Source organism: Furipterus horrens, unplaced genomic scaffold, assembly GCF_987537825.1.
Source record: "Furipterus horrens unplaced genomic scaffold, mFurHor1.1.pri manual_scaffold_4, whole genome shotgun sequence".
NCBI lineage: Eukaryota > Metazoa > Chordata > Mammalia > Chiroptera > Furipteridae > Furipterus > Furipterus horrens.
The window spans coordinates 59,088,203-59,160,291 of NW_028327174.1; positions in this window are offsets into that span (position 1 = coordinate 59,088,203).

Here is a 72,089-nt window from a genome sequence, read left to right on the forward strand (position 1 = left end):
AATATCTTTCAGTTTTTCTTTACTGACTATTTGGTTTTATTCAAAAGAATTAAGAAGTTAAAAAATATTTCCACTTTGAGAAAGAAGTTCTTTTTTAGAAAAATGTTTAAAGTTAAAGGAAAGTAATCCATCATAATTTTCTTAAACAAGGTCTGTCCAAAAGGTAGCCAGCAATGTAATATGAAAAATAGAGACATTATTGAAGAAGATACAAGATACAAGAAGCATTGTTCATAGGACAATGACACTTCAGTCTCCTTCAAATTAGGTACCATAGGACCTCACACAGTTCTCCCAATCACCACAGCTACCACATCATATTTTCCTGAATCTCATCAATGGTCTGAAATTGCTTTCCTTTCTAAGATGATTTTAGTTTTGGGAAAAGCCAAAAGTCACAGAGTACTAAATCTGGTCTGTATGGGGGCTGAGCACCTCCATGATTTGATGTTTTGCAAAAAAACTGCATGAGATGTGATGCATGAGTGGGCACATTGTTGTGAGGAAGCTGCCAATCACCAGTTGCTCATAGTTGTGGCCTTCTGAATCATCCAAATAGTGTCCATGGAGAAATGTTCAAGCTTAACACAAAATGTAATGCAGATTAATTACTCTGTTCCCTCAGCCATTTTAAATACAATGGACACACAGTACACATGCTCACTCAATGGCATCTACCACCCCACTGACTAGTACAGTGGAGTCATCATTGTTCACGCATGTGCATTCCAGTCTACTATCCTTGGCTGCCAGATTACATTGATATTGCACCAACCATTTTTGTTATATTAACAATGGCTAAACTTCTTCTGTACATACCTCATATGTCAGCTTTAATTTGCCTATCAACACTCAAAATTATAAATGATATGACCATTATGCTTATAAATTTAGTAATTTCCTAAGAAAATCTTGTATAAATAAAATATTTTATATAAACTATACAGAGAGTTCTTTGAGTATTTGGTACTGTAATTTATGGAAAATATGATTAAGTTTGAAGTTATAAAATAAAAAAATGTAAAAAAATAAATGAATATGTTTATATATTTAAAATCTTAGTAAAAGAAAATTCTAGCAAATAACTAAAATCAAGAATGGCATAATTTTAAGGTTGTTGTACTAAATAAATTATGAGATATTTTAAATTTTTATTTAAAGGAGTGCATACTATATTAATAATTTTATATAAATATCTTATAAATTGAAAAATCTATAGTAACAGAAAGTAGGTGAGTGGTTGCTTGCAGAATTGGTGTGGGTGATGAAAAAGGTGGTGTGGGAAAGATTGAAAAGAGGTATGAGAAAGTCTGGGGGTTGAACTAAATGCTCATAATGTTTTTTGATTTTGATGATGGTTTTGCTGATGTAAGCACATATGTCAAATCTTATCAAATTATACACTGTAAATTGGTGCCATTTATTGTATATGAATTTTTTATCAATGAAGATGTAAAAATATATGTAGCATAATTGAAAGAAGTCAATGGAGAAATGAAAAAAGCTATTATCAGATTTGGAGGCTTTAATATCTCTCAACAATTAATAGAAAAATAGATGATACAATCAATCACATATAAAAGATTTGTAAAACCATTTTTGACTAAGGATGATGAAAAGACAATAGAGTGTATAGAAGATGTGTTGTAGAATTTTGCTCCTGAAACCTATATAATTTTGCTAAATAATGTCACCCCAATAAGTTCAATACAAAGAAAAGAAAGAAGAAAACATTTAACCTACATGACCTAATGGAATACAAGGAACATCACACTTTAGGAAAAAATGACAATACATTCTCATTTACACATATAATATTTAGCAAAAATAACCATATGCTGGCCCAGATGACATGAATAGTGAATTCTTATAAATATTTAACATAGATTTTATATGAATTTACATGAATTATTCCAGAGAATAGAAAGTAAATACTTTCCAACTAGTTATATGAAGAAACTATAACTTTAATTCAAATCTGACAATGATTTACCACAAAGCACTATTAAATATCATTCTTTTTCCTGAAGGTGGTGGCAAAAATCCTAATCAAAATATTATGAAAACAAATTAGATGTATTAAAGCTGTAAGGCTTTGACCGAGGTTTATTTGCAAAGTGAATAGTACTTTTTTTAAAAAAATCATATCTAGTGCATTTACCACATTAATACAGTAAAAAAAAGTGAAAATTTATGTTATTATCTTAAAGAGCTAGAAAAACTTGTAACAAACTTTAACACCCACTTGAAAAGTTTTTTTTTTAAATTGGAAAAATATGATTAAAAGATAATGCATTTAATGATTTTTATAGGCAGAATGATTGCATATGTAAAAAATGAAATTTCAGAGAAATACCAATTAAATATCACTAGAAATCATAAACTACTTAGGAATAAATTATAGAGAGAAACTGTACATTCAAAAGTACAAAATATTATTGATAGATATATTGTTGAAGAATAATTAAATATATTAAGGAATATTTATTGCTCTTGAATTAGAAAACTGATTGGTTTAAAGATGGCATTCAACTTACTAGTAGTCATTTTATTTTTCATTGTCAGGCCCATGCAGATAAAAACAACAACAACAAAAGAATAATTGCCAGTTTCATAAAATAATGTCTTTGATGAATGGTGAAATGGGCTCTACACATAAAACACATACAATTCATGCCAAGAAATAATGGTTGGCTCCAGAAAAAAGCACCTGTATGTTTGAGTTGTGAACTGAACTAACTTCTTCATTCATGGGAAACTAAATGTCCATAATCTCAAAGTGATCTATAGATTCAATGCAATCTCTATCAAACCTCAATGGCATTTTTTATAGAAATTGAAAGAACGTTTCTAAAACTTATATGGAACCACAAAAGATCCTAAATGGCCAAAGCAATTTTGATCAAGAACAAAGCTAGAAGCATCATACGTACTAATTTCAAAAAGTATTATGACTATATGGTAATCAAAATACTATGGCATTGGCTTAAAAAAAGACATAGACCAATGGAAGAGAATAAAGAGCCCAGAAATAAACACATGCATATATAGTCAACAGATGTTTGACAAAGACTTAAAAAATGTTGGCACAAGAATACACAATGGGAAAAAGACAGTATCTTCAATATATGATGTTGGAAAAACTGAATGGTGACATGTAGAAGAATTAAGTTAAACCCTTATCTTACACCATACAGAAAAATCAAATCAAATGGATTAAGACTTAAATATAAGACATGAAACAATAAGACTTCTGGAACAAAATATAGGGAAAAAGCTCCCTGACTTTGGTTTTGGTAATGAGTTCTTGGATATGAAGCAAAAGCATAGTCGTCAAAAGCAGAAAGAGGCAAGTGGGACTATATCAAATTAAAACCTTTTGTATAACAAAAGAAACAATCAACAAAATGAAAGGCAAACTATGGAATGGTAGAAACTATTTGCAAACCATGTATTTGATAAAAGGTTAATATCCAAAATATATAGGAACTCCTACAACTCAATAGCAAAAACAAAAAAACAAAAAAACAAATAATCTGGTTTAAAAATGGGCCAAGACCTGAACAGACATTCTACAAAGAAGATGTCCAGCAGGTTATATGAAAATATGTTTGATATCATCCATTATTAGGGAAATACAAATCAAAACCACAGTGAAATATCCTCTCACACTAGTTAGGATGGTTATCATAAAAAAATATAACAGTGTTGGTAAGGATATGGAAATAAAGGGAATCCTTGTACATTGCTGGTGGAAATGTAAATTGGAGCCATATTAAAAACAGTATACCAGATCCTTAAAAACAAAAATACCATATGATTTAGCATTCTTACCTCTTGATATTATTCAAAGGAATTGAAGATTTCAAAGGCATATCTTCACTCTCATTATTCACAATAGTCCAGACATGGCAGCAGCCTCAATGTCCAACAGTGAATGAACAGGTAATGAAAGTACATACTATTCATATGAAATGGGATATTATTCAGCCTTAAAAAACAAAGAAATCCTACCATTTGCAACACTGATGAAACTGGAGAACATTATGCCACATGAAGGAAACCAGGAAGAGAATGACAAATACTATTTGATACCACTTACATGAGGAATCTGAAAAAGTCAAACTCATAAAAGCAGAGAGCGCAGTGGTGATTACTGGGGGCTGAGGGGTGAGGGAAATGGAAAGACATTAAGCAAATGATGGAAAGTTTTGGTTATGCAACATGAATAAATCCTGGAATTCTACTGTACAACATAGTGCCTATAGTTAAAATATCGTACCTTTAAAAATTGCTAAGAGGTTAGAGCCTATGTAAAAATATTATTTATTTATTTACTTGATTTTTATCATTTACACTATTACAGATGTCCTCACTTCCCCTCTGCTTTGACCACCTTCCCCCTCGCTTGTCCCCTCTTCCCTCTGGCCCTCGCCACACTGTTGTCTGTGTTCAGGGGTCACACATATGTATTCTTTGGCTAATCCGTTCACCCTCTCTCACCCAGTCCCCCTCCCTTCTCCCCTCTGACAGCTCTCAGCCTGCTGTATGCATCCATGCCTCTACTTTCATTTTGCTCATCAGTTTCTTTTGTTCACTAGATTCCACATATAATTGAGATCATATGATATTTAATAGTAAATAAAGAGGATAGGAGGAAACTTTAGGAGATGATGGATATGTTTATGGAATATATCAAGGTGATGGTTTCCCAAATGTATAGTATTTGCAAACTCATTAAGTTGCATACATTAAATAGGCACAGCTTTTCCCATGTCAATCATAGCTCCATAAAGTAGTTTACACACACATGGATATTTTTTGCTTAAATCCTTCACCTTTTTCACTCAGCCCCCAACCCCCTGTTTTTCTTAAATTTTGTTATTTTTGTTAACATCAATGCATTTATTATTATTAAATTAAGGACTTAATAAACAATGCACATTAAATATTTTAATTTCACAGTTTTTATTTTTAATATGAAAATTATATGTAAGATATATACAAATAAGTAAACAAACTAAAGTTTATTAGAGTCTTCAACAATTTTTAAGAATGTAAAATTATCCTGGACAGAAAATGTTTGAGAATTGCTAGCATAGAGAACTGTAAAAATCTTAATGCTATAATTGTCCGTTGACCATATATCTTAATAGTGGCAGATACACAAATAAATGATGCATATCATTTAAAAGAGGTGTCAAATATGTGTCTCATCACATGCATTGGATATAGCATTATATTTAAAATTTGTGTGCCTTTAAAAAAATCTATGTCATATAGTTAGCCTTTATCTGCTACTATTTTGAAAGATTTGTTTTTCTGTGTAAAAAACACACAGTAATGAGGACAAAGTCTGATGGTATTCCAAAGCACAATTTAAAGTCAATATACAATTTTTCAATTACTTTTGAATAACAAGCATTACTAATATGCTAGGTTTCCTGAAATATTTAAGACCATGTAGAATTCATTATATTTTTAAGCATTTTATTATCTTTGGGCTGTCAGCAAACCAGCTGGAAACTATTAACTATTTCACAGAATACTGCTTTTAGGAGGGAGTTTGTATATGGTATTTTATCTCCTTGAATGTTTTTACTTAATTTAATTTCAGTGTAATGATAGATAGTGAACGTTTTTTTGGATTCTTGATGTTATAGTAATTAAACTGATGTGCTTAAAAGCCATAATTTATGTGATAAAGACAATTAATAATTACCACACAATGATATCCCTTCCTCAATATGGTTTCCCAAATAGAACACAATACTAAGATTTTAACATTGGAATGCATGTAGCATGCCAAGTTTGAGTGGCAATTTAGTTACTGACACAATTGTAGCAAGTTGTTTAATAAACAACTCAATTCTTGTCTATCTAATTACTTACACAAATTAGGAGATGGGTGTATCAACAGTACACCTGAAATTAAAGTGGAGGAATGACTACAGATGCTAAATAATGTCAATATTGTCTAGATTGGTTGATCTCAAACCTGAAATTTTTGTAAGAAAAACATTGTGAGGACTATCAATAATGAATTAAATTTAAATCAAATTCAATTTAATTAAATTTTTAAAAACTGTTATTGAAACGTTTATAAAGTGAAGTGATATCAGAATATTGACTCAATTGTTAATATATTAATATAAACTACTTTTACAAAATACATAAAACCCTTACAAAACAATAGTATTCAAATTAAAACATTAAATAGATTTAAAATAATTTAAAATTACATAGGTGCTTAAGGATAGATATTGGTTTAGTAATAAAATACAAGTTTTATACTTTCTGTCTTACTTATAGACTTGCTTCTTTTGTACTTAGGACAATGAACCATAATTTTGGAAATTAATGGCTTAATTTAAAAAGATAGTTTTAAATTGAAGTTTAATAACTTTAAACTATTTACTAGTATATGCCATAAATGTAATACTGAAAAAATATTGTAATATTTTCTCTGTTTATCTACAACACACACTTTTAAAATTTCTTCAAATAAATATGGTGCTCATACAATACATCTGCTTGAAAGGTGTATAAAGCACAGCACAGAGTACACCACCACAATTTTTTTTTATTTGGCACGTCTTATTTGCAATATGATTTCTCAATTCTTCCCTTACACACATCTATTAATGTACTGCAATATTTTACTCAAACACTGCACAGTAAAATGGTGTCATTTGTCAACTGCAAACACAAAATTTGGGTCAATAAAATAAAACTGAGTGTTTGCTATTAGGGTAGTTATCCAGATGATCCAGGATGTAATTCAATTGATGTTTAAATTAACATTAAAATAAAAAGTAAAAGAATAAATTTAAAAGCTCAATGATTGTGTGGCTGTAAAATAATACATATATAAAAAAACATTATTCCAAACAACTCAGATGTAAATTGTATTTTTGCCTGAAATTTCCAGATAAATATAAGTATATAATGATGCTTTGGGGTTAATTTTTACATTTCTCTCCTTGTGTTTACACTTTGTAAATTTTACTGTAGTTTTCTTATTTCTACTAATTTCCTGAAGGAAAGTTAATTAATGTACCAAGTATTTATTGAGTGCCTCTATAACCCTGGGTACCCTGTAATATTAAACTATTAAATAATTTAATCACCTAGTCTAAGCTCAGCCTTAGAAATCTTTTTATAGTTTTGACAGCTAGAAGCCTATCTCTGACTCATTGTTGCTTCTTTCAAGGGATCATTGTTCTGTGTTTGCAGGCTTCAAGGTCCTGAATTTTCTTTCATGACAAAGCCTTTTGAAACTTAAAAATTAATTTTGTCTGTTTTCTGTGTTGGCATCTCCTTCCTGATGTAATAAGTATTAAACAATCTAACCACTTTAATATATGAGGAGAAGAGTGCATCTGAAAGAAGGCAGAAATTGGCAGTTAGTGGGAAATAACAGAAGAATATATCTTTTGCCTTATGCATCTAAAATATCATAAAACATGCACACACAATATACAAAATGTTCTTTATATATTTATTAATTTATTTTATTAAAAATAATTAAACTACTTTCAAGAACTAGTTACCTCAGTTGCAGGAAGATTATAACACAGTACTTATATTTACACATGTATCGTATATGAATCCTGAATATGAGGAATGTCTACCACAGATTAGTCAGAAAATCTCCATTCCCTATATTATATTTGGAGATAAGATTCAGCCCATCAAATGAAGGTGAACATTTCTTCTCTCCATTGTATATTAGCTGACCTTTTGACATATTTTAACAGGTAGTATATTGTTAGGGTGATGTGTGACTCCCAAGGCTGGATTTTAAGAGAATCAAGGTTCTTCCTCCGCATCTTGGAAAGCTCCTTCTTATATATCTCTGCCTGAGGAAGCCCACGCATGCACATGAAGGGGTTGGCATGTTAGAGAACTGAGGGCTCCCACTCTCTCCATTAGGCTCCTAATCAGTAGCTAGCACCAGCTTCCAACTGGGTGAGTCCATTTTCAAACTTCCTGATACCATATACCCTAACTGATACCAAGAGAAGCTTAAGAACTGCTTCATCAGCTCAAAGAACCTTAAGAAGAAGTAATTTTTTTTATTATTTGAGCTGCTAAGTATTGGGGTAATTTGTTGCATAGCAATAGCTAACCAAAAGCATCATTGAGTTCTAGCTCTGGCTTTAAGAAAAGTGCAATAAACTATTTTCATGGAAAAAGTCCTTTGAAAGGCCATCGCGTATTTCTATCTTCCTCTGCTATTACCTGCCTCTCACCACCCATTCTAAACTCTGCATTACTTAAACCAAAGATCAGGAAACTACATTCCATGGAATTATAGGTTGAATGGCATACCCCAAAATGTTATGTTGGAATCCTAACCCTCTGTACCTGTGAGTGTAACTTTATTTGGAAATAGGGTATTTAGTAAAATAAATTCATACTGGATTCTGGTGGACTTTAATCCAATGTTAGAGTATCATTATAAAAAGAAGATAAGAAACACGGAGACAGACATGGGGACAACACCACTTGACAACAGAGACATATAACTCTAAGCAAAGAAATTCCAGGCAATGCTAGCAACCACCAGAAGCTAAGAAAGAGGGATGGAACTGATTCTCCTTACAGTGTCCAGAAGGAATTAACCTGCTGACACCTTGATGTCAGACCTCTGGATTCCAGAACAGTGAGAACATGACTTGTTGTTTTAAGCCACCAAACTTGTGGTAATTTGTTATGGTAGCTCTAAGAAGGCAATAAAGTGGCATATCCAGATGACCACCTATTTTTGGAAATAACGTTTTATTGCTTGCAGTTAAGTCGTTCATTTGTGTGCTGTCTATGACTGCTTTTCTGTTACAATGGTAGAGTTGAAATGTTTCCATAGAAATCATATGGTCTGAAAACTTAAAATATTTACTATATGACCCTGGAGAAAAAGTTAATTCACATCTGATTTAAAATACATAGTGGTATTTATTTTTGGGGTGTTTAGTTTTAGAAGTACTTTATAAATTTTGGATATTAATCCTTTATCAGATTTATTTGTGAATATGTCCACCCATTCAGGGTGTTTACCTTTCATTTTGTTGATGGTTTCCTTTGTTGTCCAAAAACTTTTTAGTTTGATGTAGTCCCATTTATTTACCTTTTCTTTTGTTTCCCTTGCCCATTGTATGTTTTTACCTTCTGTGAACTATTAATTGACTATAACAGTATGGGTTTATTTCTGGGCTCTTTATTCTGTTCCATTGATCTGTGTGTCTGTTTTAACACCAGTACCATGCTGTTTTGATTACTATGGCCTCATAGTATATTTAGTTTGACATTAGGTATCATGATTCCTCAACTCTCAAGATTGCTGTTGCCACTGGGGGCCTTTTGTGGTTCCATGTTTAACTTACAAATGTTTCAAGACTGCACAGTCCCAGTCTGGTATTTCTTAACTTGATGATTTGGGCCCATGGGCCTTATGCCCAATAATAACTGCAATTTTACCACTCTCCTCTTGCTGCCTCTCTGTTACTTTCATGGAGATTTTTCCATCTGTTTCTAAAAGCACATGTGATTCTGAACAAATATAAGCATTTTGGATTAAAAAGGGGTGGGGGATACTGTCTCAAAAAACTTAAATTTTAGTGTCCCCTGGGAAGCAAAATGATAGTTGAACTAATTTCTAAATATTCATCTTAACTAAAAATTCTCAGCTCCTTAAAACACCTTGAAAAATTTTTTTAAAACAAAAGTGCCATGCACTTACAACCAGATGCCAGGTAGCATCTCTTTGTCCATTAATACATGAAATAAATCTTAAATCCCTACAAGAAAGACATGAACATCTCAAATGTTACATATTCCTTGGGACTTGCATTTTTATGGTTTCTTGTTGACTCTGACCTCCTGCTTTGTTATATTATAACCATTAGGCATCATATTGTATTTCACTTGCATTGCCCTGCTATACCTTTGTGAAGTTTAGGCCTTTTATTTTATTTTGTCATCAAACAGACCACTCACATAGTATTAGTGTGCATTAAAGATTTTAGGGAAAAATTGGAAATTAAAGTTAAATATTCTAACTCCACTCAATTCTTTCTCTTTTTTAAAGCTGTGAGATTTGAATTAGAGTTGTCATGCTCCACACTTTCTTCTTCACTTAAGAAGCCATTAAGATACTTGTATATATAGCTTCCTCATATTTGCTATGCATTTTTATTTATTTTCATATTTAATTAATGGCTCAAATTTTCTCTGAAGTGTTGAGCATTGCTTAATTTTAGACAGATATAGAAAACTAATGGATCCAATAATAGTCTCTCCCCATGACATAAAGCAACATTAGGATTGGTAGATGTTTCTTTTTCTCTTTTATGAAACAAACAAACAACAAAAAAAAAAACACTCAACTTTCTCAAAAAGGTATAGGATGAAAAAGACCTCTATCTAGGTTTTAAGTGTTGTCATGAGTATATTTGGCTGAAATGTATTTTTTACTATTCTAGTTATTAACTCATGCACTACAATGGGACATTCACTCTAATTTTAACATGCAGCCCAAATTTCTCTCTAAAGAAAAAAATCACCTATTAGAATATAATAATTTAAGTTATTTTCATTAGAAAATAATTTGTCTGAAATATTCTAGTTTCTAGATAAAATTAGTCTTTCTGGTCAAAGAGAATGATATATCATAGGAAATATAGAACATCATTTCAAGAAGGAACAGTGACCTTTATGTGAAAAAGTGAATAAAAATGATGGGTTTTGAGGAATTAAAAAGAAATCAGTTTACTGTTTTATGTAAGGTAATATATGGATCCATATGTAACTAAACACTAAGGCACCAAAGTGGTAAATTAAACATACTGTAGGTTTTGAAAAAGAAATGGAAAATTGAAGTAGTGTCAGGATTTCAACAATAGTTTTAGGTTTTTGTGTCAAGGAGAAAAATAAAGCTTTACACTGGTGAGCATAGTATACCTAAGTATTACATGAGATTGTTATAATGTTTTTAAGTTTATACAATGTTTTTCTATTTTCTTCTCAGTAGATCTTCTCAACCAGCCCTTTACATGATGTACAGAATAGTAGATTGGACAAAGCGTTTACCTCCACTTCCATTCTAAAACTTTGTTAATGTTAATGTGATAGCAACAAAAAAGAAAATGTATAAACCCATAAAAACAAAAAAAAATGAATGGGGAAAAAAAGGAGACAACAGGGTGTAAATATCGTCAATAAGTAGTGGGGAAGTTAATAAGAGGATTTAGCAGAGGTGGGAAAGCTAATCACCAAAGGCCTGTGCAGGGTGATATTTATGACAAGAGAGATCAATCAAGCCACATGTTTCCAGAGAGTGTTGGGGACTGGAGCCAGCAGGTGTGATGATGAAGGCAATGTGAGTCAATTGGCTAAAAACAGGAAATTGATGGATGCATGCATAAAAAGTACTGAGATCCTTGTGTCCTCTCCATTGTTTGCACATCTGCATAAGAACCTCCCCTGTCACAAAGATTGACATATTTTCTCAATATAAATTGGAATAAAGAGACTAAAATCCTAGAGCATTAAGACAGTGAAAGTTGGGAATGGCAATATAGAAAATGGAATAAATTCTCTTGCACTGTTAGGCTTCAATAATACTGACATTCAGTAAAGATTGTATTTCCCTAGAAGGAGATGGAAAGATCCTTCTTTGGAAAAACTGAGTAGCCTCAGAGGATACAGGGAAAAGTTTTAAAACAAGGTATACTTCAATATTAAGCATTCTCTAGCAATGATTAATTTTGCGAATGATCACCATATCATGAAGCGCACCAGATGACAGGGTTTCCGCATTCACTCTGCTTTCAGATGTTGTAAGACAGTATATACAACATTACCAGACATCTTAGGAAGTACCCAACGAAAAGGTCACAGAAACCAAAACCAAAACCAATGAAAGAAATAGCGAAAACAGGTTATTTAACAAAGATCTCAGATTCAAATTTGAAAGGATCTGTCATTAGTAACACTGTATGCTAGAAAGTAATGTAAAACTCTTTTAAAAGCCTGAGCAAAAGTGTTATCTAAAAATCTATATATGTCTCCCTAAAAAAAATAAATAAGTTTAAAACAAATAGATCATTTATAAACATAGAGTTTCTTACAACATGAAATTCCCCTTGTTAGGAAACTTCGGAGAATGTGATGCATTAAATGATAACCAGCAAAAAGCTAGCAAGAACTTTGGAATATAGTGTTTAACACAGAACTGAAGCAGAGAATAGTCTCAGGAAGATAGTTGTCCATCCATCAGACTGAGATGATAAACATTACTGATGGGAGAAGGAAGAGTTTCATGAGGACTTCATGATGATGGAGTGGTAAAGAAGGAAGGAATGACTGAGTACCTGATATGTAACTTAATACAGAGACTGTTATTTTTGGAAGCATATAATTTCATTGGAAATAATTAGTGTTAAGAGACATAGAAAACAAAAGCAATGCAAACCAAGTTAATTATTAACTCCAGAAAGTACAAAAAAGTTACTGAATATAGAAAAACTTGTCATCATTTACAACTTGAATCACCAGTAAACAGCACGTAAATGGTTAGAATACATATTAAAGAGTGAGTTGATTTTTAAAATATCTATATATTGGGTTGGCCAAAAGGTTCATTTGTTCTTTTAGGTAAGATGGCTCTAGTAGCATTTCGTTGTCTTTAACTGCATTTAAAACAATTTTGTTAGATTGTATTGTGACAGCTGTCATATCAGAATGCATTTTTTTTTAAACATTAAAATTGGTGAATTTTCTGTAGCCATTTTAATATTGAAGGTGGAAATAAATATGCAAGATTCTCAGCATATTATGCTTTATTATTTCAAGAAAGGTAAAAATGCAACTGAAACTCAAGAAAAGATCCGTGTGTTGTATGAAGAAGGTGCTGTGACTGACTGAATGTGTCAACAGTGGTTTGCAAAGTTTCAAGCTGGATATTTCTTGCTGGATGATGCTCCGTGGTCAGGTAGACCAGTTGAAGTTGAGAGCAAGCAAATCGAGATATTAATTGAGAACAATCAATGCTACATCATGTGGGAGATAGCTGACATACTCAAAATATTCAAATCAATAAAGTTACTGGGAAAAATGAAAAAAAATGTGTCTTATTTTACAGAAAAAAACTGAATGGACTTTTTGGCCAACCCAATATATGCAAGGTTTTGAAAACAATTTTTAAAAAAATGTGTTTGAGTCAGTGAGTATACCACTATTAAAGCTTCATCTTTAATGAGAGAAATTTAGTACATGTTTAAAATTAATAAATCAAAAATAATAGTAAAATGTATTTTTTTGAAGTGTAAAGTGAAATTTTCTGTGGAAAATACAAGGAGATTTGGTGGGGGGTGACTTAAGCTCAAGGAACTTCTAAATTTGTTTTGTTTTTCCATTTTTAATTGTGATAAAATATATTTAATGTAAAATTTACCATCTCAATTATTTTTAAGTGTACAAAGTCTGTCCAGAAGGTATCCAGCCATGTGATACAAAAAATAGAGACATTTATTGAAGAAGATACAAGGTACAAGAAACCTTGTACATAGGATAATGATGCCTCAGTCCCCTTCAAGGTAGGCACCTTGGGACCTCACACAGTTCTCCCAAAGGCCATCAGCTGCCCTGTTGTTTTCGCCTGAATTTCATTGACAGTCTGAAATCTCTTATTTTTTGAAGGTGATTTTAATTTTGGGAAAAGCCACAAGTTTCAAGGTGTCAGTTATGGGTTGTAGAGGGGCTGAGTCACCTGGGTGATTTGATGTTTTGCCAAAACCTCTGCATGACTAGGTGTATTGTCATGACAGTTGCCAGTCATCAGTTCCCCATGGCTGAGGCCTTCTGAATCATCCAAACAGTTTTCATAGAGGAACATTCAAACTTAACACAAAATATGATGCATATTTGTTGCTGTATTTGCTCAGTCATTATGAATGCAACAGTCACACAGTACACATGCTCATTCAATGGCATCTACTGCCCCCACTACTAGCACAGTGAAGTCATCATCATTTATGCATCCGTATTCCACTCCACTCTCCTTAGCTAACAGGTTACATCAATGTCATGCAAACCATTTTTGTTATATTAACAATAGCTGGACTTTTTCTGGACAGACTTTGGTATAGTTCAGCAATGTCAAATACATTGACATTGTTGTGGTACAACCAATCTCCAGAAATGCGTTCAATCTTACACATCTATATTTATTAAACAACAATGAGGGTCTTTTGTGGCTCCATACAGATTTTGGGATTGCTCTTTCTGTTTCTATGAAAAATATGCTAGACTTGTTTTAATTATTTAGTTATGTTACTAAGAACCCAGACTCTGCCTATCTTAATATTCCATTTCTTGAAAATGTTATTTTATCACTTATGTCATGGTCAAAACATAGCTCTGCAGCTTCAGATATTAAGTCTATGTTCAATACAGGAGGTAGAAGTGAAAAGGGAGTCAACAAGAACAGCCACATTGCCTTCCTTAACCAGGAAAGCAAAAGCTTTATCAAAAACCCACACTAGTGTGCACTGATTAGGTTGTCCATAGGCATATGACCATGCACTACTGTAAGGGAGACTGTGAACGTATTAAGACAGGGCTTCCCTGAAACAACTTTAGTATTGTATCTTCTCAGAAAAAATTAGGAAAATGAATAATGCGTAAACATTTACACTGATCATCTGCACTTACTATATTTGTAGATTTTAGAGACTGATAACAGAATCAATAGGTGGTAATAATGAATCAAGTTAATATGGCATGAAGAATGGAAAAAAGAATATAAAACAATAGTTGTTTCATATATATGTCCAAGACAGTTTTCATATATTTTCATCTTTAAGTAATCTATTGGGGTCAAACCCAGGTCGGTTGAATTCTAATTCTTATGTGCCTTCACTATGTGTCATGTAGGAGTTTTTTGTTTGTTCATTTTAAGAGGATGGGATTCTCAGCTAACACAATTTTGTTTTTAAGAGTGCACAGCATGAGGACTCCCGGCCAAGCTGGAGACATGGACAGACATGCTGCATCTCCCTCCACAACTAAGAAGGAATACAACTACCTCAAAAGTAGAAACAACCAGAAGTTCCAGAAAATCAAACTGCATGGAAGTCCAGCAAACAACGATATAAAGAAGAAATCCTCATCCAGACAGGTAGGAGGGGTGGGGCTGGGGCCAAGAGGATGTGGTGTGGTGGTGGCAGCAGCGGCGGCAGCGACAGTCCAGCAGAAAGCGCAGTCACACATTTTAAGGTCAGAAGGGACACCTGGGGAGCGTTCCCAGCTCCTTACCAGACCTCGAAGCTCACAGTCCCCGCTCCAGGGGAAATCAAGCCTCATTGCCTCTGACTATGCAGACCAATGGGGGTTGGGTGGAGGCAGAAACTGCCGGTCTCTCAGCAGAGTCCTTTTGTTTAAAGGGCCCCCACAGTCCTAGAATGTCTGCAGACCCACCCACTCTGGGAATGACGGCCAGGGCAGCAGCTAGAGGGGCACCAGTCCAGTGCAGAAGTGGGAGAGGTGCCTGGAAAAGAGACGAGTGCTGGGCAGGTGGCACTGTTCCCTCTCAGACTCCTCCCCCAATACAGCACCACAATGTTGTGAAACAGGTCGCCCTGTACTGACAAATTTCTAAGGCTCCGCCCCTGACTATGTAACAGGAATGACAGCTCTACCTGGGACGCGGAGGCAAACAAACACCGGAGCCTGTCAGAATGAGGAGACAGAGAAGTATGGCCCAAAAGGGGAACGGATCTAGGTTCCAGTGGGAGAACTAAGTGATGAGGAGATAGCCAACCTAACAGATGAGGAGACAGACAACCTAACAGACACAGAGTTCAAAACACGGGTGATAAAGATGCTCACAGGCTTGACAGATATACTTGAGTACGGCAAACGCATAAGAGATAAAGTGAAGGCTATGCTAAGTGAAACGAAGGAAAATCCACACAAAACCAATGGTGAAGGGAAGGAAACTGGGGTTCAAATCAATGATTTGGAACATAAGGAAGAAAGAAACAGTCAACCAGTGCAGAATGAGACAGCAAGGATTGAAAAAAAATGAGGAAAACTTCCCAAATTTTGTGAAGGAGATGGACATACAGGTCTGGGAAAGATGGAGGGTCCCAGGAGAGCTGGACCCAGAGGGGACCACACCAAGACACATCATGATTGAGGTGCCAAAGGTGGAAGATAAAGAGAGAGTCCTGGGAGCAGCAAGAGAGAGGTAGAGAGTTGCCTACAGTGGGGCATCTATAGGACTCTCAGCTGATTTCTCAGAGGACACTTTGCAAGCAGGAAGGGACTGGCAAACTGTAATCAATGTGATGAAAGTCAACCTGCAACCAGGACTACTCTATCCAGCAAAGCTATCATTTGGAATGGAAGGATAGATGAAGTGCTTTCCAGACAAGGTAAAGCTAAAGGAGTTCATCATCACCAAGTCGTTATCATATAAAATGTCAAAGGGACTTACTTAAGGAAAAGAAGATCAAAACTATCAACTATCAACAACCGAACCTAAAAAATAAAGACGAAATCCACCTAGGCAAATCAGAATAGGAACAGAATCATAGGTATGGGGATTATCTGGATTTGGAGGGTTATCAGCTGGGAGAGGGAGGGGGAGAAAGGGGATACGGTGCAGGGATTAAGAAGCATAATCGATTGGTACAAAATAGACAATGGGAAGTTAAGAATAATATAGGAAATGGTGAAGCCAAAGAACTTATATGCACAACCCATGGACATGAACTAAGGGGGTGGGATTGCTGGAGGGAAGGGGGGTACTGGGCAGAGAGGAGGAGCAAAGGGGAAAAAATTGGAACTACTGTAACAACATAATCAATAAAATATACTTTAAAAAATGCACAGCATACATAAAAGTTTGTATTCAAGGTCATCTGAAGAAATTTGAGGGGGACTTAGTTTACTGTAAACTCACTATAAGACATGAGTAATAAGATTACCAGAAATTCCATATGCACTTTGAAGCCACCTCAAATGAATAATATCCAGTTTAAAATATATTTATCATATGGTAACTAGCCAACTTACATGCAAAGAGGGCAAGGCTCAGTGATTATGGTTTTCTTAAGCCACACATTCTGAGGTGCAAAAATCTAAACTGTTGATTTATACTGGACTTCATATTTATCTCATATTTCTATTTTAACCTGCTGCCAGTTCTATTTCAAAGGCTAAATGGATTTAGTCATTTCCAGGAAAACTAAATAAAATTCAATTCAATTGTTTTTTTGGTTTAAACTTTCCCAGCCTACTTACTCTCTCTACTTCTCCCGGGGGTTATTTCTGAGTGCCTGGTTCATACAGTTCTGTAACATTGTGGGAGGGGTTGTGATGTGGTTAGAATTAGATCAGTCCTATTCTGTTCTTTGAGACATAAACTACCAATGTGATTTTCAGGATTGCCTCCCCTCTGGTGTCTGCTGAGAGAACAAATATCCTGCTGGCTTCTGATCTCGAAATCTAGGTTGTGGGAATTTCTGTCCTTAGCTTTGAGGACCAATCTCACTACCTTCTGACCAAACTACTTTTAACTAACTTTTCTGCCTTATTTGGAGGCTCAGGAGGGTTATACCACAATATATCTTTAAATCTCAAGAGAAATTCAGATTCATCTATGCAGAATTTTTTTGCTCATTACCACTTATTCTCCTCTGTGGTGCATTGATTCCAGAGCATCAGAAGACCTCATTTACCACCTATATAAAAGCATCCTGTCTTGCTGGATTCTTCAAACTGTCTTATATTATGCCCCCCCGTCACTCACCCCCCCCCCTCCAAAAAGGTAGTCAGCAATGAGAATGGAGACGTTTACATTTGGGGGTAGGAGATGTATTTTCAGACTTATAAGTTGTGAATATTTAGTATTAGTTAATACATTAACTTTTTGACCAGAACATTTGGGGAAAGATGAGTCAGTAGAAATAAGGATAGTGATAAAACTACTGAGGGTCTAAAATATGACTTTAGTGACTAACATAGCACTGAATCAAAGAAAGCTTTCTCTCCTTTTTAGTGCCTGTACCAAATTAATAAATAGTTTTCCCATTCTTAAAAATGTTTTTATTTTCAAACACAATATATAATAAATTCAAGTTTTATAATTCTATATAACACAGATTTCTAAAGTGGAAGAGCTAAATTATGTGCATCCTTGTAAATTAATTGAATGAATTCCCACTCATGTTTCCAAAAAGTACATTGAAGGCTGTATCATGTTTATTAAGATATGAGTTTTGAAAATTTATGTCCCTAAACTTTTTTGTAGTGATATAACATTTGAAAGGGAGCAGAATTTGTCATCCTAAATATATCATTTTGGCATAATATTTTTTTAAGCTGGTTACTTTTTTTTTTTAAAAGGCTGGTTTAGCTCAGTGGATTGAGCGTCGGCCTGCGAGCTAAGTGTCGACGGTTCGATCTTCCAGTCAGGGTACATCAGAGAAGGAAAACTCTGACTCCAAAAAACCTCCGCTGCCTTGCGGCATACCTCTTCAGGGGAAAGGCTAAGGGAGTAAACCCCGACAGAAAATCCGGAGCCGGAGTCCCTAAGGTGGTTTGACGTTGTAGTCAACACCGGCAACTCCTGCGGCGCACCTGAAGCCAAGCTGTATTGACTCCGTCTTTCCCTTGGACCCTTCAGCTGCGAAGAGAGGGGGGGGTCTGCTGCATGGGCAACAGCAGACCCTCCATATTACCCTGCCCAGGCTCTGTAGCTTCAGCGTCATCACAAGATGTCGATTCAACACGGGAGGAGACAGATACCATGTCACTCCCGAGTCGGACTGCACAGCCATTCTCGGCGGTGCAGATAGACTCTTAAGAAGCTACACCATCGTCTCTCGAGACGGACGGCTGCCGACGACGACGACTTTTTTAAAAGCACACAGAACACCTGGAAAACTAAGGAGAAGTTATCATTTTTTTAAATCAATTTTATTTATAAGGAAAATCTTTATTTGTAAGCATGTTTCCCTCTCTGTACCTAGAAGAAGATAGCTGAATATGTAGAAACTCTTATCAATGGAAAAGGCATGAACTTAAACCTGCATTACAACCATACCCTTGTCTGAGTGCTTTGACAGAAAATCTAGCTCTCCCCATGTCTGAATTTTTTTTTTTCTTTTTTTTTGTCTTTAGTAGGAGATGGTATTTAAGGTAATGGTTTAGGTTCCTTCCATGTATACAGGAAGTATACATGCTATTAAACTTCTGTTTGTTTTCCTCCTGTTAATCTGTCTATTATTACAGTGCAGGGGTTGGGGGTGTCTTAGCCAAGAACCTAGAAGAATAGATGGAAAATTATTTTTCCTCCCCCACACACTCATGTCACTCACTCTCACGAATATTCTATATATCGCTCTTCACAAACATTATACTACAACTGGAAAGATTTATTTCCCCCAAGAAATCTTTTTAAGCTTTTGTAAATAGTTTATTGTAGCATGCAAGAAGCAGATCTCCCAGGAAAAGATAAAATTTCTCAATGTGTGTTTCTAACAAACACTAGAAACACGCATTCTTCAGGAAAAAAATGTAATGATGAGATAGATCAAGAATAGCTGTAATGAACACCTGTAACTTCTAAGTCATGAAAGTTATTGATCTTTTTCTTATAAGAAAGTAAAAGACGTGGCTTTCCTTCAATAAACTATCTTGCATTTATTTAATAACTTCTAGGACATTATAACCAACTAGAAAATAACATACATTCTCTATTTTGTTTCACTGTTTTTTAGAATAAGTTTCTCATAACCCATAAGTTATTATTTAGGCAATATAGTGGGTTCAAGTATAAATGATCATTTACTATGTTAAAATATTAACACTTTTTAATGGAAGTAGCAGCATTCCTATTTTATAAGAGAGAGTGTTGATAGTTTAAAATTCATCAGAGAAATGCAAATTAAAGCCACAATGAGATACCATCTCATACCTGTCAGAATGGCTATCATCAATAAATCAACAAATGACAGTGCAGCAGGGATATGGAGAAAGGGGAACCCTACTGCACTGTTCATGGGAATGCAGACTGGTGCAGCCACTGTGGAAAGCAAAAAAAAAAAAAAAAAAAATTAAAGAATGGAACTGCCTTATGACCCAGCAATTCCTGTCCTGGAAATTTACCTGAAGAATCCCAAAACACTAATTTGAAAGATTATAAGCACCCCTGTGTTCATCGCAACATTACTTACAGTTGGCACAATATGGAAGCAGCCCTAGTGTCCATCAATATATGATTGGATAAAACACCTATGGGACATTTACACAATGGGATACCACTCATCGATAAAAAAGAAAATCGTATCCCTTTCAAAAAAGAAAAATGACTCATGGACATGGACAACTGTGTATTGATTGCCAGGTTGGGGGGAGGGGATGGGCAGAGCTGGAAGAGGGCATAAAGGAATTTAAGGAGAATGAATGGTAATGGAAAAAATACAATAAGATGAAATTTAGTCATTTTTGCTCCCTGATTATTTGTGTGTGTGTGTGTGTGTGTGTGTGTGTGTGTGTGTGTGTGTGTGTGTGTGTGTGTGTGTGTGTTGGGGAGAGGGAATTCCCCTTTTATCCTTCTTGAATACTAATAAAATTAGCATAAGACAGAACAACAGGAGAAAATCCCGAATTTTATTATGTGTACAGGGGAGAATTAAAAGAACAATTCTGTTTGAATTATTGAGAAAAGTAGAACAGGACATTTATATATTCTTTCCATAAAGAAACAATAAATTTATGGGGATTTGACAAGACAAAGAACTATAAGTTTCACAATACTTAGTAAGGATTTAATTAGCTTGTAGACTTAGGGCAGTGAGCTAGTAAAATTAACAGGGGTTTGTTTATATAAGCTTCTCAGCTCTTGATTTTCTATCTCTGGTGACAAGGCCGTGATTGCTCCTTAGCTCTTTTATAACAGAGAGGGCACCTTTCATAGGGAGATTTATTTCCTGAATTTAGAGAGACAGAGGTGAATCAGAGAGTCCCTTCTGCTCCTGCTGCTTCTAAAGTGATTTTAATTTAAAATAATTAATATGCATGTGGGACATTTGGGGGCAGCCTGCCCTGAGCCCCAACACTTGCAACTTAGGATTTTAAAATACATATTTAAAATATTTTTAGATAGATTCTTGACTTACATCATTTTTATGCATGTATAGAAAAATAGATCATTTTGGGTAAGGTATTTTGAAGGCAAAAACCAACAACAACAACAAAAATAAAAACATCACAACTGCTACATGACTAACAGTGATTATAAGACCATCCTGACTAAGATATCAGAGATGAAAAAATACAATAATAAAACAATCATAGCCATAACCTTGTTTAAGAAATTAAGAATAATTATCGATGACATTGATGTCTCTGTTGCATATCTCCCTGAACACTTCTTACTATTCACCCTAGAAGAAATTAGTATTCTGAAATTTCCTTCTCCTTTCCTTTATTTTTTTTTACAATTTTATCAAATGTTTATCCTAAATGATTTATTCTTTGATTTTGTTTTTTAACTGGTGTAACAAGAGAACTATACTACAGGCATTCTTCTACTACTTTTTAAAAAACTTACCATTATATGATATTCATCCACACTAATGTATATATCTACTACTCATTTTTCAATGTTGTATAGTATCCAAATGTGTGTGTGTGTGTGTATAAATTTATAAATTCTCCTCTTAATAGGCATTTTGGCTATTTCTAGTGTTTTTCCATTACAAATACATCTGATACAAATATTCTTACAGTTGTCTCATTGAACACATATATGAGGGTTTCTCCAAGGTAAATACATAGGAATGGAATCGCCACATCTAGATTGATGTTTTTTAAAAGGAATTTCTGCAATGATATATTTAACGAATTTGGTTAATAGGTAACCATTAGCTGTGTATGCTGTTGAGTACATGAAATGCAAGGGGGGATTCCAAAAAATGGAACTATCTTCTGAGGGCGGGCCCCTAGTACTACAGACTTTCCCCCACTAGGAGAGTGTTCTAAGCACCCATCTGTACCAGTGTACCACCTGGTGTTGTTGGGCGAGACTGAATTTGGCTTCAGTGAATTTTTTGAAGACTCTTTCAGTGCATTTGCCCATTTCATGATGGGTGATTTACAAATGCATCTGCCCAGACTATACTGAGTAGACAGCAGTTTTTGACCAAAAATGATATGACCCTTACACCCCACCCTCCTTATTCACTCAATCTCACCCCAAGAGACTTTATTTTGTTTCCCCAAATGGAAAAAGTCCTCAAAGTAAAACGTTTGGCTGACGTGGAAGAGGTGAAACAAAAAATTGCAGAAGCACTAAAAAGCATCAAAATTGAAGAGTTCAAAAACTGTTTTGAGCAGTAGAAAAAACTCAATAGGTACATTTCATTTAAAAAAAAAGTAACTTGAAGATGACTGAAGTTTAAACAGGTAAGAATAAATACACAATTTTTAATAAATTCATTTTGGGGAGTCCCCCCCTTATATACCTAATTCATACTGAGGACTTGGATTTTTAATTCTCTATGATTTTAATTAATGGAAATTTAAAAAGCTACAGGTGGCTAGTAGTTGTAATATTGGACAATGAAGGTTTAGATGATAGGCTTTCCTATTAATTGGCCCCAAATGCTGATCTACTCCTTTCATTCTCCTGAATATCCCTGAAGGTGTTCTGTCCTTGCTTCACAACCCAAAGTCTTGGGGAACTAAAACCGTGAAGGGGTTGAGGCAAACGGGAGCACTCATATTGGCTTTGTGAACGCAGGTGTAAAATGGTACCCTACATGACTGGGGACTCAAATATCGAGCTTCAGCATAGTTTACATGACAAAATCCACTGGGAGGACTATGGAAAATGGGAACTAAGCAGAAGACAGCATTTCATTCTGAGAATGTATGGTTTTCTTTTTTATTATTTGTTTAAACTGCATTGATGAAAAGCTGAAGTTGGCTATATCAGGATATTTTCTTGATCTCCGATCTTCATTGCAGCTTTCTGCTCTGGCTCCTATTTAACAGACTTCCAAAGTTTCTGTCCCTTTGGGCTCAGATATTGCAATAGTAGTGATCTACAGTTATCCACTTTCTTCTCTCTGTGATTCTATGCCTCCTTATTCTTAGATACAATATCCATCTCTCTTACATACAGAGGAACCACTGTTTTTGTAGTGGGACAGAGAAGTTCTTCAAGAAAAAACCAATTCTGCGGAATCTCTTATTTGCAGAACTTGGACTAGCTGTAGATACACTTCTGTTCAGTTATGAAGATGCCCTAAATTTCTATACAGGAGAATGTTGCTGGTACATTTTTAAGTGAAGGTCCTATGTCTGCTGCCCCTTCAGTTGCTCTGGTTTTTATTCATTTTTCTGTCAACTCTGTTAGTTCCATGTTTGGCTAAGTACAGATATAAAGGGTAACTTAAGTTTGTTATGGTATCTGTTGCTACTCTAGTCCCCGCTACTGCCCCTTTTGCAGACTCTGGAGCTTTCATGACAGTAAGCATATAAGAGCCTATGCCAGGGTGAATACACTGGGAATTCCATGAACAGAGTACACATGGGAGGTATGTTGCATTTCCTTGAGTCTTCCCCAACCATAACCAGAAGAGGTGAACCGAGATAGCTCAGATCCTAGGTGGAGGCTTTGATGCTAACCTTATCCTGATGTCCTTTCCCATGATCTCCATGGCCCCTGAGTTCTGTTTGCTCCTTACCACTGATGTAGCATTCCCATTATGTCCCCATCTGCTGCTCTTAAGAACTAGTAAGTTTTTCCATCAGGTGAACCCATCTTCAGGCATGCTGCTGTTTCTCAAGTTCCTTGGATGGAGATGTTTGCAAACTTCACAGGAAATTTCCTGGTGAGCTCTAAGATGTTTGTAGGTTTATACAGCCTTTTTCCTCAGTGGCTTAACCACATCAAATAAGAAATCAGAAGAGAAGACTTAAGTAAATTGCTGAAGTGTTCACAGATGATAAGTGGAAAATCCTGGATTCAAATCTAGGCCATGTGGTTCCAGAATTTGTGCTTTATGACCTATACTCTACATTATACTGATGTTTCTTTCATGTCACTTTTCATGGTAGTAATTTTATATTTGTGCCTCGTACATAGTAAGCACTAAAGAAAGATTCATTAAATAAATAAATATACCTCTGTGTAGGTAAGTAGAGTAAGGACTCAGGTGAATATGGTGGCAGGCGTTATTTAAGGTAGGCAGGCATGTGCATATCGGTGTAATGGGTTGTAAAGATAGAGGATATATAAAAATTGTAGTACATAGGTAATGAGTCAGTGTAAGTGAGATTGTGTGAAATATGATCCATTTCAGCCACGGAAGTTAGAGGAGAGGAGCAAGGTGGAATATAATGATGGTTTAAGGGCACCAATATTGGAAAATGATGAAAGACTATAAGAATGTGAGATAAATTGAATGTAACTGGCTATGAATTTAACTGCGACAACTATAATTCAAAATCAATAAAATTAAAAGAAGAAAATAAACCTATATGAGCTTATTAACCAATGTCACCTGGCAAATATAATTTAAAATAAGTAAATAAAAATAAGCATTAAAAAGAAAATTAATTCCGGCATCCCACTAGTCCACTTGCGTCTGGGGTTAGACTGTGTGGTAGCCTATGTAGACTATGAATCTCTCTCTCGGGATTTTAACCCTCCCAGGATTCAGCCACAACCATGAATGGAGTATTCTTCTAAAGAAGTTCAACTTGGTAGTGAATGCAAATACCCTGATTTCAGATTTAAATGAAGGTACCCCATGTTTGATGGTTGAAATGACTATCATTTATGTAGCAACAGGCAAGCCTATTGTGTGTCATGACACTCTTTGAAATGGATGTGAAGGTTACTAGAATAACATCCTTGACACAGGAGATGTTTGGGTAGGTGGAGGGGGGCACTGATACAATATAGCAGTACCAACATGTGATAATTCCATTATAAAAAATAAAAAAATGAAAGATCTATTGATTCTACCATATGCAAGTTTGAAAGAGTTGCAGAAGTTTTGTAAAGCTACTGACTTTAATTGATATTAATCTCATATTACCTACTACATTATGAAACTTTTTGATAGTGATCATGGTAATGGAGAAATGAAAAGAAGGAATTGTCTAATTATGTTTATTTTTAAAGGATAAATGCAGTTCTCTATAATAACAACCATTCTATAGAAAGGCATTCATTATTTGACATGTTTGTAAACTGAATTTCTTGAGAAAATATATTGAACTCATATTTGCATTTTTAGTGCCTAATGCAGCACCTAGCCCATAGTAGTTACAGAAGTGATATTATTTTTTATTATATAATTTAAGAAATTAAAATTTAACTGAATCTTGCACAAAATAACAATAGTCACTATAAAATCAAGAGAGAAAAAAAGAGGGAGGGGGAGACATTTACACTGTAGATTTTGCTGACCTGGTATTATTATACTATAGTTATATTTTTCTATGTATTGTTTTTCTATCAATTTAGTTCCATTATGCTTCAAAGATTAGATTCCACCAAAAGTAATTGAAACTGTTCCCACTTAATTAGAAAAGAGCTATTTGAATCTTGATCCCCACCTTGAAAATCACCTCCCAATTTCTTTTAGAGATAAATATAAAAGTATGAATATCTTACTACTATCATTTTGCTATTATCAGTAATTACTTATATTAGCAAAATAACTGAGTTCAGGCAAATTTGTATGTAAAATATTGGAAATTCCCTGGGCTTATCTCCCTTTTATTAACTGTCTTAATTTTATGAAAATATCTAGTGTTGCACACATAATAGTGATGTAAATTAAATGAAAATAGATTCCTGATTGTTTATGGACTTGTATTCTTCAATTCTTAATGGTCACTAAAACAAACATATACTTATGAATTTCTCTTAACAAAGTTTTTTTCACTGTGTCAGTATTTCTATCCTTCCCACTAATCTTAATCTCCAGCTTGGAATTTCAATAGGAAAATAAAACCTCCAAAATGAAAACAAAAATCAATCTTCTTTTATTTAGGAACAAATTAAATTCCCTTTCTAAAGTAATGATTTTTACCTTAAAGCAGTGATAACTATCGTGTTGCTCTGTCACCGTTTCTCACCTCCTTATCTTATAACAGTTAACCTTAATAATCCCCTCACTTTCAAACTCTTTCTGATTTATGGCTCTTTAAGCACTTCTGTTAAGCTTGATCATTTACTTACACTTGGCTTCTAATGGAGTTGGTGTCACTTTGAGGATTGTAAATGGATTCTGCTGAAAATCAAGTTCTTCAGACACTCTAGGCTCTAGAACTAATGTGTGTTTTTTTTTCCTTCCAGTAATTGATATCTGTGTTAAATGGTTTTTCAGCATGTTTTTGTAGGTTCCTCTTAGCAAAATGAAAGGATACCAAATTCTAATTTTCCTTCTGTTTTTTTTCTTTTTTGGTTTTCCAATATTTGATAATACCTCAAGATCATGTGGATAAATATATAACTAAGATGGTATGGTTCCATAATGTCAAAATTAAAAATTATGTATTTCACTGTGGAAATTACATTTTCAAAATCTCAAGGTAAGGTCTGTGCTTAGTCATTAAATCTAAGTCAATAGGTCAAGTCTCACCTTAATCTTTTGTAATATTTTCAGCTATTAAGTAATTATGGTACTGCTTATGTGAATAAATTTTTTATAGTATATAATTTTTTTAAACAAACAATAGTCACCCAATTGTAATACCTGAAGATAAGAGAAATCTTTCTATAGTAACTTTAAACTTTATAACTATCACTGGTTATGTGTGTGTGTATACACATACATATAATTTTCATGTTTATATTTGTATTTGACTATATACATATTTATGAATGAATCCCTTAATCGTTTTATTTTCCAATGGGATTATCTCCTTCATCCTGTACCTAAGGAAGTATCTGAGCAGGACCTTAGCTAGCCAAATCAAAAGAAATATGATTGTGATATACTGAGAGTTGATTTCTTTCCTCTAAGATTAAACTAGCTATTGATTAAGGCCATTTGAGATCTTATAATAGCAAAAGCAACAACAGTAGCACCTACTGTTACTGTATATATAATGTGTGCAATTTGTGTTAAGTACTCTACAAAATATTTTAAGTTTCCTCACTTGTTTCATTTCCACAATACTTTGATGTAGGCAGTATAAATCTTATTAGGAGAAGAGAAAATAAATTCTCAGCAAAGTTAAGTAATTTCTCAATATTGCCATGATAAATGGTAAAGCAGTAATTCTGACTGAAATGCATTACATCTTATATACATCAATGCTGTACAAATAAGGGAAGGTGGTTGGGAGAAGAAACTCAAATCCTAAATACAAAGAGAATATCAGAAGTAGGCAAAGGCTTCTCCATGAAGCTCAAGGAAATTGTTACTTTGCCTTTAAATAATGAATAGCTGCAAGAATAAAAACACAGCTTTTGTTAAACTTTGAATAACTACATTTTCATTATTTTGATGTCAGGAAAATACAGACTCATCTGGTTATATGTGGTTTTTAATTTTTAGTGTATTGTATATTTTTAAAAAACACTAATTATACAGGTTTATGAAAAGCACAGCAAATGATTTTATAACTCTTGTCCTGGAAAATGAAGAAGGTGGATGGGAGAGAAGTCTACTGTGGAAAATGTTATATATAACTTATATTTGTACTTATACAAGTATCAAATTGAGATCTAATCTATGCCGTCTGGTTTTGTAAATGATACAGAGATCTTTAAGTGTCTATGATATATTATTTTTATGCTACAAACCAAAAGAACTATGAAGCTATAAAATGGATCCTAAGTCATGGCTAGGAAATTAATAAGTAATGAAATATATTTAGACTCTCTTTGCTATAAAGGGTAAAGAATAAAGGTGTAAAACTAAAGAATGAAAGTGTACTAAGCAATGTCCTACCCATTTGTTTTTTATAACCTCATATACTGTCTGAATTTTAGAACCATGACACGCTTTGCAACACAGCCTAGTGTAAGGAAATAAGATGTATTTTCACTGAATAGAAATACTTGTTTCATATTCTACAATATTGTCTAGTCTAGAGAATAACCTTCTTCAAATTAAAGTTCATAATATTCTCTTCAAGACATATATTCTATCACAGTTTTCATCTCTGCTTTATGATGACAGAGCTAATAGGTCACCTGATCTCAGACTTTCAACTATGAATGAAAGTATCATTTGCTTGTATCTCATTCATCTTTTGTAAGAACCTAAAAAAGAAGCTGCCGTGAAAACACATTAGTGTCCTTTTTCCTGGCTCATGGAAAAAAAAGGGGGGGAAGGATTATACTCAGTGTTTTCTGCATGTTAGTAAGCTCTTCTTTTTTCTGAGTTATTCAGTCAAGGCAAAATGGTATATAGATTTTATCATTGGTATCATTGTAATTAATTTAATTTTAACTTCATTTATTTATTTTTAGTCATCTATCTATTAAACTATATTTATCCTAAGTTTGAAATTTATTAGGGATAATGAACATAGAACTTCTATGAAATTCTGTGTAATTCTTCACTGTGCATGTTAGTATTTTTATGGTTAATTTTTATTTCATTTGGTGACCAGAAGTGAATTATTAAGAGTGCAGTGGTGAATAAGGGAAAAAGAAACACAATAATTGCAAGTGTTTTCCTTTAATAAGGATAATTTTAGATATGTCTTATTCAATATGCCAAATATCTAGGTCACTACTGTCATATTTTTACAATTTAGTGGCTGAATATGCTGGAACCAGACAACTTGAGTTAATAACTAATAGCTATGTGAACGTGGCCAAATCAATTAACATTCTTGTGCCTAAATGTTCTCATATGTAAAATGGATGTATCAGTAAGGGTCTAGTCAGGAGACAAGAACCACATGGTAATTTGAAAAAGGAACCTTTCATATAAAGAATTATTAATTCTAATGATGGGGTTACCTATAAAGGGTACATAGAACTCTAAACAATACCCTAGGGCTTGGGAGAGTACCTAAGGAGTAAATACACTTAAGTTTGTGATTCATATATCATTATAGAAGGTATGGTTATAGCCAAATAAATTGTGGACAAGGTCCCTGGCTGGTATTAGGCCAGAGTTGATTGACATACTTTGGGCAGAGGCTGGTGGGTGGAGAAGTGTAGCCAGTTCAGCAAACAGGAAGTAACTGTCTCGGGTGGGAGGCGCTGACAACTGAAAACTGGAAAATCTACCCTTGGAGGCATCTTGGAGTCTCAGTGGAAACCTTCCATGGAGGTACAGCTGAAATTCAATGTGAGAGCGCCACCAAATGTTTACTTAAATCTCTGGTAGGCACGCAATCAAAGCAAGAAGAAGGAGAGGGACGTGGGGAGAGGTAGGAGGGTGGAGGAGGAGAAAGAGGAGAAAGAGAGGAGGAGGGAGAAGGGGAAGAAGGAAAAGGAGAAAGAGAAACCAGAACTTTTTCTTCCTGTAGTCTCCCTTTAGCGCTCCCTACAGGCAAGGCTTTATGTGGCGCCAAACTGCAAAGGAGAAATATTTGAAGGTCCCATCTCCATTCCCACAGAACCCACAAGAAAGGTTGGATTTGGAAGTTACAAGGAGCAATAAATTGATAATTGGCGTATTCGTTACCACTGAATTTCATAACAAATTATCACAAACTAGGTAACTTCAAGCAACAGAAATGGCGGGGGGGGGGTGGTGCTGTAGAAATGAGGTGTGGTTGTTTTTTTTTTTAATCTATTGTTAATTGTTTGATTTCTTTATATATTTGAATAGTAACCTCTTATTTGAAATATCTCTTGTAAATAATTTCTTCCCTTCTGTTGGTTGCTTTTGTTTTTGTTGATGATGGTTTCCTTTCCTGTGCAGATGCTTTCTAGTTTGATGTAACCCCATTTGTTTATTTTTGCTTTTGTGTTCCTTGCTGTTCAAGTCAAGTGCACAAGAGCATTGCCAAATTGATATCGGAAAACTTATCACATGTTTTTTTCCAAATATTTTAAGGTTGCAAGTTTTACAGTTAATTCTTTAAAATATTTTGTGTTAATTTTTGTGTGTGGTATAAGATAGTAGTTGAGATTTATTCTACTGCATGTTGCTGTCTAGTTTTCCCAACACAATTTATTGAAGAGACTTTTTTCTATTGTTTGTTCTTGAGTCCTTTGTCATAAATTAGTTGTTCTTATATGTGTGAGTTTATTTTGGGGCTCTAAATTATGTTCCATTATCCTGTGTGTCTGTTTTTTGCCAATGTCAAACTGTTTTGATCACTGTAGCTTTGTATTATGCTTGTAATCAGGGCCAGCTTTTTTGTTGTTTTGTTTTGTTTTTTCCTCAAGATTTTGTTTGACTATTCAGAAATTTTCACGGTTCCATTCAAATTTTATGGTGTGTGTGTGTGTGCGCGCGTATGTGTGTGTGTGTGTGTGTGTGTGTTTGTGCATTTCTGGGAAAATTCCATTGGTATTTTTATAAGGACTGCATTGAATCTGTAGATTGCTTCATGTAACATGGACATTTAAAAAGGTTAATTCTTTAAATTTATGAGCATAGACTCTGTTTCTTTATGTCTTCTGTTTCTTTCAACAATGTTATTGTATTCAGCGTACAGGTGTTTCACATCTTTGTTAAATTTATTCCAAGGTATTTTATTCTTTTTGTTGCCAATGTAAATATGATTGTTAACTAATTTTGTACAGTTTTTCTTTAGTTATCTTAGAATTTATTCCAAATCCTTTTCTCTTTCACTGTACTGATTCTATAAACCTGTCATTAATCAATGTTATAATAACACATACATTTATATTTAATTACAGAACCAGTATATTTAGTGTCGTACTAAATAGGCAGGGCACCCTTGTGCCAGGATTGATTGTTTTCCGGTAAAGAACTCTTAAGCTCATCACATTACATACTAGATACAGTATATGCCATGATAGCATGAAAATTATTCGTAAAGGAATCAACTAGATTAGAACATAACCCTCTGAAAATCCTCATTTTCCAAATAATTTGTTTATCTTTATTTAAGTGATAATGTAAGAATTATTTGAACTAAAGCTAAAGAAACTGAAATTATTAAAACAGGGATATGGTGGTTCCCAGGGACTGGGCGTGGGGGGAGGGGGAAGGGAATGAGAGATATGTTGTGTAATGGGTTCTCTCTGGTTTTATGCCTTGACTCTAGTCTTTCTCAGAAGTACCTGGTGCTGGACTGTGGAAATGAATGTAGGAGTGAGTGGACCCTATTTAATAACCTGGAGTAAATGCAGGTTTAATAACTTGGAGCAAAGCCCTCCTTTATTGAACTGACTCATTTAAAAAATACCTCCTTTTAATGGAGAAGGATTTCTGAATAGGTTTTCTTTCAACCAATACAAAGCATCTGTGTGTCACATAAGCATTTATTATTAAGAATTATTAAATAATATTTTTTTCTTTTAAAAATAGCCTCTTCATAATATTCAATAAAGTAAAATCCCTTCTAGGGGGAAAGGTAACTTTAAAAATAAATTTTTGAAATTATTTTAGCTATTTATTTCATGCAGGACATTTAACAAAGATAAGCCACAAGCCTACCTGCAAAAGCATTTAAATAGAAATGTAACATTCAGAATATCAGATTGCCAGACTTGAAAAGGAGCTCAAATAATATTTAGTTCACCATTTTTATTTCTCTAAATCATGAAAGCTCAAAAAAGGATAGGAACAAAAAAAATTAAAATGAAAATTAATAAAAGATTTTCCTGGGGCGTAGTTGTCTAAGGAAGAAGCAATTCAGAACTTACAATCTCAAACTAGGCCTTTCAAAATTCTAACAGAAAAACCCTGTTGATCGTGAGTTAATAATTTAACACACACAATGAAATAATTATTAGAGAGAGTCAAGAGAATAAAATAGCAGCAAAATTTAGATTTATAAGAACTTCAGATAATGGAAGTACCATATATAATATGAATATACTAAAATGGTCAGTAGGCATGTATATAACTCAAAACATGAGAATTAAAATATTTGTTATAAAATATCATATACATTTAGAAAGAAAATGTTAAAACTTCTAGAAATGAAAAAATATGAATAATATTAACATCTTAATAGATGGGTTAAACAGCAGATTAAACATGAATGAAGAAAAATGAGTTAATTTCTAATAGATATGAAGAAATTACTCAGAAGTCAAAAAAAGAGTTAAAAATTTATTTAAAATGTCAATTGAAGAGACATGGAGAAGGTGTCAGACTCAATCAAAAAGAATTCTGGAAGGAAGTACTTAAAGAAAGAGAGTCAGAAAATAAATAAAAAAGATAAAAAGTGAAAAATTTTCAGAATTGATAAAAATTATGAAAAGGATTTAGGGTGCTAAAAAATTATGAAATGAAAATATTTAGCCCTGGCTGGTGTGGCTCAGTGGATTGAGTGCCAGTCAGCAAACCGAAGGGTCACTGGGATGATTCTCAGTCAGGGTACATCCCTGAGTTGCGGGCCAGGTCCCCAGTTGGGGGCATGTGAGAGGCAACCACACAATGATGTTTCCTTACCTCTCTTTCTCCTTTCTTCCCTCTCTTTCTAAAAATAAATAACTAAAATATTTTTTTAATAATTTTAAAAACACACACCTAAATCTGTTGTATTAGATATAGGACACTTATTACCAAGTGTAAGTTTTAGGGTTCTCTGGGATGAAAGATGAGTCAGCTTACCTAAAAATCAATTGTAATTGAAATAACACTAGATATATCAATGCTAAATATAGAAGCCTGGAAAAAAGAGAGAATAGTACTTTCATTGTTAAGAGTAATCAGAGAAGCTGCCTTTCTTTACTTATTAATTATATAATATTTATTGAGTACATACTATGTATCTGTTACTTGACCAATACCAACAGTTAAAAATCACAACAGTGATAAAAAGGAAGTGTTGTAATAAGTGACAAATTGCTTAGAAGTACTAAGATGATGTTTCAGAGAGCGTGGTAATTGAACTTGAAGATTGAATCAAATTTCGAAGATGGACATGGAGAATAGTATTTGGCATAGGGGAAAATAGCTGTTAAAAGTTATTGAGACATGAAAGACACTAATAAGTGCAGGAAAGTTGAAGTTCTTTGGCAAAGTCCATGTAACACCGAGTGCTTATTGGTGTGTGAGGGGGGTGGAAGGTGATGGTGGAAATGTAAGAAAGCCAAAATATACAAGATTGAACATCATTCCAAAAAGTTTTGACTTCATCCTCTACCAATGGAAACTCACTGAATATTTTTAAGCAGGGAAAATTATATGATGAAAATCCAGTTGTAATTTAATTCTATGAAAATTATGGACTCTAAGGATTAGACTGGAGATATACTGGTGAGTAGAGCTATAGCAAAGTGTCAGGAGGAAATGATGATGTATTAAAGTTGGCAGTAAATGTATAATACAGCAAGAGAAAAATAAATAATATGTATTTTTAGTATGAGGCATAGAATATAGTGTAAAGGTATAAAACTAGAATGATCTCTACATGTCAGGCTTTTCTGGATAAGAACTATAGTATGTCCTCTTTGGAGAAGTGTTTATTCAGGTCCTCTGCCCATTTTTAAATTAGCTTGTTTTTTTTTTAAATATTGAGTTGTATGTGTTCTTTTTTTTAAATTTATTTATTTGTTTGCTTATTTATTTTATTTTTAGAGAGAGGGGAAAGGAGAAAGAGAGAGAGAAACATCACTGTGTGGTTGCCTCTCACTTGTGCCCCCAACTGGGGACCTGACGTGCAACCTAGTCATTTGCCCTGACTGGGAATCAAACCAGCGACACTTGCCTCGCAGGCCGATGCTCAATCCACTGAGCCACAGCATCCAGGGCTTTGTATGTGTTCTTTATATATTTTGCATATTAACCCTTCATTAGATGTATCATTGGCAAATATTTTCTTTCATTCAGCGGGATGTCTTTTTGTTTTGTTGATAGTCTCCTTTGCTGTGCAAAACTTTTTTAGTTTGATGTAGTCCTATTTGTTCGTTTTTTTCTTTTGTTGCCTTTGCCCAAGGAGATGTACCAGAAAAATATTGCTAAGGGAAATGTCAGAGCTTTTACTGCCTATGTTTTTTCTAGAATTGTTTTTGACTCACTATGCATCCTTTGAGAGTCATCTAAATTGCTGCCTATATCAATCATTCATTCTTTTTTATAGTTGATTAGTTTTCCAAGATATGTATATACCAGATTTTGTTTAGCCATTTACCCATGGTGGAATTTTTGAGTTATTTCCAGTTTTTAGCTCTAATGAATAAAACTGTTGTAAGCATTTGTGTACAGGTTTTTGCAACACTATGACTGACTTTATTTCATTGGGATAATTCTGGGTCACATGATAGTTTCATGTTTAGTTGTTGTTGTTTTTTTTTCTTAAAAATGACAGCCTTACTATTTTCCAGAATGTCTGTGTCATTTTACACTTCCAATTTCACATTGTTACCCAATTTTTACAGCATTTGGTATTGTCACTAATTTTTATTTTACTCATTCTTATAAGTATGTATTGATATATCAATCTGATTTTAATTAGCATTTCTCTAAGAGCTAATGATACTGAATTTGTTTAAAAGTGCTTATTTTCATTGTGTGTATCATTTTCATGAAACACCTGTACATGTATTTTGCCCATTTTTAATTGAAATGTTATTTTTTTAATGTTGAAATTTGAAAATCATTTATATATTATTGTATATACTAGCTTTTTGTCAGATAAGTGGTTTGAAAATATATTCTCCAAATTAGTAGCCTGTCTTTTAATTTTTTTTAATATAAACTTTGATAGAAAAAAATAAGTATTTAATTTTGGGTGAGAGTGAAGTTATCAATTTTTTTTCTTTTATGGATGATGTTTTGAATGTCAAGTTTAAGAACTCTTCACCTGACTCTAGATCCCAAAGGTTATCATCTATTTTTTTAAGTCTTATAGTTTAACATTTTAGATTTAAGTCCAAGATACATAGTCAATTAATTATTGTATAAGATGTCAAGTTTAAGCTAAGGTAATTTTTAATCTATGGATGTCCATTTGTTCCAAATTCATTTGTTGTAAAGGCTATTCTAACTTCATTGAATTGCTTTTTCACTTTTATCAAAAATCAGTTGTGCATGTCTGCGTGGGTCTATTTCTAGGTTTTCTGTTCCATTCCACTGATATATGTGTCTGTCCCTCTGCCAATATTACAATGTCTTGGTTAGCTATATAGTGAATCTTATTATTGGTAAGAATGATTTCTCTCACTCTACTCTTCTTTTTCAAAATTGTTTTAGCCATGCTAGGTCTTTTGCCTTTCCATATTAATTTTAGAATAAGCCTTTCATTTCTATAAAAAAATCTTGCTAAGTTTTTTACAGGAATTGCATTAAACTTATAAATGAACTTGCAGAGAATTAATATCTTTAGTGCATTGAATTTTTCCAATATATTATGTACAGGATATATCTATTTAATCTTCTCTGATTTTTAGTATTTTATAGTTTCTAGTATACAGGTTCTGCACAAGTGTTGGTAGATTTATATGAAGCATTTCATTTGCTTTGAAGTAACTGTAAATGATGTTTTGAAAAAAGAACATTTTTTACTTTATACCTTAGATTGTCTCTATTGTATAGAATTTAAAGTCATAGTGGGAAAAATAGGTAGGGAATGGGGTAAACTAAAGTGGAATAGTAACGAGTCTTGCAATATTCTAGCTTAGAGGTTGTTATTGTTTGGGGTACATTAATAGTACTAGGAATAGAGATAAGTTAATTTCAGTGTTGATGTGTTGAAATACATATGAAATACCTAGGCATTTAAAATTATGGTTTGGTATCATATTATTTCACTCATATGTGGAATCTAATGAACAAACTAAACTAACAAGCAAAATAGAGAAAAGCTCATAGATAGAGAGCAGGATGACAGCTAAGGGTGAGGGGATTGAGCAAAAAGGAAAAAGGACTCATGGACATGGACATGGTGTGGTGATTGCAAAAGCAGGAAGAAGTATAAGGGGACTAAATGGTAATGAAAAAATACAGTAAAAATAAATGTATAGCTTGGAATTAAGGAGCAATAATAGCAGTGAAGATAGGACTTTGGATATCATTAGCATTTATAGATAGAGTAGTTGAAATTCTGTGTGTATACTTTTGCCTGTGAGGACTGTATAAAGTGGGGAGAGATGAAAGCCAAGAAATGTATCACAGGAGTATCTGTATTCAAAAACAAAAACAAACAAAAAAACAGCCAAAGAGGTTAAACAGGATTGATATAAAGGGATAAGCAGGAAAGAATGATGTCACAAAAGCCAAGTAAAGGAATTTTAAGAAGAAAAGAATTAGTAAGCAAAGTCAACATTAAAGGAATCTAAAGTGATATGCCGCAGGATTTAAATTTTTGATGAATGTAGCCTTGGCATTTGTAGCATGCAGAAGTTAAGACTGCAGGTACAGCTCTGTCATTTACTAGCTATGTAACCTTGGGCAAATTGCATATTCTTTCTCTGTCTCACCTTCCCCATTTGTAAAATAGTAAAATAGCTATGTTTGTTTAACAGGTTTTTTTTTTTAATGTATTTTATTGATTATATTGATACAATAGTTCCAATTTTCTCCCCTTTACTCCCCTCCACCCAGCATCTCCCTCCCCGAGCAATCCCCCCCCTCAAAGTCCATACCCTTGGTTCGTAAAAAATAACTATCCCTCCCTCTCAGATATTAATACCCTTTGTAATCTTGTAAAGGACAATGGGCGAAGGTCTCAAGCTCCTCTAGCTGATTCAAGCTGGACATGGTCGTCGTCCTACCTATCCTTGGGTCCAGAAAACCCTAATAATAGTGGGGGTGTGGAGGGGAGGGTGGCCTTCCCATATGGGGAAGGATCGTGTAGACTCCAGGTCAGTTGGCTGTCTCCGGTCAACGGTATGCTTGGTTTAACAGGCTGGCATCCTTGTTGTGTTCTGGGGGCAACAGATTTGGTGAAAAGGGTTAAAAGGCATCATTCAATCCATAACTACTAGATGTCAAAAGGCAGGGATTAATTTTTCAATGTTCCATATTAGGAGAAAGAAAAGAAAAAAGAAAAAAAAGGGCTTCTTTGGAGGAAGGTGTGTCAGGCACATCTCACCTGTCCAAAACCCTTTTGCCCATTATACTTAGTTTGGGCTGAGGGAAATAGTTGAGGTTTCCCCCCTCTCAGACTTCTGGGCCCTTTCTGTCCAAGACATTAGGATAGAAAAGAGAAACCAGTTTTAAAGTGAAGCCCACAGACCTCCCCATTCTTCCCCAACCCAGCCATTTAGTTCAGCCAAACCATTGAGTCTCAGGAGGCAGCGCTACAGAGAGGATTAAGTGAGGCTTATGCGTACAATCACTCAGCTAATGCGATCATAGGCTTATGTCCTTTAAAAACAGAAAACACATGTTAATTTATGTAACATAACCCACAAACAAGTCTCTAAATCTGTAAGACTGTCTTATTGGGAAGACATCCAGTTGCAAGGCACTTGACATTCTACTTGCCTGCAACTTGATTATCTTTGATGATATATATCACAGACATGGTTTAATTTTCAAGTGAAACCATATTTTAAATGAGAAGAAACTTTTAAGATGGTTAGTTGCCCTATTTTATAGTCTACTACTGATCATTGTGATGTTCCTTGAATAGTGATTTTTCTCCCTAAGATTACCCTCCTTGTCTTTAAAGGGACTACATTAAGTCCATTTTTAATTTATCCTGTTCATTTGCATAAACATAATAACAGCAGCAAATGATCACTTATGATCTTTAGTTCTGCTTTGCTGGAACTTACCCAAGGAATATTTAGGGTGACCCTCAGTCTGTTCTTCAGGGTACAGAAGCTGAGCCACATACCTGGCATTCATCCTTGCCTGTACACACCTGTCCTTTCCAAGTCTTTCTGGTTTTTCATTGTGCCTTAAGGTCCCTTCTAGCCATCTTTCAGGAAAATAACCTTCGTTCCTTCCCTGGAAAGATTGCTGTGGACTGCACAACCAACCATGGTACCGGGCCTTTTATCTCACGGGCTTTTATTACCTTTGAAAGTCATTCCCAGTTCCTCAGGGCTTTTTGGTAACAACCTGAGCCCAAGTATGTCTCCTTTAGGCTTGACATTCCAGTCAAAGACTTGGTCAAAAAAAAAAAAAAAGAAAGAAACTTCTATTAACAACTGGTCTTATTAGTTCTATGCAAAGAAACTTATGTCATTACTTACTTGTTTAGAATGCCAAACTCTGGAGGGATCAAATAGGGAGAAAAATATACAATGTGAAGGAAAATCTTTGTCCTAATATTCACTGAACTGGCATTTCCATTCTTCATATTTTCATTTTTCCCCCACTAAAAAAAAAAAAAAAATGTGTTTGTTTTTCCATTACAGTTGTCTCACTTTTTTCCCCCTCTTGCTTCCCTGTATCCTGCCCCTTCCTTCCCCCACACTCAGTCTCCACTCAGTTGCCCATGTCCGTGGGTCGTTTATACATGTTTTTTGACTTGACCCTTCCCCTTCTTACCCCCTTCTCTCCCTCCCACCTCCCCCCTTGTTACTGTTAGTCTACTTCTTGTTTACATAGCTCTGGTGCAATTTTGCTCATTTGTTTGTGTTGTTCATTAGTTTCCTGTAATAGGTGACAGCATAAGGTATTTTTCTTTCGTTGCCTGGCTTATTTGGCTAAGCATAATTCTCTCTAGTTCCATCCAAATTGTTGCAAATGGTAGAAGTTCCTTCTTTCTTTCTGCTACGTAGAACTCCATTGTGTAAATGTACCACAGTTTTTTGATCCACTCATCTACAGATGGGCATTTAGGTTGTTTCCAGCACTTGGCTATTGTAAATAGTGCTGCTATGAACATGGGAGTGCATAGGTTCTTTTGAATTGGTGTTTCAAAAATTTTTGGATATAATCCTAGCAATGGAATTGCTGGTTCAAAAGGCAGTTCCATTTTTAGTTTTTTGAGGAAATTCCAAACTGTTTTCCATAGTGACTGCACCAGTCTGCATTCCCACCAGCAATGCACCAGGGTTCCCATTTCTCCGCATCCTCTCCAGCACAAGTTGTTTGTTGACTTGTTGATGATGGCCATTCTGACTGGTGTGAGGTGGTATCTCATTGTGGTTTTAATTTGGATCTCTCTGATGGCTAGTGATGTTGAGCATACTTTCATATGTCTATGGGCCCTCTGTATGTCTTCTTTGAAGAAGTGTTTGTTCAGGTCCTTTGCCCATTTTTTAATTGGGTTGTCTGTCTTCTTGGTGTTGAGTCGTATGAGTTCTTTATATATTTTGGAGATCAATCCCTTGTCTGAGATGTCATTGGCGAATATATTTTCCCATATGGTTGGTTTCCTTTTCATCTTGCTGATGTTTTCTTTAGCTGAGCAGAAACTTTTTAGTTTGATGTAGTCCCATTTGTTTATTCTTTCCTTTATTTCCCTTGCCTTAGGAGATATATCAGTGAAAAAGTTGCTACGTGAGATATCTGAAATTTTCCTGCCTATTTTTTCCTCTAGGACTTTTATGGTGTCACGGCTTACATTTAAGTCTTTGATCCATTTTGAGTTTATTCTGGTGTATGGTGTAAATTGGTGGTCTAGTTTCATTTTTTTTTGCATGTCCCTGTCCAGTTCTCCCAACACCATTTGTTGAAGAGGCTCTTTTCACTCCATTTGATGTTCTTTCCCCCTTTGTCAAATATTAGTTGACCATGTGTTTATTTCTGGGCTCTCTATTCTGTTCCATTGATCTATATGTCTGTTTTTATGCCAGTACCAAACTGTTTTGATTACCATGGCCTTGTAGTATAGTTTGATATCAGGTATTGTGATTCTTCCTACTGTGTTCTTCCTCAGAATTGCTGCGGCCATTCGGGCTCTTTTTTGGTTTCATATAAATTTTTGAAGTATTTGTTCTAGGTCTGTGAAATATGTTGCTGGTATTTTAATAGGGATTGCATTGAATCTATAAATTGCTTTGGTTAGTATGGACATTTTAATGATGTTAATTCTTCCCATCCATGAGCGTGGTATATGCTTCCACTTATTTGTTTCTTCTTTAATTTCTTTCTTCAGTGTTATGTAGTTTTCTAAGTACAGGTCTTTTACCTCCTTGGTTAAGTTTAATCCTAGGTATTTTATATTTCTTGTTGCTATGGTAAATGGGATTTTTCTTTAGGTTTCTATCTCTGAGTTTTTATTGTTGGTGTATAAAAATGCCTTCGATTTCTTTATATTGACTTTGTATCCTGCTATCTTGCTGAATTCACTTATTAGGTTGAGTAGTTTTTTTGTGGAGTCTATAGGGTTTTCTATGTACACTATCATGTCATCTGCAAATAATGACAGTTTTACTTCCTCTTTTCCAATTTGGATGCCTTTTATTTCTCTTTCTTGTCTGATTGCTGTGGCTAGAACTTCCAAGACTATGTTGAATAGGAGTGGAGAGAGTGGACATCCTTGTCTTGTTCCTGATCTCAGGGGGAATGCTCTCAGTTTTTGTCCATTGAGTATGATGTTGGCTTCAGGTTTCTCATATATGGCCTTTATTATGTTGAGGTATGCTCCCTCTATTCCCATTTTGCTGAGAGTTTTTATCATAAATGGGTGTTGTACTTTATCAAATGCTTTTTCTGCATCTATTGATATGATCATGTGGTTTTTGTCTTTCATTTTGATTATGTGTTGTATTACCTTTATTGATTTGCGAATATTAAACCATCCTTGCATCCCTGGGATGAATCCTACTTGATTGTGGTGTATGATCTTTCTAATGTGTTGCTGGATCCGGTTTGCCAATATTTTGTTGAGGATTTTAGCATCTATGTTCATCAGCGATATTGGCTGGTAGTTTTCTTTCTTTGTTGTGTCTTGACCTCGTTTTGGAATTAGGGTTATACTGGCTTCATAGAACAAGTTTGGGAGTTTTCCCTCTTCTTGTATCTTTTGCAATAGTCTGAGGAGGATAGGAGTTAGTTCTTTCCTAAATGTTTTGTAGAATTCACTTGTGAAGCCATCCAGTCCAGGGCTTTTGTGTGTTGGGAGTTTTTTGATTACTGCTTCAATTTCACTAGCTGTTTTTGGTCTATTCAGACTTTCTGCTTCTTCTTGATTCAGTTTGGGAAGACTATAGGTTTCCAGGAATTTGTCCATTTCCTCTAGGTTGTCAAATTTCTTGCCATACAGTTGTTCGTAATAATTTCTTTTAATCCTTTGTATTTCTGTTGTATCAGTTGTGATTTCTCCTCTTTCATTTCTGATTTTATTTATTTGGGTCCTCTCTCTTTTTTCTTGATGAGCCTGGTTAAAGGCTTGTCAATTTTGTTATCTTTTCAAAGAACCAGCTCCTACTTTTGTCGATCTTTTGAATTGTTACTTTAGACTCTATGTCATTTAATTCTGCTCTGATCTTGATGATTTCCTTCCTTCTACTTGATCTGGGTTTTGCTTGTTGTTCTTCCTCTAGTTCTTGTAGCTGTAGGGTTAAATTTTTTATTAGATATTCTTCTAGCTTTTTTAGGTAGACTTGTATTGCTATGAACTTTCCTCTTAGGACTGCTTTCGCTGTATCCCATAGGTTTTGGGTTGTTGTGTGTTCATTATCATTAGTTTCCAGAAACTTTTTGAACTCTTCCTTGATGTCATTGTTAACCCATTCATTATTTAATAGCATGTTATTCATTCTCCATGAGTTTGAATGTTTTTGAGTTTTTTCCTTGAGGTTGGTTTTCAATTTTAAGCCATTGTGATCTGAGAAGATGCTTGATATAATTTCAATTTTCTTGAATTTATTGAGGCTTGTTTTGTGTCCTACCATGTGGTCTATCTTTGAAAATGTTCCATGTGCACTTGAGAAGTTTTATATTTTGCTTCTTTGGGGTGAAAACTTCTATATATATCGACTAAGTTCATTTGATCTAGAGTGTTGTTCAGTGCCTCAATATCTTTGGTGTTTCTTTGCTTCGAAGATCTGTCCATTGTTGACAATGGGGTGTTAAAGTCACCTACTATGAGTGTGTTGCTGTCTATATCTTTCTTGGAGTCTTTCAAGATTTTCCTTATATATTTGGGTGCTCCTAAGTTGGGTGCATATATATTTATAAGGGTTATATCTTCTTGATGGATTTTTCCCTTAAGTATTATGAAATGCCCTTCTTTGTCTCTTTTTATGCACTTTGCTGTGAAATCTGTTTTGTCCGATATGAGTATTGCTACCCCGGCTTTCTTTTCATGTCCATTTGCTTGAAATACTTTTTTGCATCCCTTTACTTTCAGTCTGTGTAGATCTTTTGTTCTAAGGTGTGTCTCTTGTAGACAGCATATATGTGGGTCATTCTTTCTAATCCATTCAGCTACCCTATGTCTTTTAATTAGAGCGTTTAATCCATTTACATTTAAGGTTATTACCGATCAGTACTTATTTATTGTCATTTTTCCCCTTTGTACTTGTGTTCTTCTCTGTCTTTCTCTGTTTCTTTATCTTCTTAAAGCAGACCCTTTAGCATCTCTTGCATTGCTGTTTTGGTGGAGATGTATTCTTTTAGCCTTCTTTTGTCTTGGAAGCTCCTTATTTCACCCTCCATTTTGAATGAGAGCTTTGCTGGGTAGAGTATTCTAGGTTGTAGGCCTTTGTTTTTCATTGCTTGAAATATTTTTTGCCATTCCCTTCTGGCTTGTAGTGTTTCTGCTGAGAAATATGATGATAGCCTTATTGTAGCTCCCTTGTATGTTATTAGTTGTTTCTCTCTTGCTGCTTTTAGGATTCTCTCTTTGTCTTTGAACGTTGCCATTTTAATTATGATGTGTCTTGAGGTGGGCCTGTTGGGTTCATCTTCATTGGGACCCTCTGTGCTTCCTGGATTTGCTTGACTCTTTCTCTCCTCATGTGAGGGAAGTTTTCCATCACTAGTTTTTCAAAGAGGTTTTCTATCCCTTGCTCTTCTTCTTCTCCTTCTGGAATTCCTATAATACGGATATTATTATGTTTCATGTTGTCCTGTAGCTGTCTTAGAACCTCTTCAGTCTTGTTCAGTCTTTTTTCATTTTGTTGCATTGTCTGGGAGTTTTTGTGTACATTGTCCTCCAGCTTGGTGATCCGATCTTCTGCTTCCTCTAGCCTGCTTTTATTTCCTTCTACTGTGTTCTTCAATTCAGAGATCGTATTCTTCATTTCCTCCTGGCTCTTATTGATAGCTTCTATGTCCTTTTTCATGCTCATGTATTTCTCTGTGAGTTCCTTGTAGTTTTTCTGGAGTTCCTTGTAGTTTCCCTGGAGTTCTTTGTAGTTTCCGCTGAGCTCATTTAGCTTCTCCATAATCCATGTTTTGAATTCCGTATCTGATATTTTGCTCCCCTCTATTTCATTTAGCACTCTCTCTGGGGATTCTACCTTTCCTTTTGATGGGGGGTTGTTTCTCTGTCTTCTCAGTTTTGTGATTCCTATTGTTTGTTGGTGCTTCTTAGAATGATCTGCTCTTCCTGGATCTGCCTCTGGTATCGTCAGATCATGTACCAGACTGGCCCTAGGCAGCCTATTGGAGACTTCCAGTGATCTACTGCCTTTGTCTGTCTTCTTTAGTTGTTAATCTACTCAATCTGTGATTAGCCGTCAGGCTTAAGGGCCGTGGGTGTGGCAGCTTAATTCCTGTAGGCGGGGCCTTTGCTTCCCCTCAGGCTGACGCCACTTGGAGGGGAATGGTCTGTCTGCTGTACTGGGGCTGAGTCAGCCCTGGCTGGTCCTGGGAAGAGGTTAGTGTAGCTTCCACTTACTCCTCCGCCCCCTTGGATCTCCATCTGTGTTGTCCTTGATGTTATTTCTTTAATCTGTCTGGTTGTATTTCAGCTACTCTTTGGTGGATCTTTTTCTCTGGTTAGTTGATTGAGAGTCACTCTGCCCACCTTGTCTTGAGATCTTTTGTGGAGGTGCTGCTAAAACATAATCACACAACCCAGGCAAGAAACCCACACCCTCCAGTATCTCCCCCAACTACAATCTCACTATAGGCTGCAAATAAGCCCGTATTAATATACTTGTGGAGCTATTGGGACTCTTATGTCGTAGGAGAAACAGATAGGAGTTGTTTTAAATGAAGGAAGGGTAATTTTTGAGCTGGAAGTTGATAGAGTAATAATATTAGCAATTGGGATCAAGGTTATGTAAGAGAGCAATTAACACTTACACTGTATGTTTGAAAAGGAGGAGAGGGTTACAGTGTGGAGTGAGAAAGTAGAAGTGTATAGTATTAGGATTATATAATCGGTATATGCTATATGATTAGCGTGGGAGGGAAGATAGACACAACAGACATCCGGGAAGACAGACAGCCAGAAACTGAAAGAGAGGGCTGAGGAGGTTAGAAGGTAGGAAACAGATTGAGAAAGAACTTTTCAATAATAAAAATACAGAGTAGAAAATAGCAAGACAGGAAGGGAGAGCAGAAAGAGAAAGAGAAAGTAGAGAAGAGAAGGGTAGGGGAGAGAACGAAAGAAGAAAGGGAGGTAGAAGAGGGGGGACTGGATTAAAATTCTTTTAAATTATATATTATAAAAAAAGATTAGGAGATTAAAATGATATAAAATTGCAAGCTAGAGAGAAAGAGAGAATATATAGAGAGAGGAATAGGAGATGGGAAAGCAAGAGGATGGGGGAGGGAAAGAACACAGAGGAGGGAAGGAAATCAGGAGGAAGAGGAGATATTAGGGAGGGAAAGACTGAAATTGAAGAGTTGACAAAAGATAGGATGAAGGAGAGAAATACACGAGGGAGAGAAAGAAGTGAGGGGATGGGGTGGAAAGAGAGAAGGGGTAAGAATGGGAGGGTGAAGGGAGAGGGGGATAGGTTAGAATTGCAATTTGAATATTAAAAGATTAGAATATAAAGTGGAATAGGGAGAGAGAAAGAAAGAGAGAGAGAATATGTATAGGGAGAGAAGGAAAATAAGGGCAAGGGATGAAAGAAAAATGAATGTAGACTGAAGGGGAACAAAATAAAGAAAGAAATTTAATAAAATTGGAGGTGCTTAGCGCAGAGAAAGGAGAGAGAGAGAAAGGGAGAGAACTTAAAATTAAAAAATTAACTGAGAATAGGATGCAGGGGAGACATGCTACGGGGAGAGAAGGGAGGGAAGAGGAGGGGAGAAAAGGAGAGGGAATAAGAAAGGACGGTAGGGGCAGTTAGAGAGAGAGTGAGAGATAAAAGCATGAGAGGATTTTAACTCAATTCAACTTTTAGGCACAGTCTCTGGGTATTTTTGGTTTGTTTGCTTTTTTGTTTTTCCTTCCTTCCTTCCTGAGTCCGCTCCTATTCAAAATTCCATGAATTTCAAATCTTTTCTGGTTGGTTGGCTGGCTGTGGGAGGGTTCTTCTTGATTCTGGGATTGCCAGTCTTTTATTCGTGGGCCTACCGCCGCTCTGCTGTGAGCTGTGTTTAGTTGTCCCCTCCTGAGGCAGCCTCAGTCCTCCTCAGGCTTGTCCAGCTACTCCTTCCCTCTGTTGGTCCAGCCTGCGCCTGCCAGCAATCCCCGCCCTGCCTCCAGTCCTGTCTCTATTCCCAGGCCACAGCTTCTGCTCTCTTCCCTGTCTATATGCTTGCACACCCCACCTCTCTCCCTGTCTTGAGATCGTCCTTTTGTTCTGCAGGACTCTGGCACAGCCGGTCAAAGCACCGGGCCCAGTGGCACTTTCCTGCCCAGGGCCTCTCCCCTAGTCTGAAGCTCCACAGCGGCTTTCCCATGTGGGCTCTTCTCCCTGCCCCAAACTGTCTCTATTCTGAGCTACAGCTTCCGCTGGCTTCCCTGTCTACAGGCCTGCGCGCTCTATCTCCCTCCCCGCCGCAGCACTGTCCCTTTGTTCTGTGGGACTCTAGTGTGGTCGGTCAACACAGCACTCTCCTACCCAGGAGTTCTCCCCCAGTCTGGAGCTCTGCAGCAGCCTTTCCCTGCGGGCCCCTCTCCCCACCCTAAAACCGTCTCCACTCCAGAACCACCACCTCTGCTCTTCCCTACTTATACACCCTGCACGTCCTGTTTCTCTCCTAGCCCCAAACCTGCCTTTTGTTCTGTGGGATTCTAGCGTGATTGCTCAGTTCTCCCCCGGTCCAGAGTTCTGCAGCAGCTTTTCTGTGCTGCCGTTCTCCTTGCCCCAAACCTGTCCCTTTGTTCTGTAGGGCCCTAGCTCTAGTGCTGTGCGCACCCAGAGTGCCGAGCTTTCGGTCGGAGGCTGCAGCTGAGGAGGTTTCCCTCTAGACTCAGATCACACAGTTTCTCCCAGTCCTGATTGTTCACCGTTCTCTCCCTCCTCTGGCTTTTTCAGCCAGATCCTCTCCCTAATTCCCCACAAGAATTCACTTATCAGTGTGCCCCTAGCAGGGGGAGCCTCCAAGGAGCTCTAGGCTAGTGAGCTCTCCGGCTTGTTACTGCAGACGCACCGGGTCCCGGAATGACTCAGCCCGCAGTGTGTGGTAAACCCCTCCACCCCCCTCCATGCTGCTCCCACACTCCCCTCCCTGTTCATGCTATCGGAGATCCACACTCACTCAGTCACTCCTCTCCGCATTCGTTCGTGGAGTCTCTCCCTAACAGGAGCGAGCTGAGAACATTGTCCCTACTCCGCAGCCACCTTCCCCTCTCCTTTACAGGTTTTTATGAAGCTCAAAATAGGTTAAAACAGGTAAAGAAAATTAAGCAGTTATAACAAATTAATTATTATTGATAAATTATCAGGTGTTAACTGAAGAACATAAACCATTCTCAGAATAAAAGAAAGAAAAGATCACTCTGTGACCCTGATAAGAACAAGGCAAAAACAAGGCCCTACATGTCTAGAAAAATAAGAAGATCTTGCTATGACCAAATGAACATTTATTACTTTTTTACTAATCATAACTCTTGTATCTCTTAAATTCTCTCACCTCTTAGGTAATAATTGTTAAAATACCACATATACAAATTGACCCCACTTTTTGACAGTTGCACTTCAGGCCTCCATTTCTTAATTGTTCTTTATAACCATCCAAAACAATCTTAAGCCCTGTGAGATGTTGCTCCAAACTCCTCTTTACTGAGAAACCCCACATTTCCTTGGATTAGGTTCTCAAACCATCATATTGAGTAAAACTCAATTTGTTTGACCAGAAGTATGTTTCTAAAGATTTTGGACAGTGAAGATCAATATCATAACTACTATTTTTTTATCATCATCATCAATATTCAACAATGTATATCCTTTACCTAACATACAACGATACATCATAAAATGCTGAAAAATATTTGATGAATAAGTAAAAAGGGAATTGACAATTAGCACTTGGCTTCAAGTAGAGCAGTTTCAATATTGGAAAGGCAAATCAAACTGCAGTGGCCTGAAATGTGACGGGAGGAGAAAAAGAGGAAAAGATGATTGTCAGCCCTCATTGTTCCCCTTTTAAGCACATACATCCCTCTACCAACCATCTCTCTCTCTCAAAAATGTGGCTATGCAAGGTAAGGCTGTAATGTAGAGAGTGGTTATTGAGATATGCTTTATTGAGCTATGTTGGACAATTAACTTAAATAAAAAGATTTAAGGAATCTGATGCTTTTTAGATTATTGACCTTTTTTTTTTCAAATGTTATTTTTCTTCCATTGATGTAAGACTATCTTGTGACACTATACATTTGGGCCCATAATTATTTTGAATCCTCCATCTTTTCATAATATATAACATCTAATTTTATCTTCTCTTGGAAATCAGAAAATCAAGTTTGGTTGACATGTATGTAAACTGTGTGTATGCTAAAGGTAATTTTCTTTAAATAAACATATGAATATTAGTGTATGATTTTATAGTTTTGATTCAAACTCATTTTTAAACACCTTGGATTTCGAAAGATTTCCAAGTAAGAACTCATTCTATGTATCTAATTTTTTTTTAATGAAACAGACAGATTGTGCAAACATCAGGGGCTTATTAAAATAAAATTAAGTAATTTAAATTAAATAATCCTAATAGTTTTCTTACATTAAAATTTTTTCTTTGGTAGGTGATGTTCCTGCCAATGAGTAGACTTTCATCTCAAGTTAGCAGCTTTCCATTTTCTGTCTAAAAAGTGACCAAATTATGGTTATAGAGTCAATTTTCAGCTCATTAAGTCATGCTAACATCATACATTAAATATTTAAGCTGGCAAGTTTTTTAATGCAGTAAAATCTAGATTCCACAAGCATCTAGACAGGGTATTACTTAAAGTCAATTCCATCTTCAAATAGCAATTCAGCATATTTATATATTTTTGCTATCGTTTTCACGAGCTCTAGGAATTAGATGTCAATTGATGACATATATGTGCATAATACTGAAAAATATGTCTTTTGCTATAGACTGTAGTAACAGAAATTTAGCATTTATTTGTAATCTAATCTCTTAAAACATTGATGAAGAAGCCTAATTAATAAATTTCGTGAAGTGTTGGTTTGAATATTTCTATTGTTTTTAATAACTAGTATAGCACATTCAATTTGATTCAGGTATATATTTCATATTTATGTTTTTCCAGTTAAAACATTTTAGAGTCTCCTTTTTATTTATTTATTTATTTTTAGGAAAGCCAAGATAATAAACTATTTTTATTCTTTAGCTTGAAGCAGGTTATTCTGCTTACTTAAATTGTTTAATCATTCTTTAGTACCATCCGGCATTCTGCCTGTTTCTTCTGCTTAAAACAAGCAGTCAATTTTAATTAACTTGGTGCACAGAAGTCTTTGCCATTCATGAGAACTGGGAACACAGCCAATCCTCAAAACACCACTGATCAATTTGCCTAGAAAGAAGTAAAGAAACAGAAGATATCGTCTATAAGGAGCTTTTGAATGTTATCCTAAAGTTGAATAGCTAGAAATCCAAAATTAAAATTTAACAACAATTTTAACAGATAAAATGTAGTGCCATGAATTATTTGAAAAATTTTGAATGTGAATGAATAATCAGTGGTCACAGGCTTAAATTTATTTATAATTTATTTTTATCTATCTAAACAGTACTCTGGGTTTTAATGCAGTAGTTTTGGAGAAAAGTTGATGACTTGGCAGTCCTCTTGGACTGACTGCAAGAAATTTTTAAGGTGTTAGAGTTATTTATAAGTTGTGTTTTAAAGGATAGTAACATTGGCTGATGTCCCTGCAATACAAACCCGATATTTAAAATATTCAGCTTCTTCCATTATTAAGCAGAATCTATATGACTAAGAAGACAGATGCGCATGAATAAATGTAAATTATTTTACTATTTCCCCAAAAATGAAAATTACAAATAACCTTTCAGATACTTTTCATGACAGCATCTTAGAAAAGATACATTTTTCAAACTTTTCAATATACTTTCTTTTAGTCAAGGAGAATTTTTCTTTCATTTTAAAGGGAAAAGTTTAATCTATTGCATTAAGAAGAAACCTGGAAATTTTCAATTGGTGTCATACTGAATACTAATTAAGAATGAAAAATTAAAAATTTCAACCTAAAAGATATTTACAAAATAAAAATAAGTTCGATTTCATGATTTGTTGTATCTAATTCTTTTATCTGTGACTAAATTACATCAGAAACAGTGCTTGTTTTATATTTCTTTCCCTTTTTGATAGTTTTATTAAATAAAAATTAAAAAGCAAACTAATAATATAACATTGACTTGAACTGAGAAAGTGTTTTTCCCACAATTTATTACTTACTATAATTTGCTATTTCTGAGATTTCCCAACCTAGAAAATTTGTGTTGTCATGTATTTTATTTTTCCCAAACCATGTTTCAATTTGTACCAAGTGACTAGAATTAAATTGAATGAATTTAATTGATCTTGGCAAGCTTGCTATTACAACTGTTGTGTAGTGTGTGGACAATTTGAATACAACAAAAACAAATACGATAGATATTGTAGCATTACACACACACATGTGCACACACGCATTTGAGGTCCCATTCTGGTCACTACTTAATTACTCAGAGGTCATTAAACAGTTAATAGAAAATCCATACTCTTTGCCCAGGGCAGGAAAATGTTACGGTGAGAAAAATTTTCAGGAATGTGTTGAAATGGAAGAGGATCTTCTGTATAGACTAAAATAGATTTCAATCTCTGAATAGTATTAAAGATTTAATTTTAGTTAATCTTAAAAGTAAGCAATGTAGAAAGCAGATAAAAGGAGTGACAGGTCAGGTCACAGAGGATAAGGAGGCTAGTTGTATCACCTCTCCCCACACATTACTTTTTCAAACATTAGTTTGAAAAACAATAGTCTAATTTATGATATAAAATTTAAAGGCACCAATTTTAAAAGAAATGATTTTTTTAGATTTAATATACATTCAAATGAAAACAAAATCATTTAATATTCTTTTCTCTTTGTTTTAAGTTACTAGTAATTCCTACTACATCGCTGTTCCTCTCCCAACACATAATACATATTTGTAAAGTTGCTTTGAGAATTATGAAAGTAAAAAGTGGCCTAATGCATTTTGACTTAAATTTTTAAAAGTACCCAGTGTCTCAATAATTTCCCCATTAAAAATAATGTGTAGCCACTATTTAAAGGGAAAATGTGTATATGCATAGTACATTAAAACAAATGTTCTACTTCAAAAAATAAAATGATGGTGACTTTCAATATTTATATTACAATAAAATTGTATTAAGGGTTATATTTAAAAAGAGAGAGAATTATAAAGATAAAATAGATTTGAACCTACTCTGATAAAGGTTGTGGAGGCGCTGAAAGGGATTATAGTTATTTGTGGATAAGGGTCCCTAGTGGAGAAGTGAGGATATACAGGTATGAACTTGTGGGAGGACACTCATCATCAGCATCATCTTCTCTGGGAGTGCTTCCTCATCAACCAGGATGCACTGGTGCCATTCTCCCCTCCATGCTTATCTAGCTCATGGCCCCACACATGGTTTCATTACTGTTTGTGTGTCTTTCTTCTCTACTACACTTGGTGACAATGCATGGCTGGAATTATTTACATTTATATAATCACATAGCATAGCCTCTTCATAGCAGCTTATATCACAGAATAGCTTCCCAATCTATGTTTGCTAAAAAAGTGCTAATAAAAATAAATAAACAAATGATGTACCAACTGCAATCATATCATTAGGAATATCTCCCGTGTTGCTAAATCTGATCAGTAACTCATTAAGCAAGAAAACCTGGTAACTTGAAAATTTTTTAACTTTGGTATTTATCTTCATGCATTTTTCCCTCAACCAAAAATTAAGTAGTTTTTAAATTATTTGAAGTGAGTTTTTAACTTTAAGCTTTGGGGTTATAGAAAACAACTGCTTTCTAGTTCTTCCTATTTAACATCTTGATTCAATAAACACTTCCCCATTGCTCATATTTTCCCTCATAACTCATTTTATCTTTCTATTGTTTTTATATATTTTATTTATCATCCATTAACTCATTAATTAATTTATTAAGCATTTATTTAGCAGCTGTTGTAACAATCATTGGAAAGAGTCTGAAACAATAGAGATGAGTAAGACATTGACCATATCCTTAAGAGCTTAAAATTGAGTGGAGAAAATGGGAAAAACCAGAGACGCTACTCCTTGTTGCTTCAGCTTCTAAAGTCGAACATTAAAACCAGGGTCATGCAGTAGCAAGATGCTCTGTTTTCCTTTTCTCTATCCAACAATTATAGAAAGGCATATCCCTTGTGGAAGTATATTTTAGGGAATTCCCAGTTTCTTGTGTGTGCTCATGAGCTCAGTTCTTTAAGCTACAACATTGAAGTGGGGATTTTACTCCTTGTTACCATTTTCTGAGGAGCAGACAGATGTCCACATGTGGGACACTGCATCTGTTGGTGTGGACTATGCCAGGGATACTGTGACACAGCTGCCATGCTAGTACAACTCTGCCTTGAACTTGGCAGATGAGTTTCTGAATCAGACAAGGCTGCCTGCCCTGTCCTCCTACTCTTCTTATCGTAAGGAGTGTTCAATAGCGGAAAAGCACATAAAAACTGAAGTACAGCTGGACTGAGACCACATCCAGACACCCCATGCAAAATAAATAAATAAACAAATAAATAAGTAAGCAAAGCCTTAAATATGTTTCTTTAATTTTCTGAGCATAGCTTGATCACCTATAAAACAGGAATGTTTACTTTGTGGGTATTCATATGCAGGTTCTATATGACATTTAATTACAAATATTCAACTGTAAATTTTCTAACTCTGGGTTTATAGGCATCTGATTTTCCATTTAGGACAGGTGCATGTACTGTGTAGTGTCTCAAACAATAAGGCTGATAAATTTAAATACTATTACTATATCACTACTGGCTTTTTCTTATACTGTACATGTGCCGTTAAAGCTGGGATAATCCACACCACTTTCATAACCTTTATTTTTATTTATTATCATTTTTATCTAATTCTAGAAAGTTAAAGAGCTAAAGCAAAAGTAAACATATTCTGGTTACATTTTTGGCTACTAGATGATATGAACCAGTTCTATTGAGAGGGTCAGCATGGAAAAAAGTAAAATGCAATAAAATATATGTGTGTAAGAATTATTTGCATACTTGTTTTTTCCTGTGAAAAAATATGCTTTAACTGGACATATTTTTCCAATTTTAAGAAGCTAACAATATTTCCATGGTGCCCTTCAAACCCCAAGTGTAATGCTACTAAAGCTCTTCCTCATTGTGACCCTAATCATAAAGCTTCCTTCCTTCTGGGCCTTGACGGTCAAGAACTGTGGAAGTTCTGAGATTTTGACCCTATTTACAAGCCAACAGATCAGCTTGTCACATTTTCATGGATATTGATGGATCACACAAGACTTTTAGATCAAAGACAAAGCTCAAAACAAAGATCAAACAGTGGCCCCAAGTTTTAATTCTTAGCGCATGACATGGAAAAGGACCACATGATGCTTGCACACTATAATGTGTTCCAGTACAGGAGAGGGACACTAGGCTTAAGAACCCAAATATTTTACACTGCGCAAGGAGCCAGCCTGTTCTTTGCTCCAGAAGGGAATCAAGCTTTATTATACTGTACAGTAAATGGCTTGACCTTGGCTCTGGATGGAGACACTATTTCTATCTTCCTAGGCTGTTTGTTAGATAAATATTCTTAGAGAGATGATGAAGGATATAGTTAGTGTCTTGCTTGTAAGACATGCAGAAACACAGGAGATTTATGAAGATGGACCCAGCCCTTGAACCTAGTCTAATATTTAACTTCCTCAGTAATTACAATTATAATAACATTGGGGAACAAGATTTTTCTTGAATTAGATCTGACACTTGTTTTTGACTAACTATTGGCATCTGAAGCAAAAAATGACCCCAGTTTTTCTCTATCATGTCAACTTTTTAAGGTACTGTATACCCTCCCTTTGTCCCAAAAATCATACAAAATGTACAAAGGAAAATAAAGAAAAAAATTACCTGAATATACTGTTTATTTAGAGTTATTGTATTCATATAATGGCTATATGTTGTTATGATAAGTCAAATTGTGTACAAGTAGTAAAGTTCTGCTACCAAACATACATATTAAGGGATTTTATCTTTTCAAACGACAGGCTAGGAAATGCCAAAATGAGATACTTGAAACAGTCTCCTTCAGTTGGCAAAGCTTTACCAAATTGCTTCATGAGACCCAGTTTTATGTGCAGAGGTGGGAATATAATGTTCTTTCTGTCAACAAGTGGTTCATGTAGAATGTTTGGATCACCATGTTTGAGGTCAGATCTTGGAGGCCAATTCGACTCCACTTACAATGCTTCTCATGAGCTCTGCTGTCCTACATACATGGAAAACAGGGATACTTGGTGTTTCCACGTTGCTGACCAAGAAGAAAACAGAACATTTTAAAGTCAACACAGATGATCCAATTGTGCTTGTGATATTGCGACAAATCAATGACTCTCTTTATGTCTTCACATTCTTCACAAAAACAAACTGAAGGGCCAATTGGGACTGCACCAAATAAATTGCCATTGTGGAGGAGGACAGACTTCAAGCTCCACTTTGAGTTATTGATGAACAGTCGCCATTCATTTGTGTTGTAGATTGGAATTTCCAATTCCTGCACTAAACCATGTATGTTACGGCGATCCCCAAAGCCACCATCACTTCAAAAGTACTACAGAAATGCACTTTCTCTTGATCAAAAGTAGGATGCCTCCGCTCATTTTTCAAGCAAGTTTTTCTCATGCAGTCTTGATGCTAGGAGTTCTGAAGCCTTTTTGGATAGTCCCAAATCTTGTGCCAAATCATTCAACTCATGCTGATCAAATCCCTTATGAACTGAGTCATCTTTAATTTCAAAATTTTTATTATTGCTGTCACTTAGTTCTTCACCATACTCCTGTTTTTTAAAAGAGGGTAGTTCAGTGAAAACTGGCACTGGGATTTCAGCTGAATGAGGCACTGAGCATAGAGCTGATGGTAGACTAGGATACTCTATTTTACATTTATTTTTCATGTTATATCCTGATGTTCTCACTATACAAAAGTAACAGTCACTTGAATGATCTCTGGGCTCTTGCCAAACCATAGGTATACCAAATGGCAATTGATCACATGTTCTTTTCATCCACATCCATAAACTCTCGACACACTGCTTACACACCTTGTGAGGGGCCCAAGACTTATCTTGATCACCAAGTTTTACTTTAAAATATGCAAAATAAGCTTGCCTGACAAATGCGCTGTTTGTCCTTTGAGAATGGTGAAACTACCACAGATATAACAAAACAAATCAGGGTTCTTTAGGCACTTACAACAAGAAATAGCAGAGGCAGACATGATCTGAAGCAAATAAGTATGTAGATTAAAAAAATAAATTCTGCTAACTCCTTGTATACAGACAAGAACTCGGACTACACTTCAGAATATGATTCACTATATAGAGCGGCACACAACCTCTCACCACACTGTCTCATGTGTAACTGAATAGCCTAGACAAGTATGAACCTTTGCTGGTCTCCAAGGTCGTCCCCCACCCTGCTCCACTCAAGGGAGGTTTGCTCTCAGCAAATAGGAGAGCACTAGGGCTTCCCTCAATCCAGGCTCTATCCAGCCTAGAGTGGTTGCATTAAGATAAGCTATACAGAAAAAAGGACGTGATAGAAGAAAACTAACTGCAGTTTTGAAATCAGCATGCCTATTTACATCTAAAAGACCTGAAAAATCAAACTCAACAGGAGTTATGTTAAACATTTTCCCCTATGTAATAGACCTGTATATCAGTATATAAATGCAAAGCAGTCTATCAAGGAGAATATTTTCTGGGGTCTTTCAGACACCATAATTTTAAAATGTTCTATTGACTTCAAAATAACTTTTATGCACATTGTTAACATAAATGTTAACTTTGTTTTATTTTCTTTCCCCCCACCTCTCCCTCCTTCTGGAAGTAAAAATAAAATAGAATTTTGTTTTATTTTCATTTTATCATGATTCAACAGAAAGTATACTATAATTATGAGGTAATATTGCCAATGTCTCAAGTAATCTTTTCATAAATGATTCACATTTGTTTACACACTCCTGGTATCTTTTGCTAGCTTCTTCCATATAATAGCATATTGATTTTATTTCTATCCATGGTGCAACTGCAAATGAGCATCTACAATTAAAATACCTGTTCATTTTCTTGTTTTAACCAAGCAATATTTCAGAAAGTTGTATTATAAAAAAATAACTAGAGTGCATAACACAATCAGTTGCTGGAGGGAAGGACAGAATTCCTGTTAGAGGACAGAATGCTCATGATCGTAACTAAAACAGATTATTTATTATAGAATATACACAATAGCTCATTGGTAATAATGGGTCAGGGGCTATAATGGAGGTAATGGTATTGTCCAAGGTTGATACTTTTTTAATGTACATGGTGCTCTTAAATAAATGAGAACAGCTGTAGAATGACACACCTACCCTTGTTTATTATAAACCATTCACATTTTGGAGATTATATATATATATATATATATATATATATATATATATATATATATATATATGAAGACACCACTGGCTACTGGCAAAAAAAAAATGTATAAAGCTATATTATTTCAAGGTTTGGTCTGCTCCATCAACTAGAAGTGAGGAAAAAATACCTGCTATTAATTTGTTTGGAATATTTTGTTTTGGAGGGACTGCAGAAGAGAGTAAAAACATAAAGATAAAAATTAATTTTCTGGTATTATCAAAAAAGTAGAAAATTTTCCCAGTACACTGGAGTAAGTAAATATAGCTGTTTCTTAATCAGATTCACAGGTGCTTAAATCTGAACATTTATTAATCCTATGACAATTATTTAATGTTATGTTTAATATAGTATAACATAGTGCAATATACTTAAGTTCATTTAAAATATTATAATATTTAATAAATTATTTGAAAATAAAATGTATTTCAATCTCAACCTAAACTTTTATGCAGTGTGAATGTGTTAGAAGAAAAGCAGATGAACTTGAAATTTTTGTATAACAGGCATGTTCACTTTCTTCACATTTATGTTAATTAAAATGTTCCCCATAAAGCTATGTGAGAGAGGATATTAACATAAGAATTTAAGATCATCAGTGAGCTACTAGAAGTCCATAGGATCTCTTTGTTTGACAAAGAAAACTTTAGGAAGTGTGTTTTTTATAACTAGCTCTAATTCTAATGCTGTTCTCACTTATAATAATCAAGAGGCCATAAAATACATCAGAAGAAAAGTTCTAAAATCTCTCAAAGCATGGAAACACAAAAACATTCTTTTTGACTCATGTATGATATGGAGTTTTCTGACTGCAGCTGGGACGTCAGCTGCCTGATCATTTGGCTCTGTGTATCACTGTGGCAACATCAGCAAACATTGTTCATATTCTCTTTTGCTTCTATAGACTCCCTACTCTCCTCTGTCCAGATTTACCCAAGGAGGCTGACCTCTATTAAAGGAATCATGCCATCTCCCTTGCCTCATACGCACAGACTCATGATTTTCTTTTTTTATTTATTTTGGATAATACTTTGATATTGATAGACTACAATGGTAGCTAAAAAATTTAGTCTATCTTATGACAATCTGGATAAAAATGAAGACAATTTTATTTAAACTTGTAAGACATTTTAGTAAGTTTTAAGTTTAAGAAAAAAAAAAGCAGAACATTTGAATTAGTATCTACCAAGTAAAATAGAATTTCAGCTTTTCTGTTTGGGTGGAACATGGCTTACATTTGAAGAAACTATAGGAATAGGAGAGTAATTCTGATTTTTTTGTTTCTTTCAAGAAAATAGCTTAACTATTATATGTCCATTTTAACTAACAGCAAAAATGCAAATCACAAATGCATAAATATGTATACATATTTTCTTGTATCCAAAGTTTCATTTCAGAATAGAATCATGAAAATAACACTACCACCTATATAACAGAAATGAGAAATGCAGAAGCCATTAAAGAGGATTGTAAATTCATATAGTGCATTTGTATCGAAAGACATGGTGTGGGTAATTGTTAAGTGTTTCCTGTTTAAGAGCTCTTGGATTTGCACTGCTATCTGTCTGAGATGTTAAATTTGTGTTAGTCATAATATACCATATCTTGCCAAAGAATTTTGAAAATGTTGCTTCCAAATGTTTCCTACTTTGTCTAGGCACTTTATTTAATAATGAAGAAATATTTCACATTAAGTATTCTGAACATAGGAAACACAAGAGCACAAGAGTTCTTGTCTGACTAAATCATGGCAAAATCAGAGGGTGCTGGTTCCAGATGTTTTTGTTCAGCACCTGTTATTACTGAGGATTAAGTAAAGACAGAACTCTGTCTCTCTTTTTCTTTACCTTATTCTACCTTAATATTGCCTAGCTACCTTCTTACTCCCAAATAGAAAAGAATAAATTGGTGCAGTAATGAAATATATATTATATATTATATATGCATACACACATATTTAAACATGAGTTTTAAATATATATTTAATTGTGAGTTTTAGGACTTTTCAAGCATTATTGAAAAATAATGTTTTGTTTGTGTGTATATTTGATGCTTTCAAGATCCAGTTATTGGGATTTAAAAAGTATAATTTTAATAGATTCAAAAAGTAAGTGACACTCAATTTATGAAGAACAGCTCCAAATTCAAGTAAAGAATACTGATTAGCTCTCATTCATAAATTCTTTTCTTTTCTTAATATGATGGTGAAACTGCATTCTCTGTTGAATGTGCAGTGACTGATGCTCAGGACTTTTCTATTATTACCTACTTTTTTAATGAAACATTGGTTCTTATATAAAGTATAAAGAGGGAAGTGGTCCATTTCTGATAGTTTTACTAAAGTACTAGTTTCAAGCTGGTGCCATCAAATAATTAACAGTAATTTCACCAGTTTTCATGGTAAAATCTAATAAAGATCTCCTTGTAGCTCTGGCAAGGGAGTAAGAAAAGCAAAGGGCTACTCTTCAAGGAAATGCCTTTGCCAAAATCTTATCCCATCTGAAAAAGGACATTCTCCTATTTATCCCCTCTCACTTTTTGATCTCACCTAACAGAGGCAAGTAAATAGAACCAGAGGCTGGTAAACAAGGAACAGACTGACAGTGACCCAAGGGGAGAGGGGAGAGACAAAAGGGGTGAAAGAAGGGGAAGGGTCTAATCAAGAAACTAGCATGAATGACCCATGGACATGGACAACAGAATGAAGGAAGGGGGGTAGGTGGGGTTGAGGGGAGCAATGGGTGGAAAATAGGACAACTGTAATAGAAAAACAATTTTTAAAAAAGGCAAGTAAAGAAAGCTAAGAAACAAGTGCAAAAGACACAGCCCAATTACTGAGGCTCACTAATCAGCTGGTATTTAATCAAAAGGTTATGTAACACTTCACATTCTCCATTCCTGTCACCACACCAACAGCATTCCAGTATAAAAGGGTGGGTTGCAGCTAAATGGTCCAAGACTGCTTCTGTAGAGGAGTTTTTAGGGAATCCAAAAGTCAAAGAGAACAAAAACAGAAACATTAGAATTTCAAGACACTGGCAAGAACAGAACCATAAAAATTAAACACAGCCCAAATTTTGGACTGATTAACATAAGAACTCACACTAAAGTCCTTTTTACCTTGGTTGCTCCTACTTGATATATTATGACCAGTTTTTTAAAAAACTTTGAAACATGCTAAATGTAAAAAAAAAAAAAAACAAAAAAATAAACAAAAACAGTTCAAAGAAACAAAATAAGGATCAGAGACAGACTTGGATATGACAGAGATTTTGGAATTATCAAACAAAGAATTGAAAATATCAGTGACAGTATATTAAGAGCTCTAATAGAAAAAAAACAGACAATACTCAAAATAAATGGATAATGTGAGCAAGTAGATGGAAATTATAAGAAATAATAAAAAGGATATACTACAAATAGAAAAACACTATAACAGTAGAGCAGAGTAACCTTAATGAGATCAGTGGAATAAAACTGAGAGCAAAAACAAAGCAAAACTATATATCTATGGACAACTGATCCTCAGCTCATTCAATGGAGATAGTATAGGGTGCCAGAATCATTCAATGAAGATAGTATAGTCTTTTTAACAATTGGTGCTTGGACAATTAGATATCCACAAGTAGAAGAAAACAGTTGGATCCTTAACTCACACCATATAAAAGTTTAATTCAATATGGATCAAACACCTACATAAAAGAGTTGAAACTATAAAACATTTAGGAGAAAACTTAGGAGTAAATCTTTATGACCTTGGATTTAGCAATGGTTTCTTAGATGTGTTACCAAAACACATGCACACACACACAGAAATATAGACAAATTGAAGTTTATTAAAATTAAGAAAGTTGGTGAATCACAGGACACTATCAATAAAGTGAAAAGACAATCCACAGAATGGGAGAAAATATTTGAAGATTATATATTTGATAAAGGTCTGTTGTCCAGAATATATAAGGAACTATTACAAGTCAACAACAAAAAGACAAGCAACTCAATTAAAAACTGACAAAAGTCTTGAAAAGACATGTCTCCAAAGAAGATATACAAATGACCAAAAATACGTAAGAATTTGTTCAACATAATTTGTCATTAGATAAATTTAAATGAAAACCATGATGACATACCACTTTCCATCTAATAAGATAGCATGAATAAAAGAAAAGAAAAATATCAAGTGTTGCTGAGAATGTGGAAAAATTAAAACCTCGATAGATTTCTGGTGGGAATGTAAAATTGTGTAGACACATTGGAAAGTAGGTTGACAGTGCTGATCATATGACCCACCAATTCTATTTCTAGTTATATACCCAAAATGCATTAAAATAGGTGTTCAAAAAAAAGCATGTACAAGAATGTTTATAGTAGCACTACTTACAATAGTCAAAAGATGGCATTTACCTAAATATTCATAAAGTGATGAATAAATAAACAGTGTATGGTACATCCATATAATAGAATATTACTCAGTCATGAAAATAAATGAAGTACTGATATTTGCTACAGCATGGATGAACCTTGAAAACATTATGGCAAGTAAAGGAAGCCATACACAAAAAGTCATATATTTTATCATTTTACTTATATGAAATATCGAGAATATGCAAATCTATAAGACAGAAAACAAATTAATGGTTGACAGGTGCTGGAGGAGGGGAAAATGGCATGTGACTACTTGATATGTGTAGGTTTCATTTTGGAGTGAAGAAACATTTTTGTTAATAAGATAGTGGTGAAGGTTGTAGAACATAGTAAATTTACTAAATGCCACTGAATTTTACTCTTTAAAATTATGAAATTTATTTTATGTGATTTTATGACAATATAAAATGCTATTGCATATACAAAGAACAGTTCAGAAATAAACATATGATCTTGCTATAAGCTTTCAAGCCCTTTTAGGACTTAACACTGGACAAACAATTAACCAACATAGACTAACTCACTTAAATTATTATATTTTTCTTGCCTTCTTGTTATATGTGAACATATACTGCTTATGTACAATATTCCTTTCAATTAATTAAGAATTAATTAATCTTTGCTGTATCCTGTGGCAACTTGTGAACATTAATTTTCATCTTAAAAATATGTTTAACATGAACATGTTCAGTAATTATTTTCACTTTGCTACAATGAGACATTGTATAATTTATGTTACTTATGAAAGATAGCTTAAACTGACTTATAAGACTTCTGTCTTTCTTGATATATGGAACTATACTAAATGCTTATAAAGATAGTCAAACCAAGATTCATATTCTAACTTTTTTATTTGTGGATATATACTTTGGCTTCAGATTTGTTAGTAATTCATGAAACAAAGATGTTTAAATGAGCAGATGGAAAAGATCAACTTCCTTAAATAATGACCAAAATTTTTTGTTGGATAGTGTTTTAAAGAATTGTAATTTGTCTGGTTGTGTGATTATAAAGAATCAGTTCTTGAACTTACCCCATGAATCCACACTTCCACAATGATCACAATGGAAAGGCCAATCACTACACTCAGGTGCCCTCCTAAACTAGGCAAATGAAATAAATGAATGAAGTGGAAGTCTGTATTCATTCATTTTTCTATGATAAACAGTACCAGAGGGATTAGGACTGGAATTGCATAGTGGGTTGAAAGAGAGTTTAGTTTAATTATATTTAATCCACTATGCAATTCCAGTCCTAATCCCTCTACTCAGTGTTTATCATAGAAAAATTTACAAAGATAAATAAAATACATTTGATAATGAGTTTTCAAATTCCACTAAAGTCTGTTTTCCTTATAAATATTCACACTTGTTGAATATTTTATTTTTTTGTGAAATGTTTATCACTTCATTTTAAATAGTTCACATTTATTTACCTCCATGACTCTTCTGTTTTGAACTTGAACTCTTCTGGCACAATTTCCAATTCTTTTAACTAGGTCCAGTATTAAAGTCATAAATATTTTTCATAACATTCACATGCCCCAAGCCCTTCCCAAACCATCTAGGCCAGAAAGGCATCTCTACCAGATTCCACCTTAGAAGAGATATCATTAACCTCCTTTTTCTACCACTACACTCTAAAAGTTTTATTATTGTTTTCTTCAAATTACTGGAACAATATCTTAACTGACATCTCTTCCTTATAGAATACCATACTGTAATTCATCCTCCTTAACACCAGCAAAATGCTTTTTATGATCACAAATTGGGTAATACCAGTTTCCTGACAAAATTTATTTAATGATTCCCAAAGCCTATATTAATTCCAGTCTTTTAACATGGCAAAAATTCTTCAAAATATGTACCTACCCATTTTCTAAGAATCATCTCATCCTCTGTTTTCCATTGTCTGATCACCAGCCAAATTTTGCAAGTATCAGCCTTCCGTACATTTTTTTAAACATATAATGTTTCCCATTTCCATTTAGAAAAATAAGAAAATAGGAATTTAAATTCCTTCTGCCTAGATTATTTTTCCCAGTCGTGTCTGTCTGGCAAACATTTATTCAAATTTCAGTATGTTTCAGACTCATCTTCAAGAAGGTTTTGGTATTTCATAAAGGCAAAGATAAGACCTTTTCTTTCTTCTATTCCAAAGCATTTTATAAATGTGTGTTTTGTCCATGTGCTATCATAGTTAATTGATTACACATCTGTCTCACAAAGTAGACATGGTTCTTCTCCTATATCTTTGATCTTTTCTTCTTTGTTTGTCTCTATTTAGAGTCTCCAAGGTCTAATGTCTTTTCCTTTGCATTTTTACAAATATCCGTCTTTCAAATGGGTGTATATGAAGAAAAATATAATTATTCAATTTTCTGATGATGCACATGAAGAAAATGCTAATTATATTGAGTGTCCACTATTTAACAGGTCCTGAGACAAGTGCTTATGAGCATTAATTACTGTACTTAGAAATTCATTGTCTTTCAACCTTACAAGGCTGTTTTAATTATTCCAATTACACATATAAACCATAATGAAAATATTTAGAGAACACACATAACTTCTTTAAAATCATACACGTAGTTAATGGTGGTTCTAGATTTTATGGATTTGACTCCTATCTTTGTCACTTATTGGTCGTGTGCTATGGATGGGCTATATATTTTTCTCTACCTCAATTTCTCCATCTATAAAATGGGCCAATACTAGTAAGTACCACATAAGTTGTAGTAAGTATTTAATGAATAAACAATTGTAGAAAGTATCTAAGAACAGCATTTAATGTGGTGTAAGAATGTTAAACTTATTTTTACTATCTCCCAGAATTTTCTGACCTGTTTTGTCTTCCTTTATTCCACTTTTTATGATTTCAGAATCCCCATCTCTCCATACTCAGTTGCCTCATTGGCATTTCTTTCTGGATTATACTATGACCCATGAGTATTTTATTACACTCTGCCTGTACACTTTATTGACTTGAGTGTACAGGCAGAGAGGAACTTGAGCCTGTCAAGCACCACATCATGATACATGTTAGTGGCTGAGAAAATAATTGGAATAGTTAAAAGAGAGTGTATTGCAGAGTTTATACTAGGGAATGGTGAACTTTTTTGTAGAGGTCCAGGCAGCAAGTATTTTAGGCTTTGAAGCCATACAGTCTATGTTGCAACTGCTAAACCTCATCCTTAAGTGCAAGAGCATCCATAGATAATGCATAAATGAATGCCCTTGGTCATGTTCCAGTAAAACCTTGTCTTTAGACAGTGAAATTTGAATTTCACATAATTTTATGTGTCAGAAAAATTACACAACTTTTTCTCTAACCATGTAAAATATTTAAAGTAACATATTCTCAGCACATGAGTTCTACAAAAGCAGTTGTCAGATTTGTTTTGTAACCATAGTTTGCTGACCCCTGATATAGACAAAGTAGCTTATTCCACAGATTTTTATTTTTAGTTCTTTCCCCATAGGTTGCTATTCAAATATTCTTCAGAACTTCAAAAAAATCATTAATTAAATTCTATTTTTTTATTTTAACTGAGGGTCTTCTCCCATACGACAGGGATAGCTAAAGCCTCTTTTTGAAATACTGGTGAAATGAAGGAAGAAGCTAAAACAGTACAAGTAACAGGGTGGTAGGACCACACATACACTTATATTAGACTGCAAAATATTTCCTTACATGTGTATCAGTGAAGGACTCCGATAAGCGAAAACTCTGAATTAAAAGAAATTATTTCTGACTGAATTAAATAGAGTAGGCATGTAGACAGTGATTTTTTATCTTTAAGCTGATCTTGTTATTTATTGCTCTCTGTAGGTGAGCATGAAATTTCAAATGTGTTTTGAAACTTAAGATTTTTGAGATCTACCTTTAGTTACCCCTAGTACAAATTACTCCCTTCGGAAAATCAAGCATATGAGAGGTGAAGCAAAAAAGGGCCCTTATAACATAATGTGTTTCCTGTGGAGATGTCTTGACAAAAGAAGAACAAATGTAGAAAGTAAATATCAGACAAAAGCAGGACTCAGCCAGCTTCAGGTTTTCATTTTACTCCCTACCTTGCCATTCAGTTCCTTTGAAATCAATGAGAATCTCTAATGCAGGTGAGATCTGTACAAGGCCAAGAGACATGAAAATCTGATCCACAAAAGACTAGTGTTCAATAAAAGATTAAATAAATCATGCTTTGTGTGTGTGTGTGTGTGTGTGTGTGTGCGCGCCTGTTTCTTTTTTCCTCTGGAGTATCAAAGCAAATGAGTTCTTGGGGTTGATAGTCACTTAATAATAGTGGTAATGTGGTTAATTTTTACATGGTACTACTTTACCTAGGGTATGATTCAGGTTGCTATAGGCTGAAATATCCTGGAGATTTCAAAAAGAATAAACAATTCAGTAACTGTAAATGGTAAGCATGATACAATTATCCTCTTTATTATGAAAAGTTTTGTGAATTAACCAACAAACAAGATTAAATATGAGATATTTTTTGTTTGGTTTGGTTTCATAGTTCCATCGAATACTGTAGTTTATCACCCACAACAAACTATTCTTATAAAAAGCAGTACTTATGTCTTTGCACATCCTGATTTGCCCACTTTGCTTTCTAGCTACTCCATTTCAGTTAACTCACTGGCTCATAATTAAGTGTCAGGCCAGCCTCTGTCTTTTCAGAATATCTGATAAAATTTAAATCACAGAAGAAAAAAACATTGAATCAAATTCTCAAGAGATGATTACAGTTTAATAAGTATTAATCTATACACACACACACACACACACACACACACACACGTATATTCACTTAAGTGAACTAAAACACCAGAAAGAGCAATGATGTGAATCTGATCAATCGCAAAATATTTAGTGTGTTAATTCTAAAGCAGTTTATAAAATAAAGAAAGCTTTCAACATATCAGGTTTTGTTGCATACCACATCTCTATCTTTTTTCCCTATTGTAGAATTGGAAACATATGTTTATAAATCCATAGGAAAGTGTACTTTTGTATGTCTCACACTCCCCCACTGACCATGTTACTTGGTTCTATTTTGAAGGTAGATGACTCGAGCAAACCATCATGTACTCATTTATTAGATTGTGAATAGTGGCTAGTTTAAAAAAAAAGGAAGCAAAAAGCAAGCCACCGTGATTATTGCCCATCTTTCTGAAAGCTTTGTATGATGGCAGTACAATTGGAAAGACAAGAAAAAGTTAATTCTTGACAACCATAGGTTTTCTGTGATTCAGATAGTATAAAGAAGGAACCATAAAGTATTTTGTTATTACTAGAGAAGACCATGCTTTTATCCTTCACAAAAACTGGTGCTTTCTTATTCCTCATTTTATAAATATTAATTGATCAACATAATTTTTATACAGACTATGATAGTACTAAGACATATCTTCAAATAATGATTTCAAAGAACTTAGAGTCCAGTTGAGAAAACATAATTTATTTTAAAAACATACATTTTAGACAGAAGAATTCAAATAAATTATGTAGATATACTTTAAAGTTTGGAACATAATTTTCCATTCCCTTAAGTGTAGACTACATTTAGTGGCTTTTTTTTTCACAGAGTAAAGTTGTAAAAGAAAGGAAAAAGTAACTTCGTAGTGGGGAATCATGGCATACCTTAGTTATGTGATAAAGGTAAACATCATCAGTGCTAAGTTATGTACTCTTGATATGTGTTGAGAATATTGCTTCACCTCTGTTGACTTCTGCCAAACCACACACAAATCCAGTCTAATCATGAGAAAACATCAGACAAATCCCAATAGAGTAACACTGTACAAAATATCTGATCAGTACTTCTCAAAACTGTCAAAGTCATGAAAAACAAAGAGGTTCTGAGAAACTATTTGAGCCAAGAAGAACCAAAAAAAGACAAGACATCAAATGTAATGTGATATACTGGACTAGAGAAAGGATATTAGGTAAAAAGTAATGAAATCTGAAGAAAGTATGGACTTTAGTTAATGAAAATATAGTACCTCTGGTTCAGTAATTGTAACTAATATACCATACTGATATTAAGAAAAACTTAGTGTACGATATACAGGAACTCTCTCTACTATCTTTATCATTTTTTTTATAAATCTAAACTATTTTAAAATAAAATTTATCAAAATGCTTTTGATTTTTAAAATTTATTTTAATTGATTTGTTTTTCTTTAACTTTGTTGTTTACACTATTACAGATGTCCCCATGTCTCCCACCTAGCCTGCCTCCACCTAGCCGGATTTCCGCCTTTTCTGTAGCTGTCACCACTCTGTTGTCTGTGTCCCTGGGTTATATATATATATATATATATATATATATATATATATATGTTCATTGATTAATCCCTTCAACTCCTTTCATCTATTCCTCCCTCCCTGCTCCCTATGCCTCTATTTCTACTTTGTTCATTAATTTTGTTCATTAGCTTCCACATATAAATGAGATCATATAGTATTTGTCTTTCTCCGAGTGGTTTATTTCACTTAGCATTATAATTTCCAGGTCCATCTATGCTGTTGCAAAAGGTAAGATTTCCTTATTTTTTTTATAACCATGTAGTATCCCATTGTGTAAATATACCAACACTTTTTTATCCACTCATCTGCTGATGGGCACTCGGGCTGCTTTCTGAACCTTGGCTATTGTAAATAATACTGCTTTCACCAAAAGGCATATGAAAAAATGCTCAATGTCACAAATCATCAGAGAGATGCAAATTAAAACCACAATAAAATATCTCTTCACACCTGCCAGAATGGCTACCATCAATAAATCAACAAACAACCAGTGCTTGTGAGGATGCAGAGGAAAGTGAACCCTAATGTACTGTTGTCGGAATGCAGACAGGTGCAGCTCCTATGGAAACATTATGAAGTTTCCTCAAAAAAATTAAAAGTGTAACTGCTTTTTGACCCTGTTATTCCACTTTTGGGAATATATCTTTAGAATGCTGAAACACCAATTTGAAAGAATATATGCACACTTATGTTCATGTCAAAATATTTTTAAATAATCATTTAAAAAAATAAATCTGGCAGAGAAATAAAAGATTCCATATTTAGTAATTTTTTGGGGGAAAATGTGGGGAGCCCAAGAAACCCAGAATCAAGGGATGGATTTTTGAATTTAAGAAACTTTAAAAAATTGCATGTAAAGTTTTGGTGTTATATCATCTGTCATAAAAGTAATACAGAAAGAAAAACTAAAGTCACACAGGTGTATCATAAAGCAAATAGATTTATTTACATGTTCATTTTGGCACAATTAAAGAGAATGTAAGTATTCTTATTAGTATCATGGCATTTTTGTTTTAGGTCCCTTATAAAAGAACTATACTGGGGAAATCAATTTTCATTGACTCAGATATGACATTTGTTTTTGACAAACTTTTGGCATCTGAATTCAAAAAGGACAACAGTTTTTCTCTGTCACGTCAACTTTTTAAGGTACAGGATACCATCATTTTGTCCCAAAAATCATACAAAATGTATATACAAAGGAAAATAAAGAAAATGACCTGAATATACAGTTTATTTAGAGTTATTTTATTCATATAATGGCTATATATTGTTATGGTAAGTCAAATTGTGTACTAGTAGTAAAGTTCTGCTACCAAACATACATATTAAGGGATTTTATCTTTTCAAATGACAGGCTAGGAAGTGCCAAAATGAGATACTTGAAACAGTCTCCTTCAGTTGGCAAAGCTTTACCAAATTGCTTCATGAGACCCAGTTTTATGTGCAGAGGTGGGAATATAATGTTCTTTCTGTCAACAAGTGGTTCATGTAGAATATTTGGATCACTGGGTTTGAGGTCAGATCTTGGAGGTCAATTAAACCCCACCCAATGCTTCTCATGAGCTCTGCTGTCCCACATACACAGAAAACAGGGATACTTGGTGTATCCGTGTTGCTGACCAAGAAGGAAACAGAACATTTTAAGTTCAACACAGATGATTCAATTGTGCTTGTGATATTGCAACAGATCAATGACTATGTCTTCATATTCTTCACAAAAACAAACTGAATGGCCAATTGGAACTGCAACAAATAAATTGCCATTTTGGAGGAGGACACACTTCAAGCTCTGCTTTGAGCTGTTGATGAACAGTTGCTATTCATTTGTGTTATAGATTGGAATTCCTGACTCTTCCATTAAACCATGTATGTTATGGCAATACACAAAACCACCGTCACTTTGAAAGTACTGCAGAATGCACTTTCTCTTGATCAAAAGTAGGATGCCTTTGCTCCTTTTTCAAGCAAGTTTTTCTCATGCAGTCTTGATGCTAGAAGTTCTGAAGCCTTTTTGGATAGCCCCAAATCTCGTGTCAAATCATTTAACTCATGCTGATCAAATGCTTTATGAACTGAATCATCTTCAATTTCAAAATCTTTATCGGTGCTGTCACTTAGTTCTTCACTATACTCCTGTTTTTTGAAAAAGGATAGTTCAGTGAAAGCTGGCACTGGGATTTCAGCTGAATGAGGCACTGAGCATAGAACTTATGTTAGACTGGGATACTCTATTTTACATTTATTTTTCATGTTATATCCTGATGTTTTCACTATATAAAAGTAACAGTCACTTAAATGATATCTGGGCTCTTGCCAAACCATAGGTATACCAAACAGCAATTTATCACATGTTCTTTTCATCCACATCCATAAACTCTCAACACACTGCTTGCATACCTTGTGAGAGGCCCAAGACTTATCTTGATCACCAAATTTTAGTTGAAAACATGCAAAAGTGTCTTGCCTGACAAATCCACCATTTATCTTTTGACTGGGAATGGTGAAACTGCCACAGATATAACAAAACAAATCAAGGTTGTTTAGGCACTTACAATGAGAAATAGCAGAGGCAGACATGATCTGGAAAAAAGGAAATTAGTACATATGTAAATTAAAAAATAAATTCTGCTAACTCCTTGTATACAGACAAGAACTCAGACTACACTTCGGAATACGATTCACTATATAGAGTGGCACACAACCTCTCACCACACTGTCTCACATGTAACTGAATAGCCTAGACAAATATGAACCTTCGCTGGTCTCCAAGGTCTTCCCCCACCCTTCCCCACTTGAGGGAGGTTTGCTCTCAGCCAAAAGGAGAGCACTAGTGCTTCCCTCGATCCAGCCTAGAGTGGTCGCATTAAGATAAGCTGAACAAAAAGAAAGGACGTAATAGAAAAAAACTAACTGCATTTTAAAAATCAGCATGCCTATTTACATCTAAAACAGCTCAAAAATCTAACTCAACAGCAATTATGTTAAAAATTACTCCCCTGTGCTATGGAGGAAAAAAATCTGTTTTAAACCATCTTCTTCTGTTGCATACCATACTTTGGTACATTTAGGCAATGATTCACATTGGACAAACAGTTATAAAGCATAAATAGTTTTATTGCTGGTAGTCATCACAATAAGTCTCAGGTTTAAATGGGACTGCAGTAGTTGCAATATGCACAGACTACTTTAAATATTTCTATAGAAAAAGTAATATGTACATATGTGTGTTAGTTTAAGCGAACTCCGGGTGCAATGTGTTGTGCTAGTCAGAAATTTAGCGATAAGACCACATACCAAAGGTAGATGCTATCAATAGTTATTGTCTGTACTTTATCTACACATATCTCATTCAATTTCTGTGTCTTTAGTAATAAGAAAGGCCCTGGCTGGTTTGGCTCAGTGGATTGAGCGTCGGCCTGCGAGCTAAGTGTCACTGGTTCGATCTTCCAGTCAGGGCACATCAGAGAAGGAAAACTCTGACTCCAAAAAACCTCCGCTGCCTTGCGGCATACCTCTTCAGGGGAAAGGCTAAGGGAGTAAACCCCGACAGAAAATCCGGAGCCGGAGTCCCTAAGGCGGTTTGACGTTGTAGTCAACACCGGCAACTCCTGCGGCGCACCTGAAGCCAAGCTGTATTGACTCCGTCTTTCCCTTGGACCCTCCAGCTGCGAAGAGAGGGGGGGTCTGCTGCATGGGCAACAGCAGACCCTCCATATCACCCTGCCCAGGCTCTGTAGCTTCAGCTTCACTGGAGAGGACACTCCAGCGTCATTGCAAGATGTCGATTCAACACGGGAGGAGACAGATACCGTGTCACTCCCGAGTCAGACTGCACAACCATTCTCGGCGGTGCAGATAGACTCTTAAGAAGCTACACCATCGTCTCTCGAGACGGACGGCTGCCGACAACGAGTAATAAGAAAAATGAATGTTAGAAGAATTGAATTTTTATTCATAAAATGAATAGCTTATAAATTAGCACATTGCAAGTATGACATAGATTATCATTGATAATATACTTTGTTTTCTATATATGTAGATGGAACAGAAAGTTTCAGAGACACTTATTACCCTAGAGCAGTGCTGCCCAGTAGAAATACAGGGGTAGGCAAACATAGGTTTATAGTTGTGAGTACAAGTTTGTGCTTGTATTATTATTTAATAATTATTGAATTGCCTTTCATACAAACAAATGTAAACCCACTTTTGCCAAAACTTGTAAAATAAAAACACATGTGCATTTAACACTTTTTGTAGCATAATTAACAAAAGTTGAAGTAACAAAGCTAAAATTAATTATAATAATTTGTATAAATAAATAAATTTAAAATATTAGTATTTAATCTTGTAATCAATATAAAAACATTAATGATATATTTTACTGTCTTTGACATACTTAGAAATTCAGTGTGTATGTAAAAGTTACAGTACATCTCAATTTAGAAGCTATACTAAAATTAGAAAAGTGGCTCTATACTTTGATTTCATGTAATTTGTAGTTAAAAAATAGACTCATGTATTGAGATATTTCCAAAAATACCTAAAAGGTTGTCTAAAATTTATGAGTATAAAGCTAATTTTTGTTTGTTTGTTTTTATAAAACTAAACTGGTTATTTTTTTTTAGAGTAATTGATTTAATTTAAAGGAAAACGATACCAGTTTCAAAATTATGTATGTGTTAGGTTAATTCACTACTAATAGTGTTAATTCACTATTATTGAATGTGAATTCTAATAAGTAATACATACATTTGAAAACATCCTTAAACTTATTTATATCAACAAAATGTTCTTTAATAATGTTATACTTTTTGCATCTGGAAGTTATAACACACTATCACTTATAATAATTGATATATAGAGTCATGATAGAAAAAATGTGCTAAATTAATATTGATTTATGTTATGAAAAGTTTAATTTTAATATATACTCTTTCATTCTTCAGTTAGGTAACAAACTTTGTCTTCCTTGTATTTTTCAACTCAACTCTTTCATGTCCAGTGGATAGAAAAATTAAATTACATGAAAACATTTTTCTTAAGAATTGAATATTTGGCTAGTATTTTTTAGTTTTGAAAATCTTGGATTAAAATTGTCAGTGAGTAGGAATGACATCACGAAGATGGTAGAGTAGGAGATCCTGCCTCCATCAGCTGAATAAAATCAAGACAGTTATTAATTTAAAAAAAAAAAATCTCTGGGAGAGATCTAGAGTCCACTTAAGAAATTTCAGCAACACAGTGGAACACAAGCTTGATAATAATCATGAAAGAAGGAA